Raw genomic sequence first — 72,089 nt, forward strand, 5'->3', positions numbered from 1 at the left:
CTTGAGGAGTTTATGTTTTAAACTTAGAGCTGACAACATAAGTAATTGCAAACACAGGAGTTACAATAATAGGAAAGTTGCATTTGCTATATTCTGCTTTTCTTGTTTACTCTTGTTTCTGTCTTAGAGACCGGTTTGTAATTACTTAATTGACATGAACGGAAAGTTGCTCTGTGGTGAAGCAGTCACATAGAGTAAGTATGTGGAAATGAGAGGTTATAATAAAGAAAGAGATAGGGAGAAACACAGGACAAGAGGAAGGTAAATAGTATAAAATACCTGTGTAGGTACACAAACAGTCAACACGAACAAGCTAAAAAGGAAGGAGAAAAAAAAACAGATAAAGAAACACAGAAGACCTGCTACAGAACATCCATAAAACTAGATAAACAATGCCAAACCATCTGTTACACATTCAAGAAGAAATGCTGAAAATTTCAATAGAATATATATCCTGAGGACTTTGGGTCAATCTCCTCAAGAAGGGGATAGAATAATCTAGAGTGGTTTATCAGCAACCCAATCCAGTTACTCTTGCTGTAGAGGAAACTTCAGCTTGCTGGGTTCCTGGCTTGTAGATTTTGGGTGGTTCTGTGATCACACAGGGAGGAGCTGTCTCAGGTAAGGGTCTCCAAACTTTTTTTTGATTGTACACCCCTATCAATAATAAAAGTTTTGAGCACACACTGTCAATATATTATGTATGTATTTATTTATAAAGCACATATATTTACTACTGTGATATTTTATATGTCCTTTATAAAACATACAAATCTCCTGGAAATGAAAAAAAAATAAATAATGAGGTAAAGATGAAATGTTTAAAGTTTTTTTCAAATTAGTTATACTAAAATCATTTTCTTCCCTATCTCTAATGGACTGTGCACCTCTGGGGTGCAGGCACCCCAGTTTGAAGACTGCAGCTGTGGGGTACCCTTAACAAGATGAAATTATATGGCAGCAATATACATTTCTGGGCTGAGATTTCAATAGTTCTCTGGTCAAACAGATGTTTTCTCTTCTGGAAGTAGTCTTCTATCTTAACATTAGGAAAGAGAAAGACAGTATCAGAGAGAAATTGATCCACAAGATGAGAAATGTTAACTGAGTCCATTTCTTGTAAAAACTTCCTCATGGAATTAAATGTGTAGCGGTGTGCTTTAAGAATGTTATCTTGATTTGAGTGGTATGTTCTGTAACCCCCGTTATTGTTAAACTGATGGTTTGTCCATAAATTGTACCTCCCTGGAACTGTCCCTCAAGTCCTACCCTGCCCCTTTTTCCAGATTGTTCCCTGCCAGTCGTTCCTGAGACCCAGCCCCTGCCTAAACCCTGCCTGGGCATTCCCCTGTTCCTCCATGCCCCATTAGTCCAGTGACCTTTCCTCCTCCCCCTGTTTTCCCTATTAATTCGGAAACCATGTCAGTTTGAGTTGTTCTCCTCCCATCCCTCTCTCGGATTGGTTGTGCCCAAGTTTCCACCCCCTGATCCTCCCCTCTATATAACCGATGTTCACTGGTTCAGATTGCCCCTCCTGCCTTGTCCCTTCAAGTGAGTGAGCCTTGGATGAAATAATCCAGAGAGCCTCCCTCTCGTTCTTGCCCCCAGCCTGCACCGTGACCCAGAGGATCACCACAGCTCATCCTCCTTCCCTGTTTCCATTGTCTGCTTGGAAGTTGTGGCTCCCCTGATACCAGTGCTAGGGGGAAGAGCAGCCAGTGGACCATGGTGTGGTGTCAAAATGTGTCTACAACAACAAGTGAGGGTCTTGAAGTAAAAAGGCATTCAAAATTAGTGAGTAAAATGGGAGAAGCTTTTTATGTTAAGTCCAGGTTTGAAATGAAGATTGACACAACTACAGATGGCTAGATTCCTAATATGAACTATCTTTTCTTGGTAATTAATGACTCTGCTGTAGCGTTCTGTGATTTATGGTCAAGATGAATCTACCTACTGTGGAAATATTTGTATATATTCTGTAATATAAATTTCTTAATCAGAAAGATGCAATAAACTTACCTAGTTCAGAGACATACCTAGTTCTTTATCTGAGCATAACCAGTCTATGATAATAGGGAAAATTTTTTGTATAAACACTTATGTGTCCTAGCTATATGCTGAGAAAGTTTATTTTTAAGCAGTCTAGCCACAAATATGAAAAAAATGTAATGAGAAAGATATTAAAATGGCAGAAAATACCTTTAAAGCCTGACCATATACATTATCTTCCAAATGAAATCTGTTAAATATTGTCTGTGTGAACAGAATCAAAGATGTTAGTTAGTAAATGTTACCATTGTCAACTAAAACTTTAAATCAGATGCACAATTTCCTTTGTTTAGATTAAAAAATTAGTTTGGATTCTATATATAGTTCAGCATGTTGTGTAGCCTTTTACACAGCAAGTTGAACTTTTTTTTTATGTGAAGTATATCCTGGGTGACCTTCTTTTCCTGTAAGAAGAAAATAAAAGGGAAACAAAACTCACTGTGCCATTTCAAAAAATGCCATTTCAAAAGTTGATCTGCTAGTATGTGTCCATGTGGATTAAAATGCACCAGAAATCAAATTTAAATTATATTTAGGTTATTTTGAAAGGACAAATTATTTGTGTCAAACTTGTAGTTTAAAACATAAAATTACTATGTAACAATGAATAGCTTGGAAACAGTTATGCTGGACAAACTAAAAACTTCACTAATAGTGAAGACTATGATTCAAGATTATGAAACAGCATCTTCTTGAATTCAGTCACTGTCATGGGAATAATATCTGGAATTTAATAGCTGGATGGCAAAAAACAAAACAACAACAAAATGAACAGCAACAACAACAACAAAAAAAAACCCAAATGGCAAAAAAACCCACACAGGAGTAAAATATAGTCCATTACAATAATATCCAGATACAATATCCTACAGATTTCAATAAACACAAGATCAATCCCCAATACTTTTCTAGTACAGTTCTTATATGTATATTTATATTTACGTACTAGTTTTAAACATATATAACTTATACTAGTTCGCAGCCATATAATCTGGAATAGATGTGGGTTTGCTGCTTTGTCTGCATTTTCTCTAACCAATCTTATTTGACACTAGAAATAAATATCTAATTGTCATTTTTATTACATTCTAAAAATCTGGCATTGCAGGACTATTTTAATAGGTGTGTGTATATTGATACATCCTTTGGAGTTGCTTTAAAAAGTGTTTTAAAAAAGGAAAACATCAATATTTTATCTCATCTTATTTAGGAGTGATATTTTATATTGCTGTAACTTCCTGTTAACAGATTTTGCAAATTAGTCCATTGTACTACAGGATATGAATGTTTCCTGCTTTCCTCTTTCATTAATGATGGATAATTACTGCAGGAAAAATCACACAATAATCATGCTAATCAGCACAATGGATTTTCATACAGTAGACTACAAGATTTGCTAACCTTTGTGATGTTTGCATGTAACAAAAATTCCTATGCCTCTCAAGGATGAAAAACAATAATCTCTGTCCCACAAGTATTTTTTTTTGGTTCTTACAAGAACAGTAGAGCAGCAGTACTGTTAATATTATAATTGAGAGTTAATAATAATAATATATAACAGTTATAACAGTTAATATAATTATTAAGGTTGAAAAAACCTTCATGCTCATCGAGTACAACCTTTGGCCAATTACCACCATACAAACTAAACCATAGCATTAAGTGCCAGATCCAGTCATTTCTTAAAGACCTTCAGGCACAGTGACTCCAACACCTCCCGGAGCAGCTCATTCCAATGCTTGACAACTCTTTCAGTGAAGAAATTCTTCCTGACGTCCACGCTGAACCTCTCCTGGTGTGAGTTGAAGCCTTGTCCTCTTGTCCTATTGCTAGTTGCCAGAGAAAGGAGACCAATCCCTACCTGGCTACAGCCTCCTTTCAGGCAGCTGTAGAGAGCAATAGGATCCCCTCTGAGCCTCCTTTTGTCCAGGCTAAACCACCCCAGCTCTCTCAGCTGCTCTTCATACACTCACACTCAAGGTCCTTCACCAGCTTCATTGCCCTTTTCTGGACATGCTCTATATGACCCAAGGCTGAATTTCTTATTTAAGATTCTTGATGAACTCTTGTTTTCCTATGACTTTTCTTTTTAATTCTAAGAAGATTTTCTTGTAATTCCTAAAGTATCTCAATGATGGACAGGAAAACAGGTTAATCAAAACAAATCTTGAGGAAAAAGAAGAGTCACAGGAGTAGAGGAAGAGGGCAAGTAGCTATAGACAAATGGGATCTCTTTGTGGAACAAGATTAGTGAAAAGCTTGTTCCAGATCTCTGGCACTGAAGCCAGCTGGCAGAACACAGTCTATAGTTATTTATTACATAGTAATAATAAACTCTTTTACCATTCAAAACAAACTGCATGAAATTACCTGTGAGGAATGGATTCTGGTCTATATAAATTCATGATTCCAGTTTAAATACTGTTTGAGACTGTATTTTGACTTGGGCCAAACTCACCCTAAGGGCCATACTAGAAATTTTAAAATATATAAACAGTTTCACAGCTGATTAAACTTCCATGCCCAAACGTCTTGCCTGGCAATATTGAATTATTTATGAAAGGCGAAACCTGTGTGTTTCTAAGGGTGTCTGAAATTCTGCAGGCCTGTCTTAGACTAGAATTAAATAATCCTTTCAAGATGTCAGTTGCTATTCTAAAAAGCTTTTAATCTTGAAGGGACAGTCTCAAATTACAGGAAGATATTTCTTTATCTTAGGAAAAGCTTTGCTCTCTCTATGAGAAGTCAATTGTGCCTATTAAAGATATGACAAAATAGAACTGAGCCTTAAGGAGAAAATAATTGCTCATTATAATACACAGAATGGCATGGGAGAAAATTGATTAGCCATTGAAACATGGATACATCCATTCTCATCAGGATCTTCAGAGATATCACAGAGTTTTTGTTTCAGTGGCACTGAAGGAGGTTGGATCACTGAAGGATCCATCCTTGTTGAAGAGTCAGGCCGAGTCATGCCAGTTTTTCTCCTCCAAAGGAAATTATTGTCCATACTAGTCATCCTGATTGCTTAGGTAAGCCAGTCTTCTCCGTTTGTTCTTCTCCTGCAGAAGATAAGAATTTAGATCCTAATTTCTGCTGAACACAAATGTTCCCAACTCAGCATTAATGAAATATTTAAGAAACACAATGCAATCAAGACACATTCATTCTTCTAAAATAGTCAATGAGGTTTTCCAATTGATGAGCTTAGTGGAAACTTCCTGACTAATTAGGTCATATAGATTGAAAACTGAAACTTTACTTTTGTCTTCAGTCTGCAGCTCATTCAAAAATTACATCTTATAAATGAAATTATATTATTTAACTATTTTCAGGAATTTTTTAATGCTATGAAAGCTTCTTTTCCTCTGGTTTGGTTTTTCTGTTTGGTTGGTTTTGGTTTTTTTGGTTTTGGTTTTGTTTTGTTTTGGGGTTTGGGGGTTTTTTTGTTTTGTTTTTCTAACAGCCAGTTGGAATTCAAGATTGCCAAGACACCAGAGATGATAATGATGTTTCTTTACAATACAACACTGCTAACTTTATTACCTAGTAGATGGTATAAGAAGAAGAGAAAAATCTTCTCCTGGTTTCTTAGGAAATTTAGCAAATTTGGTGTTCACAGATACATGTACCTGGGTGGACCTAATGTTGCTCCTTGCAAGATCAAACCTTTATCAAGCCTGTTCTTGAAGTCAATGAATCTTGAAATCAGTATATGGGTATTCCAAGGTGAATCCCCTTAAATGGTTAGTACATAATATTGTGCTTTAAATGTAAATTTGTAAATGTAAAATTGTAAATAACATTGTACTAAAATTACATTTCAGTGGCTTGCTTACTGATTACGGTTCATCAAATTCTAATACATTTAAAGTGATCTAAGAATAATAAATCAGTGGAAGGCTTTTAGCATATTCTACTTTTGTTAAGGAATATCAGTAGGCAGGAAAATAATATAGAACATTTTGAATCAGTAACTCTCATTATCCACTGCCAGTTTCTAGTCCCTCTATGACTTCTTTTTTTTTTCTCTTAGAAGGATCTTAATTGATAGAAGTTTAACCACCCTCAATATTAAAAACCCCTCTCTGTTGATGTAAATGTAAATATATTCTTTGAGCACTAATAGCTATCAATTTTTGCAGTCAATTTATTCAGTGTCATGCATCTCATAACCAGTCTAACCTTTTTGGACTGGGATCTTGAAGCACTTGCAACTGACTGCAAGAGAACTGCGGGTGGTGTTGTGCTTTCATGTGCACTGACACTGCATTTAGGATCTTGTAAATTGTGTTAAGGTTAGGCTCTAGCCTAAGAACGGGATAACAAAAGAGAGGATGAGAAACCACATGACAGACATGACAAATGACATCACAGTAGGGCCATTTAGTTTCTGGTCCTACCCAAGGTGACCTAGCCAGGTTCTTCTCTTTGAATGGCCATTGCTGAGTGGTGGCCTCGAGAAAGCAGTATAATGACCTACTAAAGAGCCAATAAATGATGAAGGATCCTAAGTTGCCAAAAATTTATCAATTTCTGGTCTTTTTGTGCCAGATAACTTAGGTAAAAGTAGCAGAATGGGAGAATCTGCCCCTGTAAGAGACTCTAGATTCAGCCCTTTGACCACATCTGTCAGAATTATGTTCTACTTATATTTTTGCATTATTTTACTGTCATCTTCAAACAGCCTGTTACTTGAAAAAGTCTTTTCACTGCTAAAATGCAGGATGTATCATGCTTTTCATAAACTCATGTTGTAGCAGCAATTATAGCTGAAGAGATAACACCTAAGGTGTTTGACCTTATCTACACTTATTTTATTGACTAATGCATTAATACTTCATGATGATCCTACTTAGCAATTACATAAGGAAGATTATACCTAACACTTCAATTCTGTAGCCCATTTGTAAAGTACTATTTTAGCATATTTGTCATGCGATAGAAAAGTTCATCTGTTGAGTCTTGCCTCAGAGTCTTTTTGCAATAACTTCCTGTAAGAGCCCTGTAATTCATACTGTATGGAGATATGTTTTCTGTGTTAAAGGAAATAATAAAAAGTTTGTAATTACATTTTGACTTACAGGTCAAATATAACTATAATCTTTGGAAAATTATAGTTTTCTCTTTTATATTTACCGGCTTTTATATTTACAGGCAGTATATCTGTATCTGAAAGCTATTTACCTACTTTCTAGTACACGCTATCACTATTTTATGAGGTCTGTGTACCACAAAATACCAAATCCTTTGGCTCTGATCCTGAAAAAGACTTACATGCAACAAGAAAACAATATTAAGCCCTTGAGGACTGCATCCATGCCTTCTACAAGCTTGATCTACAAGCTTGATCTACAACAATAATAAAATCAAATCAGAAATCTTGAGTATTTAGACAAACGTTCTCGAGATCTGTCGTATGTACATCAAAGAGTTTGGCCAAAACTTGTCTTTAATTACTTTACATGAGAACTCAGCCCTGCAGCAGAGTGTATTTCTATGGTCTCAAAGCGACTCAGGCAATTATCACTTTACACAAACTGTCTGGAGTACTTTTATCTCTTCTGTGCTATTTAGTGATCTTGATATCTCTGCCTTTGTTTGCTGTTGTTTATGCAACACCAGTCTGTTTGCTCCCTTGACAGCTTTAGCATGATCTTTTTCACAGCAAAATTATAGTTTTCCCCGCCTTTCTAGCTCTTAACTTGAAACTAATTTACTTTCTTCTTCACAGAGTGTTTACAGAGCTTTCCATCACCAGGCATTAACTCAGATAGGAACACGAGCTTACTCCTGAGGAACTACCATTCTCAGGATATGGATACCTTCTTCAAAATATGCCTGTATCTGAAGGAATGTAACTGTTGCCACTGCAAAAGAAACACTTTACTTACTGAAAAATTCTCAGGGATAATTTAGCTGTTCTACATTAATTGGCCTTCAATCTCTAGAGACTAACAGTTACATGGCAAGTTCTGTGCAAAAAGACATCTAAGATAGAAAATATATAGATAGAGCTTTGGTTGCTGTGCAGACTTTGCAGTTCACCTCTTTATCAGCATTGTCTTTATACTAATAATAGTTTCTGTAATATAATTAATGGTTTATATATTTATGTAATATTTAATACCATTAACTATTGTATAGTTAATAAAAGATGAGTGCTACGTGAGCTGAATGATGTACATGTCAATTCTCAAATTCATCCAGTTAATCTTCTAAAGTAGTTGTCTTGGGTTGATGGAAGATGTATTCTATTTTCCATCTGTTGAAACTGGCTGGGGCAGTGTTTCTTTCCTCATGGCTCGGGTGGAGGGGGAGGGTGTCTTTCTGTTAATGGGCCAGCTGTTAAAACCAGGTGGGGCAGTGCTTCTTTCATGGTGCTATCTCTTCCACAACCCATCCTCCCTCCAGGGGGATATCTGCTATTAATGGGCCCCTAAGGCTCACTGAATGACTGATAAAATTAAATCATCCCACTGGGAGATGATCCACCCAGTGGGAGGGGCCAACTGTTCCTACCTGGAAGAAGCTGAGATTCAGAACAGCAGGACAGGCTGTTTTCCACAGGATTCTCAGAGGAAGACTGGATCCATCTCACCACCACAGGAGCATCTCTACTCCAACAGAACCACATCTGTTACTCCCTGAGGACTTGGACTGTTAGTAACACCCTGTCAACAGGGTGTCAGTCATATTCCTGACTCCATCAGGGTGTGGTTTTTGTTGTTTTTTGGTGGTGTTGTTGTTGTTGTACTAATGCATTTTTATTTTTAATATTCCTGGTAAAGGATTGTTATTTCTGTTCCCATATCTTTGCCTGAAAGCCCCTTAATTTCAAAATTATAGAATTTGGAGGGAGGAGGTTTACATTCTCCATTCCAAGGGAATCTCTGGCTTTCCCTGGCAGACTCTTGTCTTTCCAAACTAAGACAGTAGTGCTTAAAATTGTGTCTAGCATTCTCATTTCTTCCTTAAGGAAAAAGATAGAATGGTTGTTTTTAATAAGCAAGGTCTGCCTCTGCATATTCAAACTTGTGTTATTTTGTGTATTTTTGTATATACTCTTTTGTCCCTGGCCTAAATCTTGGCAACCACCCTTCATATGTTTGTAAGAACATGGAGTTCATAAAAAGCTTATTTCTCTCAAACTGTTTTCAGATTCAGACATGTAGATCCATACGCTATGCACTCAAGGGTCAGAGCAGCCAAAGGTAGTGCTGGCCAAAGTTCATGCAGCAGTAGAGAGCCAGGTGAGACACATACAAAACTTTCCTAAGACTGGAAACTTTTACTCCAGATCTTGGAAAGTGATAGCAACGTGTAAAAAGGAGGGATAAGGAACACTGAGGCACAGTTAGAAATGCACCAAGCAAAACCTGTTTGGCCATTGGTATCTCATATTGGTTGTGAATAACATAAAACTTTTACTGCTGTTAACAATTATGGACAATAGAAGGTTACTTTACTATTAGGCACTCTCCAGCTTTTTTCTTCAGAGAAAACAATAAAAGGGTTGAAGGAGCTAGAGAGATTAATTTATTAGGGAATAAAAAAAAGACTTATGTATGTGCAGCTTGGCTAAATAATGATTAAGGGAGCAACATTAACACTGCAAAATGCTGCTTAGCAAACAATCCTGTAAGGGCAAATTGTGGGTCCAGATTAGTTGTGTTGCAGTTGTGTTTAGTGGACCCTGCTATGTTATCTGCAACACAAGCTTAGAGTAGGAAACAGTTCCTGGATATCTCACAGCGAGAACAAGGAGAAGGAGGACATATCCTGCAACAGACTCACACAACAAGGGGGTAACTAAACCAGCAGTAGAAGTCCAGAATTTTATTCAAGACATCTCAGTTTAGCAGTTTCACTGGCAATTTCTCTGCAAAACACACCTCTGTTTCTGATTCAATTGCCAAAACAAGATTATTATTTCAGAGATGTGGTCTGGTTCTCATTGTGTTGGGCTTAGACCCATAACATGTGTAAAGAATCCTGCAACACTCCTCAGCAAAAGGTAAAATTAGCCATCCAACTAACAAGTTACAGATACTATTAGATGAGAAACATGCTCATTATCCATGCTAATCAACTCCTGAAGTAAGTAGTAAAATACAACTAATGGAGATCCATTTATGTGTTGTTATAGGTTTTCATGGCAAAGCATTTTAGAAGTGAAAGCGTTTTTATTTGTGGGCCTACAACCCTTTGCACCTCTCTTTCTCAATGCTTACATACATGAACTTTAAGCTGGTTTGAGCACCTCACCTTCCAGTTGTTCTGATTCACATAAAATTAAGCTTGCTGTGCTCATCCCAGAATCTCCTGTTGAATCCAGTCCCATCTGCACTTCAAGCATGGCTCATTACCATGGTGAAACTTCCAACATAGCCAAAAGCTCTTTCCTTCTGGCCCTTTCACAGTCAGGAGCCGTTGTCTGCAGAAGAAAGTTTAGGTCTGGAGCACTGTCAAGATAGCCACAATGCCAACAGGACTCACTGTGCCAAAGGGGGAGCAGCCCTTGGTATCCACCGCTGTAGGCACCGTACAATGCCTTGGGTGTCCCAGAAGATCAGAACCAAAAAGGAAAGATTTGACAGTTACATATTTACCTGTGTGTTAATAGGTGACACAGGAACAAGCACATTATCTGAAACAACCCTTTCCATGCACATTCTCTTTGCCAACACAGGCAAGCTTAGAGTTTTAAGTTTTTGTCCTTGCAATTAGGCTTTATTGTTCCCAAAGATATATGTTATAACCTTTCCTAAAGAAGAGGGCTTGACTGCTGTTAATCTGAAAATAATGTTTTCATAGTGCAGAAAACTCAGAAGTAATTTCTGTTCAGAATAGAAAGAATAGTTTAATTCTCTGTTAGACAGATGTGTAGAGAGCCTTAGAGTAAACACTAGTACCATCTGGATGACATGTCACCCTTCCCAGATGGAAAATTGCTACTTAATACTGGCTATGGGAAGAGTTGTGTAAAAATGCCATAGAATTTCAGATTTTAAATGTTGGAAAATTCATTTAAACTACCAATAACTACTTCATCATTTCTTGGAGTCTGAAGGAAAAAAAACCTCTAAGAAAATCAGCAGATCTTACTGCTAAATTAAAACAGGACTCTACATTCAGAAGTTTTCAATTCATGCGGAACATTTTCTTTCTTTTAAATGCACTAAGTGTGAATACTGAAGAAAGCTCCAGCTTGTGGATTTTTTCTTCTGGCAGGTACCTTGATTACTGCCTCTCATTTTTTTCTGGGAAAAAAAAACCCAACCAACCAACCAACCAAAACAAAAAAAAAACCCCAAAAAACCACAAAAAACCAAACCAAACCAAAACAAACTAAAAAAACCCCAAACCAAACCAACCAACCAACCAACCAACCAAAAAAAAAAAAAAAAAAAAAAAAAAAAAGAAAAGGGGCAGGGGGGGAAAATGATATTGCATAAGAATGATATCTAGATAAAATCTATTATTTCCTAGAAGGTAGTGTTTTGAGATTAGTTCAGATCTAGATTTCAAACTGCTCCTAGAGAATTGTGTATGTTATTTAACAGTGGCTTTAGAGGAGAGAACACCTATATTCCTCTATCCACTCTTTTTTCTGTGTTGAATTAAACTTATTTTTAACTTATCATGGAAATAAATAGAGATCATTCAGAGGAGTTTAGAAACTGTGTTCAAAGGCCTATACAGAAAGAATAAATATTTTGCTTCTGACCATGATGTTGACACTGTCAACACCTACAGTGGATATTAAAGTATTTTCCTAGCCCTTCCCAAAACTAACACCCAGAGAGGCAGAGTTTCTAGGAACTTCAGTCCAGACATCATTCTCTGAATCCAGATTAATTTCTCTGAAATACAAGAGGACACTCTTATAGTAGCATTGAGTGAAATTAAGCTCTTGCGATGCTGTGAACGAGAGTCCTCAGGTGCTCCTTGGCTTCAAGGCACAGTGCTGTTTACAGCACCTCTCATTTCCAAGGATGGAAACACTCATTGTGTAAACATGTCGATTATGCAGTGAGGCTCCAGAGTGTGCCTAAGGACAGCAGCTCCTTCCTCCCCTCTCCCCATGTCCTGCAGTCCAGCAGAGTATGCAACTTGTTCCTGCTCCTTGCTCCCCCATCCCTCCCACACTCTGTGCTGCTCCTTCTGCCACCCTCCAAAGCTGGAATGTCTTCCTGCAAATACATCTAAGGCAGCCTGATCTATAACCCTGGCAACCCTTTTTACTTTGTCAGAACAGAAGAGCACCCCTAAATAATTCTTCCTTTACTCTCTAAAGGAAATGGTGCTGAAAAAAGCACATCTATACCTTGGAAAGTCTACCACTTGTGGAGAAGGAAATATTCACTGACATTCCAGGCCATCCAGCTGGCTGGTTTCGAGCTACTGGCAGAAATCTTTCTCTCAGTGTCTGTGCTCACCACCAAGATGACACTAACTTCTTCTGCAAGCCATGCTGAAATGCTAAAATATGTAATAATAGAAAGAGAGCTCACATTGGCTTTTCTTTTAGGAAGACATGAAGGTGTATATTAAAATCAAATGATCTAAGGAATTTTGCTGGTAAACAGTAGTTATATCATAAAAGAAAGAAATACAATCAGAATGCATCAGACAATTTAAGCGGGTCCATGCTGAATGTTGACTAGTAGGGCACAATGAATGCTAATTTTCCTTTCTAACTTCTGCTGCAGATTTGCTAAATTTAAAAGTCTCTCAACTACAATAATAACAGTTATGCAATTCCAAACTGACCCCAAGGCAAACTCAGATCCTGACTGAAAAGCTGTGTCACATTCTCTATTTTGTTTATTCTCATATAGATTCTGCAGGATAAATTTCTTTTGTTACATCTATACAGTCATGTTGCCATCAGGGAGATACCCTGATCTGTATGTGGTCAATTATTGATTTGCATGATGATTGGTGAAAGAGCTGGTAAATAATTTGCTACACTGTTTTTCCCAAGAATTACAGTATTTCAACATCCACCCATGAGTACTTCTATTGTTCATAATGATGACTGAATTACAATTTTGTCCACTGTTCCTGTAATACATATCAATCTGAATAATAAGTTACTTTTGTTAGAATTACTGCATTTAATTCACAATAGCTGAAACAACAGCTGAAGTTCTGTCTCCATTTGTTCACATTTCAGAATACCATGGAGCTGATCATGCTTGCCAAAAATGCCCTGAATTCAGTGTGGAAGTATCTGGATTGAAGGTGAATCAACCACACTAAGGCTCAAATGCATCAGTGTGTTGCAGAACTTACTCACTCCATCATGTCAGTCCTCCCAGTACAACCCATCCTTCTCCTCCTTGTCCTTTTCCTCTTTGCCACTGCTTAAAGCAGATGATCTATCTGAGTCCAGCACTGTAATATCCTTTTTCCTGCTCAAGTGGGCTTATCATAGGCTTAAAATGCTCTAAACTGCTGTGAACACAGATGTCGGCATGTTGAGTTACTGATCTGTGCTGCTTCTTGTGTGGTTAACTGGCTTAACTCCAGGGAACATAAACTCCACCTGTCCTCCAAGAGGCTTCCTGCCCTGAAGAGCAAATTCTCCTACACAGGACTTTATTTCCTGGTAGACAGACACTTGCATCTGCCAGGTGTATTTTAATTTTCTCAGCTTTACTGGACATCATGATGTAAGGCACTTAATCAACATGGCCTCAATTTTCTAGCATGTGCTTAGAACATACTCAGAATTAGGTTTGGACAGATGTTTAAGTCATACACAGAATTTTGAATCACATTACTAAAGTATTCTTGACCTTTCAGTAGATATCTTATTTTTTCCAAATGTACTATTCACCTTAGTATTTTTTTCTGCATTCCAAGATGCTTGTTCAGAGATATGATTATTTCTTGTGCAATGATTATAAGGTAATTCTTGGAACTTCAAGTAGAAGGTTAAGAAAACTCTAAAGGCTCCCCTCTGCAGTTTAAAGCCCAAAAAAAGAGGCTCAGAAACAAGAACTTTTAAAATCAGACACATGGTACCACATAGAAGAGTTTTCTTGCTGTGGAGAAGATTTAAATGCTAGGACCTTCTTTATAAATTGAAGGTGATTGCATTAAGCCAGATATAATAAACTTTCCCACTAAATGCTACGTAAACAGAAGACATTTATAAAATATCTGGTGACCCAACTTGTTCAAAATTTTCCTAAGATTTCAAACTAAAGATTTAGATATAGATATCTGTTCACAAAAGACAATACCCTTTCCTACTGTGTGAATCTATACCCTGTTTTCCTAGAAAACTGAAAAGAGAAGTCTATTTAAAAAGTATATGGCATGGGTGGGCAGATTTTGCTTGAAGAAGTTACTGAATTCTTTGGTATGGCAGTATTTATGTGATGTTTTCCACTAAATATATCCATGTATTGGTGATTCAAAGCAATCAATACTACAGCTTGGTGTCCAAGCTACTGACCTTAGAGACAGAAATCAAAAGTTTACATGCACAAAAAAGTGAATGAAAAGATTTTGTCTTTCAGGACAAGGTTTTCTGGAGACACAAATCTTTGAGGACATGGTGTTTGACTCAGCTGGCTGAACCCTCATCCATGAGCTGATGTACAGTCCTTTCCCCTCAGAGCAATTGCATCATCACTTCAGAGCACGGAAAAGGTGAAATCTGTTTCTTGAAATTGTCTCTATCTTCTGTTGTGCTTCATACAAAAGATTTTCCCAAATTATTTTGCACTTGTCATTTCCACTATGAGATGTAGCCTTGTTGCTGTACCTCTCAGATGTATAAACAGTTTTTTAGTGTCATTACAAAGCTGTAACTATCCTTTCTTCTACATGGTTTATAATTTGACTTTGAATTTAATATAAAAAAACATTAATAATTGTCTTTTAAAATGCTCTTGGCAATGAATTCTTATATTCCTGGGAGCAAGTAAGAACAGCAAGACAAGTGGAGAAATTACTGTACATGGTTTTAAATACTTCTTGTAGTTCCTGTTTTCATAAAGGAGAACGGAGAGGAAAACACTATGTGGTGTCCAGTGAGGGCAGAGAGGTGAATCAGTCTCTCAGACTTGAGGGAACAGGTTATTTTTCAAGAAAAGATGAATTTGTATCCCATGAGCCAGGTCCTGTCCTAGATTCAAATTAAACCAAAACTTCCATGTGCTATATATATATGTGTGTGTGTGTGTATATATATATATTCAAACCTTTGAATTTCACTTAATCCACATCAAAAAATCAGTTTCCCAAACTTTTTTAAAGGGTTGCAAACGTATTGGCTACCTGAATCCACTTTTGAAAACATACTAAAATACACAATCTTGTACAGGACATTTAGGACCTCTTAAATGAGGATAACACTTACTGAGCTGTCAGGGAACCTACGAAGATGACTTACTTTCTTTAGGTTGAAACTTTGAGGTTTCAATCACAAAATAAATGGAAGGTGTATATAATGTGTTTTGAAAGAACATGAGAGGCCTTAGCATCTGGTTATTTCTATTGGAGATGCTACATATGTAAACAATATATTTAAATTCCTTAAATCACATGAGGGAAATACTTGGAACTGAAACCAAACAAATCCATTCCAGGATGCCAATGCTTTTTAAATTTAGCTCATATTTCTTTTCGGTGAACATGTAATTCTAAAGATGGTTGATTGGAATGTATAAAATGTTTGAAACACTCTTTCTACTTAAAAATGCTAAATAAATACGGGGGGAGTGGGGTAGTACTATGTGATATAATTCAATAGTACTGGATTATATAATGAAGCTGTCTTGTTTCGTCCAGAAATAGGTAAAATTAAAGAATATTTGAATTTTTGATGATGTCTGATTCATTTTTCTTAAAAATATCCCAACCTAATGGAACCTGAAAGTTCAATATTTTAAAATTACATTACCTCACTTTTACATTGTGTTAAAAGAAATTTTAGAGTATACTACTCAGTAGGACAGAAGTAAGACAGAATAACTGTACAGTAAGTAAGTAGAAAATAGAATATTACCTATCACACCTACTTCTGGCACAGTAATCGCTGACCTTCTCTCTTATTATTTAGAATTTTCTTTCAGCTCTCTGAGCTGCCCATGAGTACAAGTGGAACATCTGCAGCCTCTGACGTTGTAACCATGAGGTTTTGTTGTGTACTGAAGAAATAGATGCACCTCATGCTGGTCAAACTGTGACAAGCTGAATCCCAGCAAGATTCCAGGAAGAATTTTTTCTTTGGTTTGGTTGATGGAGCATTTCAGTTTCTTGCTTTGATATTACTTTGGAAATTCTTTTCACTGGAGGAAGGAGTTATATCTGAAATAAGGACACTTTTTCACTAAACCTCTTCTGGAACATTTGAATGAATAAAATATTGAAAGGTATTTACCAGGAAAGTAATGACTTTGACTAGTCCTAAATAATTTAATTAATCAAGTTTGAATCAAAATTTTAATTGTTTACTGCTATTCAAATTAATTTAGATTTAATTTGTTTACTGCTCCTCAAATGTCATTCTAGAAAATAAGTCATGGACATCTGAGTTAATCTGCTGGAAAAGCAGGAGAATACTAGAAATAAATAAAATTTTGATTTTCTAAGAAAAAGGAACAATCAAAAAAATCTGGACCGCCAGAAACCTGTTATAGGTCACCTTACATAAAAAACCACTCTGAACTCAGAATTTGCTGGATGCCAGTTATAACACTTTCAGATACAAGTAAGGCAAGTGTTTAATCCCTGTGTTCCACTATCAGAGGATCCAGAAGGCATTTCCTTTTCTAACCAAAGGGATTTCTGGGTTTTAAGACAGATGAATGAGCAGGTTCAGAAATGTGCATAAGCCCTGATGGGAGAGGAAGGCTTTTGCAGCACTGAATTTTATCCTTTATTATTAAATTAACATCAGTTTGGAGCTTAAAAAGAACAGGCCAGTTGCCAGAAAAAATAAATAATGTGCATGTTAATGTTACTACCTGACCTGGAAAATATTTCCATGTTCTGCAGTGGTCTGTCATTTTTAATTTGAAGTCATAAGGAAATACAATTAGGCTGGGTTTCTCATTAATAATAGAACATTTGAAATGAGTAAAAATTAGGCCACCTTCAGGTTGCTGTAATACAGCATGCTTAATTTGAAAATTTAGTTATTTCTCTTCACAGAAAGGTAGAGACAGAAAGAGACCCAAGAGTGAGGTAAGGCTTTCATTTGAGTTAAACTGATTCCAATAGTTCAGGAAATGGTTGGCCTCTAAGAAAGCACCATTTATATTAATGCTTTAAAACTAAACTTATATAATACATTTTGCACTTCTGTATCACCTTCATCCCACCTTTATCACCAACATCCAGAACCATCAATGAAAGTAGCATTGGAGTGGAGACTCACAGCTGTAACTGATGGACTAATGTTCCCTAAAGAAGTGTCATGGAAAGGAAGGGAAGCACAAACTGGGGAAGACAAAAGGCAGTTAAGAGGAAGTGATTTCCTCAATGGTTTACAGCTCCATTTCACATGAATAGCCCATCCTGGTCTAATTTCTACACTGGACTTGTTCTTTCTCACTGGACTTCTGCTGGTAAAAAAGATCAATGTGCAAAATTTCCCTGCAAAGCAGAAAATTTTCCCAAAGTGTTCTGCAAGAGTGGAGTCACTGCTACTGCCAAAAAATGGTGCAGTGAGTTTTTATCAGACTCTCTGTGCATGGTCAATGCTATTCAATAATGAATTAAACTGGAGAATCTGATGAACAAAAATTACTGCAGTACATGAAATTCTGTAACAGTATGAATTCAGGGCAGAAACTAATAGTCACCTGCAGCTTTGAAAGTCTGAATACCAAGTTGTGTAGTTGACATGCTGCTGTTTCTTGAGAGGCATAATTGGATGTCTGCAATTACCTATGGAAATTATACAGAGTAATTGTTGCATATTTAGTTCTTCTCTTGCAAATGAACTGTTCCCTATTCTGCTTATTACCTCCAAATATTGAAAAACAGCTTTTGCTGTTATATATTTTTTCTGTCAGTCTCACCATTCAATATTGATGGACATAAGGAAATTATGACGTCTCCCAAAACTTGCATTTTTTGTCTAATATTTTTACTTTCTACTGTTGCACTCCTGTCCTCTCTGAAACACATTATTTCCTGATATTCTCCATCCATAACAATGTAGGATGCTTGATAGAAATAGAGCCTTTTATGTGAGATTAGGTTTTTATGTTTAACAATTATTAACAACAATTTTATGTTTTAACAGCGACTGTCATGCACATATATTGGTTTTGATTATGTAACAAAGACAAACTTCACATCTGTCACCTATAACAGGAAAGTATTTTCCTTCTCATCTGAAACAAAATTGAAAAAAAAAACCAAGTTGGATTTCAACCTCCTTACTTAACCATATTAATGGAAGACCAGATCTAAAGGAAAAATGCAGAGATAATTGTGATATAATACGTTTGAGTTTGGATTGAAGCCTAAAATTCCTTCCCTCACTGCTGTAATTTAACCATTAGTCTGGATCCAATCTGCTCTTTAACTTATCTAAAAGGGTAATGTTTAAGAGAAAGTTTTGTAAAGTTCTACCAAAACTTTACTGTTATTAACTTATGAAGACAATGGGGATAACTTTTTAAGTGTTCACAAGTAACTTCATTTCCTATGGAAAAGGGGCTCGTGTGTATATACTCATGAAGCCTCTTACCAGTTTTTAGAGCCTCTGTCCCACTGTAATCATAATAAATGGAAGAGTGCAAGACTGTTTCTATGAATCATAAAAACATAATCTTGCATAACGCAAAAAAACTGTGTTAGGAAGAGGTTATGGTGTGCAATCTTTACATTTCATAGAGAGAATCTGACCCAGGAACTCACACTCAATATACAAATCAATAGGAAAGTGAGCTTGGTTGCTTCTGCTCCTCACAGCATCATATCTATGGTACTTCACTGTGCAGTAATCCTTTTGAGAGAGACAACTTTGATTTTTGTGTTCATTAGCAATGATGGCATTCATTGCAGTCAAGGAGCCCAATAAACCACATTACAGCCTTTCCTTTCTTGACAAAACGCTGAGAGCTCATACAAAGCATCTTCCACCCTGATTAAAGTTACAGTATTTTTTCCCCATTCTTCTCTCATTCTCAAAATTCCAATTTCTCCAAACAAGACAAATTAAGAAAGGAAAAATAAATAAGAGACCACTATATGTGATGAAATAAAACCTAGGAAAAGACATTGAACAAAAGACAGGACTGATAGTTTTGATCTACAAGGGAAAAGCAGTTGAAACTGTGTGATTCATAAAACACACAAATGACCAGCCTTTTTGACTACATAATCTCTTTCCATAATTTTATGAAAAGATAGGATTATTTTACCTGTAGGCTTCCCAGTATTTTCTAGATATTACATAAATCTTTCACTTTTTAATGTGGCTTCTCTCTCTCTCCACCAACAGGCTAGGAACCTAATTCAAATGCTTTATAAACATTTTCCATTACTGTTTTGTAGATAAGGGCCTAAACCTATCATGTAGCCCAAATAGCTTCACATCTCTCCCTCATCCTATAACCAGCAGCTGCTATTGATGTTATCACACCAGACTTTCACAAGAGAACAAAAACAGTCTAAGGATTAGAGTGTGCAATTTTCAAGATCTGATTATGATTCTCTGCAGTGCCACAAATACATTATGTGACACTAAGGCCATACTTACAGCAGGATTGAGGTTCAAAATGTAAGATTTAATAACATTTAGAGGCTTGATCTTTCATTAGAGCAATCTGCATGACCCAATAGTTCTGTTCGCTCCGGAGAATTTCTCACAATGTTGAAAATGTTGCATCAGGAAATTTTGCATAGAAATAGAAACTCCGTGAACAAAAACTTTTTTGAAGATAAATAAAAGTTCAAAAACTCTATTCTCAGAAGTCCTGAGAAGTTTACATTTTTAAATCACTGTCCTCATAAGTGGAGCTCTTTTAAAGAAGACTTTATAGTATCTGACATTTTGACATTTATATAACAATAGATGTTCTGATCACTAAACAAACATCTTTATTCTTTTTTCAGGCAGATACACCTCCAGTGTCGTACAATTTTCCAATAAAGATTTCCAATGTGAGCATTGTAATTTTACTATTTATCTTAAACTAGTCATGCATTTGGATAATATTTTGTGTAGCTGGCCAATGATTACACATCAGATGTGAGAAACAAAGAAACTAGAAACCACACCAGATACAGTCAATAGCAACAACTGACAAACAAACAAACAAACTAACTAACTAACTAAACAAACAAACAAACAAACAAACAAACAAATGCAACAAACTAATTAAGTAAATTCTGCCACAGAATTCCAAGTGAATTATGCAGTCCTTTTACATACTGTTGCTTGTGTTTCCTTTGAAAATTTATTTCTCTGGTGGAGGAATTTTCCTTTTCTCAGGGAAAATTTAAAATGGATTTAAGTCATAGTTCAGATGCAGATCTAGCAGAATTTTAAATTCATTAATAAATGGCCAAAAATTTCAGACTGACTTCAATGTTAAAAAATGAACTTTTGGTGAATTTCAGGCATATATGACTGTAGTCTCAATATTTCAAAGTTCCTCACACTTCTTCCTTCTCATGGAGGGTCTATATCAAGTAAACTGAAATATTCAAATTGCTCACAAGATACAGAGGTTGATGTATGCAAACCCACTCCCATCTTAAATAAATGACTTGCAAATCAGAGCTAAATTGGACAGCAGTAAGGTGGCCTTTCATTTGCTTCCAACCACAGAGTATACGGAAAAATCAATGTAGCATATTGTAGTCTACATCAGGTTTAGGAGCTGTGGAAGAAAAGATCCTTTGGAGAATATCTTCCATGGGAAATGGATACCTATAATTTTCTTGTTCATCTTACCCGGATATTCTCCAAGCTTTGTTAAAGGCGGGGGGGTGGGGGGGGAGCGGGACGGGCGGGGATTTAGAAAAAAAAGAGGGAAAAGAAAACTTTAGCAGCTTCGAAAGAATGCTACTTATACTGAGCAAATACTCTTCCAGCTGTATGGTCTGGAGAGTGCATAAGTACTAGTATTAGGAAGAAAACATCTAAAGTAATTATTACTCTTGCCTAGACACTGGAGCTTCAGACAGGAGAACAATTGTATCTTTAAGGTTGGTATTTATATTTTTAAATGCTAAATCTAGGTAATTTTTGGACTGTACTATAACATAATGTAAAACAAAGCTCTTCCAAATAAACAATTCTATTATAAATAACATGATTTATAACTTTTTCTATCAACATTTGTTTTTATGTTCTGGAGTATTTTCTTAAACAAAAATAAATTTATTTATTGCTCCCCTAGAACACTTTGTTTAGGTACTTGTTCTTTAACACAGGTTCTTGGACATTTTATAAGGGGAAAAATGTTTGTCCAAATCTACAATGAAAACATTTAAGGGTCCTGTACTATAGTAACACTATATGTCAGTATATTGCTCTGATCTTGCTGCTGTGGGAAGAGTTACAGAGATTTAATTGAAAGACCTTGTCCTGCAATTTCTAATGATGGCAAATCAGATTTTTTTAAAAATTAAATATTTATTAAAACAAATGAGCAGACAAAATATAACAGATAAAAGATCTTAATCAAAATAACCACATAGTATGAAACTAAAAGAACTACTAGTAGAATATATATTCCATATAGACAAAAGTATATTAGGATAAAGTATTAATTAAATACTCCGAGATATAAGAATGAAGCAACGACATTCACTGAATTTTCTTGCAATTTACATCAATGTAAGAAGATAAACAAAACCAAGTCTGGAGTTTTTTTGTCTTTAGACCTTTGCAGTGTGGAGTTTGAATCTTCAATCTTCTTTTATTTTCTAACTTCATTTTCTAACTTGAAAATTTGATATGAGAACAAAGTCAAAAGATGTCTAGTTTTTACCTGTCAAGTGCCACATGCTGACTCTTTCTTGGCACAGGAATGGCCACTGATATGTAGAGGGAATTACCCCATATTCAAAGAATAGACCTGTTTTACAGTGTACAAATTGTCTCTTAGGAAAAACGTACTTATCCACTGCATAACTAGATGGAGTGTCTTGCATATACCTTGTTTGCTGAGGTCTTCACAATACTTTTGAAAGTATGTCTAGAAACAATGTTCTGTTCTATATTCTCTTTGTTAATGTAATAGTTATTGAAAAAGACTGTTTCTAAATCATAACTTGTGACCTGAATGCTATAGAATATATGGCCAGAACTCTTCACTGCATTCTGACGTTCCTTCTGCTGTGGCAGTACATAGCACTGCTTTCACCCACATGACATTTAATACACTTGCTTGTGTGTTAATCCTGCCCACTCCAGGATCCTGCACAGGGATTTTAATCCCTTTAGATGTCTGCAATAATTTATTATATTATATCACAATATGCTTGAAAAACAGAGATTTTAATCAAGTGATCTTATTATATATACATATATATATATATATATATATATATATAAAGAACTACACTCATTTTTAAGTATTAATCCAGTTAAGCTAAAGCTTTCTTTTGTCTCTTGATCATAATGTTTAGGAAAAAAAATTATGCGGTACTTCATAAGCCCTACATGTCCAGTCAGGCTTGTGTATTCAAGCATAAATCAAATATGAATAATAAAGGCTCTGGCTCCAGGCTGCACAGGTTGAGACTGAGAAGAACTTTCCATGAATGCATGGGCTTTATGTAATTGAAACTTTTAACTAGTTCTCTGTCAGTTGCTGGATCATTCATCTCATGCAGAGTCAGCAGATCCAGAAGAAATACTTTTGCTCAGTACCTAACAGATGGTGCCATTCAAGGCTGACTCAGCACTGGGGCTACAGATATTTCAAAAGAGATTGAAAGATTTTGTTAGCTTTTACTTTCTTAGCTCACAACATATTTTGACAAAATATGGGGGAAAATTACGTCTGTTTCCCGAACTGGACAGAAGATTGTGGATAATACATCCTTGAAAGAGATTCATTTCTCTCCTTGCAATGATTGCCATTCCCTTTCTCACACCGTGTTTGAATCATTGCCCAACAACAATCTACAAATAAAAATGAAGATTTCTTGTGCAAGAGCCAATTATTTATATCTAGCACACAATCAGTTGTGACAGTTATTCATGAAAACCATGTATAGCAGAGCTACAGAAATGGATTGACACCTTATCTCTGCACCCATGAAAGAAATAGCCTCCACCTAAGAGAACCTCAGTCAATAAAGAACAGACAAAAGAATGGAAATTAAAGAAGGGTTACCATCCAAAATATCACGAGAAGCCTCGTATTTCACTGGACATCATCTGAAATTCCAGTCACGCCCTCTCCTCTGCAGCTGACATACTTGCAGACAAGCCAAATTACCACTTTGTCATTCTCTAATCTGTGTGTTTTTAGAGAGAAGATTCTGTGGATTTAAGATTGTGTCTCACGGTGGATTGGAAATTTACTCTATGCCAGAGATTTTTAAATGTTTTTCTAGCAAAAAATAATATTAATGAATGGTAAATTGATGACTGACAGATATTCCTTAAATTATCTTCTATTTTTTTAATTTTAACACATGGCTTCATAAAGCACAAGATATACATTAATTATAGAGCTGGCTCACAATCAAGACTATTTTTCTTCATTCCTACTTTTGCAGTTTGGAACGTGTCTCATAGAAATCCCATGGCACAGATTTCTTCTGCACTTGCAAACTCCTTCACTTGCAGGGAGATAATACAAGCATGACATTCTGTCACATTAACACACTGGTTAAGTTTTCATTTTATTAGAATGGAACACAAACACTCTGGCCTCAGGGACAATGTTAGGAAAGTCACTGATGAACTTTTTCCTCTGTTATCCCTTGCCTGTTCTTGTTTATCTCCTCTCTTTTGCACATAATTTTTGGGTTACCTCATCCCAGTTTCTTGTATCACATTCATATGCCATAACAAACACCTTGTTCAAACCCCTATTCTCCTAATGTCCCTATCAAAAAGACATTGATTCAATGACAAATCTTAAATAACTGAAAAAAGAAGAAAAGAATATATTATATTTCCAGCTCTAAGAAAAACCTTACAATGTAGGAGTGTTGCCATGAATTTTCCTGGTTTGCTAAGCGTTCATATTAAAGGAGAAACGTGCAGTTTCTCACGCTGGTGAATTGTAAACACAGGACCATGTTTTGTAAATATTGGCAATGTTATGAATACTTTCTCCAAGACAAGGGGAGGTTGAATGACAGCCTCCTGGACCAATGTGACAGGAGAGGTGGCGATACCCTTCTCCAATCCATGGTCACCTTGCCACAGATATATAATGGAAAAATAAACTAAGGGCAGGGTCTTCTGCCCTGCTGCTCTGTTGCACCCAGATCTGTGTCCCCAGTCTGTGTTCCTGGTTGGGCCTCCACGGTGATAACTGGCGCCTATACGTGGTCAAGTTGCAAGCTAGTGAGGAAAGAAAAAAAAAAAAAAAAAAAAAAAAAAAAAAAAAAAAAAAAAAAATCTGCCTTCTACAGCTGCAAAAAGAAGAAACCCACGATGTTCTCAGAGGAACGATTGATGATGGAACTGCTCCACTCCCTTTTGTTGTCCTGTGACGCTGACTTGACCAGGAAACACGTGAGAGAACTGTTTAGCTGGGGAAAGAAACTTGGAATTTTTTATAGTGCTGAAAAAGCACTCTCAATCGACCCATGGAAAACCCTGGGGGAAAAACTTTTTTTATCCGTTCTGAACGGAAATATGAGAGCTAGCGCTCTCCTAGGGATCTGGGGAACAGTCTTCCCACTTCTAAAAGAGGCTGGGGAGGACTTTGAAGTTGATTCTGGGCTTTCGACAGGAAGCAGGACTGGCTCCCCTGTGAGCTCCGTCGCTTCTGACGAGGATTGCTCTGATGCAGGGTTAGAGCCGATGCAGGAGACCCCCACCCCCATGTCGGGGGTTGGGCGAGCCCAGCGGGGTTTTTGGAAGGACTGGAAAGCTTTTTTCGGTCCGCTCCCCGCGCGGTTGGCCGGGCGGGGAGCTGGGGTGCCGAGGGGGCGGAGCGCTCGGCATCGGGTCCCACGCCGAGCGCGGGGGATCGCCCGCGCCGCCCCGGGCCGCCGTGCCGCGGCGACCCCCCCGCTGCCCGCCACCGCTGCGGGGTCCGCCCTGCAGCTGCCGCGCGGAGCCGCGCCGCCTCGGGCCCCCTGCGGGGAGCCGGGGGGGCCGCCGTGCGCGCCGCCCCCGGCGCTGCCGGCGCCGCCCCCTGCCGCCGCCTCCCCGGCCCGCCCCGCCCCGCCGCGACCTGCTCCGCGCAGGATTCGGCAGGCGAGAGCGGCGGGGAAGGCCCCTCCTTGCCCCGTCCCCCCGCCGCGCCAAATGCTGTGCGCGGGGTCGCCGCCGCCGGCGGTCTGTGCGGTGCCCGCAGCGGAGCCGCCGCCGCCGCCCGCCGCGCCGCGCCCCGCCCCACGCGTCCGGTGCCGGACCGGCGCCGCGGGGGGAGGGCTGGGCGCAACGCTGCCCGCTGCTGCGGGGCCACCCGCGATGGACAGCCCGCCCGCGCCGCCGCGCGGCACCGCCGCATGCCCCCTCCGTTCAGAGGGGACGGGGCCGAGCGCTGGAGCCGCAGAGCTGCTGCCGGCTCTGGCCCCGGCCACCGACCCATCGGCTGATGGGGCGGGAGCTGAAAGCTGTGGCCGATCGGCCACGCCTCCCTGCCCAGCGCGACAATCGCCCCCCCGCTCAGAGAGGAGTCTGAGCGAGTCACTGTCCCCCGCCCACCCCCCCTACGGGGCCGGGTCGGCTGTGGGAGATGATAACGGGGCAAAAGCGTTGTCTGATGTGCACGCTTTTCCTGTCATGAAATCGGATGAGGTTTTTAGTCTTGTATCCCAGCCAAACCAGGCTGCTGAGATAACGGAGCTGCTGCCTGAAGATGCAGCTTTGCCCGAGCCAGTTCAGGGACCTGTGGTTTTGGGTCCACAGCATCATAGCCATGATGACCCATCATGGGCAGTCCCGCTTCCCTTATCAAGGGACGTGGCAGAAGATAATATAAGCTTCACTGAGGCAATTCAATGGATCAGTGCAGAATTTGAGAATCTGATCTTTCCTTATGTAATAAGAGGTCTTGCAACAATGATGCTTGAACCTCAACAGGTTTTTACCTTTGAAAGAAATTGGAAATTCCTAGCTGGACAAATGGCTGTCAAAAATAGCCACCTGCCTCGAGATGATCGCTTGTTTGGGGTCGGAGTTGACCTACTTATGGGGAGGAGTCAATATGCTTGCCCTGATGTGCAAGCTGGCCTTTCTTTCATTGTTTTAGATTCGTGCAGATACATAGGGATATCTGCATTGATAAAAACCAAGTTATCCTTCTCCCCAAAGGAAGACTTCTTAGACATAGCACAGAAGCCAGAGGAAGCTTTTAATGAATTTATATCGCGTCTGATGCATTTTTTAAAGACGAGAGTCGAGGATATAACTTTGACAATGATAATTTTGGAGCAATTAGCAAGAAGCCATGCTAATTCTGCTTGCCAGAGGCTCCTGGAAACCATTCCGGAGACTTCTACTGTCCTGGAGATGGTCCAGACCTGTGCAGTTCTAAACACCTGTGATTCTATGGTGATGACCCCAATGGCTGCTTCACAGCCGGCTGAACAGAGGCAGAATGCTGGACATGAGACACAGGCAGATATTCAGCCTAGTGGAGAACAGGAAAAGGAGGCACAGAAAGTGACTCCCTTGTTTTTCTGCGCACAAGGTGTGGGTCCAGACCATACTGCAGAAACATGCGAGGCAGTGGGTCATGCTGAGCCCACGCCAAGCCCGAAAACTCGGAGGCGAAGAAAAAGACGAAGACGTCAGGGGGACGAAACAGTTTCCCAAGCTCTAGAACAAGAGCAAAATTCTCTGGCTGGTGTACAGCCATCATCTCAAGTGTAGGAAGTGTTGATGTTGCCACATAGCTATGGTCAGTTTTCCTTGGACCTTGCAGTGGGTTTCTACGTCCACATCCTATGTTGCATGCATTCTTTGAGAGAAAGTCAATTGCTCAATTTGTGTTTTCTAAGTTCTCTATCCTCAGGTTCTGGGATCTTTGCCATGGAGGTGGCCGCTGAAAGTCTGCTGAGCTGCCTCAGGTGCATTGGACTGATCCTGTTTGATCCTGAAACCCTGTGCCACCCTAGTGCCACCCATCACAGAAGCCTTTTCGAGATCTGATTAACATGGACATGGACTGGCATCCTCTCTTTTCCTATATGGCCTCCATAGAGACTTTGGATCCTGTGGAGCTGCTGGACAAGGACAGACTGAAGCAGTGTGATGCTGAGAGCCAGCGGACTGTTAATCATGGACTTAGAGGAATTGTTTGCTATGGCTCAGTTTTATGTATGGTAGCCATTGTGACCTCTGTGGGGAAAGGGCACGTTGTTTGGGGGTTGTGCTTTTGGGACAGAACTTTTGGGGTTCAGAATTTTCAACTGAGTGGTAAAATTTTTCTTGGAATGCTCCTGCCTTTTGCACCGTATATTCCCTTGTATCTTATAAAAATTTAAAAATATGAGGGTGTTGGTTGAATTATGTTAGACTATGCTCGAGATATTTTGAGCAGGTTATTGCAAGGGGTTCAGGGTGAAACCCTGGGTAGCAAAGGCAGAATCAGACCAACATGTAGCCCTCACACAGTCACCTAAATGAAGGTCGGTGAACTTTATACAGGTTTTTTTTTCTTTCTTTTTTCCTGTCATAGAATTGTTCATTTTTCTTTTTTTGTTTTCTTTTTAATATACTTAAAAGGGTGAGATGTTGCCATGAATTTTCCTGGTTTGCTAAGCGTTCATATTAAAGGAGAAACGTGCAGTTTCTCACGCTGGTGAATTGTAAACACAGGACCATGTTTTGTAAATATTGGCAATGTTATGAATACTTTCTCCAAGACAAGGGGAGGTTGAATGACAGCCTCCTGGACCAATGTGACAGGAGAGGTGGCGATACCCTTCTCCAATCCATGGTCACCTTGCCACAGATATATAATGGAAAAATAAACTAAGGGCAGGGTCTTCTGCCCTGCTGCTCTGTTGCACCCAGATCTGTGTCCCCAGTCTGTGTTCCTGGTTGGGCCTCCACGGTGATATAGGAGAAAATCACATCAAAAGCATATGACAGAGAGAGAAGAGTCCCTTATAAAAGGAAATCTGCCATCACATGGCTAAGACTGACTCAAACAAGGGTCAATACCATTCTAACTGCTAGCTATAGCTGCACCTAGCTACTCATGTTACTTCATGAGTCTCCATCTACCCTATAAAAATTTTAATTTTTCATGAATGATGTCAAATGAGGAAGATAATGTTAGAATTTCCTATGTTTGCTATCAGATAAAATGACTTAACATTCATAGCTGTAAAGTTATGCAGTTATTTCTCAAGTCCTTCCTATACAAAACAATAACCTTTTACCCAAAGGAATATTTTTGTTTAGGTTCCAGTTCCTTGGCCAACTTGCAATCTGTAAGATTTCAGAAAATGCCCATTCCCAGTAAATTAATATAGTGTAGAATAAATGTCAATTATGTAAACTTAAACACTTCCTAAAAGCAAGTTGAGTTGATCACTGCTAGAGAGGGGATTACTTATTTATCTCTTTTTCTGCTGTTGTAAAACTTCAAAGGTATAAAATGCAATTCAAATCTCAGCATGTAGCTATCTCTTCATTAGAACTGAGAGTGAAAAGCTCAGTGATGACAAATTCATTTGATACCTCCTTTAAATGGATTCCTAGAAAGGACCCAGGACGAAAGTCAAAATGGAATTTTAGTTTTCAATAGTCATCTTTTAAAGACTCCCTAATTACAAAAAAATGATTTTAAATCTTCCTGGTTCCACACAGGAAGGGGTTAATTTTTGCAGTGGCTCCTTTTCCAAAAGGAGCGTGGCTGGGACCTGGTGGTAATTCTGCATCCCCTCACGTCCTGCAGAGTGGGGCGGGGGAGGAAGAGATTCCTTCTGGCAGGTAGGGTGGAGCAATCAGCAGGCCTAAGGTCCTGTACTGCATGGTGGGCAACCACTGTGAATCCTTTGCCTTTCTTCTACGCTTTCTTATTAATATTATTGCTGTTACTGTTCATTTTCTTGTCTCTATCTTAGCTGTTTCCAGTAAATTTTTCTTATCTCAACCCCTGATCTTTATCTTCTGTGCCTCCAGTTCTCCTCTCCAGCCTGCTGCAAGGGGAAGGGGAGGGGGATAGGAAAGTGAGTAAGTAAACTCTGTGGTTTGGAGTCTTTCAGGGGGAACACTAAACTGAGGACTACCATTCCTAAACCATGACAAGTGGAAAGCGCTTTGATTTTCAAAAGAGGCTAGGGAGCCAGACATATTTGGGGGAAAATATGAACATATTTACAATTTTGAAGCTTGGTTGTTCTATACCTTATGATGCTAGAAGAAAAAAGAGTGATATTAGGTTCCAAGGAAAAAATCATACATAAACAACTAGTCATTTCTAAATACCTTGGCCTGATAATTTAAAATCATAGTCTGATCAGTAGGCTTGGCCTTCTTTATCTCTTCTTTTGCTGTTTCATACAGGTGCTTATCTCACACTGCAGCAAACACATTGTGCTTTTAGTAGATGAATAAATGAGAAAAATTACATCAATATAAAAGACAAAGTTGGTGGAGATTGGCTTAGATGAGGATTCAGAGGGCAAACATCCAAGAACAGCAAAGGGGTACAATCCTAATTGTGTGATCAGATGCTATGGAAGAACTGACCTAATGTTTCCTTGTTGCCAAGGCAGAGAAGCTGTCACCACTCCCATTCCTGCTCTCTCTTTTGTGATTTTGGTTACGTGTTCTTGATCTGGTCTTCACCTGACAATATAATAAGCCAGAGCATTTGAGTCAGCTGTCATAAGATTATTTGGTTTAGTTTTGGTTTTTCTGAGTGCATTGATCCAGGCAGGTCAGATAGTGTCTGAATGCAGCCCAAAGAAAAGATGTACATCACTCAGCTGGAAGGGGGGCTGTGGGAATACTGATGGAAGGAGGGATGGCTGGATGGGAGGGAAGGGAGTGGGAGAGACTCTTTAGATATCAGTGAGGCTGTAGGAAGGCACAACAATGTGGTGACACAATAGCCATCCTTCTACACAAAAACTAAGTAAATGAAATGCTGGCATCTCAACTTTGTATTTAGTCTGCTACACTACTTGAAAACAGATGTTGAATAAGTATGTATACAGCAGCCTATAGAGGCTTCTAAAAAATGAAGAGAAGACTGAACAAGATAAAATAACCATATATCAAAAGTGTTAAGGGAAAGGATTCTTGTGGTTATAATATCTTTGTTAAATTTCCAAAATAAATATTTGTCTAAAAAGAAGAAAAAGAAATTTACAGAAAATGTCAAAAGTTTTTCTTCAGATTTACAGTGGGGCCTGAGACAAAGCCTTTAGGGCCTGATTCTTGAGTGAACTTATCAACAATATGTAAAAGCATATAAAATAAATGAAATAAATTAAAATAAATAAAAAGTAAATGCAATCTACATTTCACAGAATGGATCAATCAAGAAAAACCTACTCTTTATCAATTTTCTCTACATATTTGTTACGTTCTCCAGCAGGGACTGATCATGGATTTTGCCTAATGTGACCTAGTATTACCTTTTGTACGAAGATGTATATGTTGAACCATCTTCCAGCAGATGTACTATACTTCTGATTTATATGAGAAACACTAAATTAGGCTGGACCAGGTATCAAGGCTTGAAGAGCTTTTCAGAGTTTACTCGGAATCTCATTACTCAGTAACTTTCTACTGAAAACTGTTTAAGATATCCCTCCATCTTCTTATCTTTACAGATTGACAATTAACAGTAAAACAAAGGCCTCTGCAAAATTAAGGTTATATCTAGATATTTAAGTTTAGGAATCAAGCATGTTCTCTTAGGAAAAACGTGAAAATGGCTTAGAAGGTTTGCTTTGGTTTGGTTTTCTGTGGTTTTTTGTTTTGGCTTTTTGGATTTGGTGTTTTCTTCATAGTTTCTGACAGTTTTTTGACTAAGACAACAGATTGGAACTTATAATAATTTCGATTCTTAATTAAATCACTATTCTGTTATATCTGTTTTCCTGCCTTCCCACAACCTGGCAATGTTTATACTAATGATACAACTGGGCTATAGCTGCTACACTTGCCTTCTCTGCCCTTGGTATTGCTGGCAAAACAGTTCTTCTAGTTTTGCAAAATTCCCTTGCAATCTCCTGTTTTTTAAAAATTCAGTGCATCAGTAGGTCAGATTCAGCCAGTTCCTCTGGGACGTTTTGGTTCATATTATTCAGACAATCATATCTATAGTATAAGATTTTATAGGATATCTATAGTAGAAGATTTTTTCCTGCTCCCTGGCAATTGTAGTAGCCTAAAAAAGCATTTCATTTTCCTAATCTGATACACATATAACATTCTGGGTTTTCCTAATTAGAGAACATTCACATTTCTTGAACATTAATTCCTTTTTTTTCACTGTTGATGTCCTACCATCTGTGGCTGGTTGTGAGCCTTTATCATCAAGAGAATTTTTTTGTCCCCTAGTATTCTTTATTGCCTTTACTCTATAGTTCTGTGCTTTTCCCTAAGTGCACATATGTACTATGTTCAAAGGTATACACTATTTACAAGAGCACCTGCAGAAGTTATCCGACACCGAACCATCAAGCTCATAGTTTGTGAATATTGTTATTACAGTAACTGTTAAGAAAGGTATTGCTTTCACACTGTAGGTTCATATTTTTTAGCTTTACTTGTCGTACCTAGAGAGGTTTCATAAACTACCAGAATCATCTAGAAATATTTTATATTCAATCCTTAGTTGGAATACGAGCACCAGAATGTATGTCTGAAAGTGTCTTGTCAATAACACTAGAAAGATCTCTTCACAACTGTTTAACTGGCTTTGAATTCAGAACCTAATTGCAAGTTCAGACCTCATTTCCAAATAATCTTTTCTGAACATAAATAGTTAAAATAGTTTAATTTCAGAGATATGAAGCTTATTTGTTACTATTGTGTTTAAGTTTGTTCACTTATATGCAAAGGTTGTTAATCAACATTTCAAATCTTAAGTAAAATGGGAAGGGATCTAACCACAGAATGCAGATCATCTTTGCTCCCATAAATCAATTTCTTACTTTTCTGCTTGAGACTGACTCTGTCTTATTATCTTCTGTCACCACTCAAATACTATTGAGTTTTAAATGGCACAACTCCAAGATTTGAGCACTCCTCACTTAATTCCTCACAGGACAGCCTTCTCGTCATTATAATTCTAAAGAGATCATTAAAGACCTACAACAAATGGGAAGGGAACCCACTTGGTTTCAGGGCTAAGTGAAGACCATTACAACTGAGGGATGGGAGCTGAGGGGTTTGACTGGGCAGTGTACTCCTGGGTCTGAGCAGGGGAAAGCCAGTGACTGGTAACAGGGCAAGGGGCTGAACAAGGGCCAGCAGGTAACTGTGCATCCCATCAGGGTGACAAGGTGAGCTGGTTTGAAAGCAAAACCAGTGAGAGACTCCAAGTCAGAAATACAATTTAATAGGAGACAAAATAAAATAAAATAAAATAAAATAAAATAAAATAAAATAAAATAAAATAAAATAAAATAAAATAAAATAAAATAAAATAAAATAAAATAAAATAAAAGCAATAGCACAAAAGACCACTGACAGAGTCAGAATACAGCCTGACACCCTGTTAGATAGGGTGGTGGTAGCAGTCCAGATGAAGCAGTCTTGTTGAAGCAGTGATCCTGTAGAAAGGTCTGGTAGCTCTTGTCCTCTGGGAATCCAGTGGGTAAGGCCTCCTGTGCTGTCCCAAATCCCAGATTATATCCAGGTGGGAATGCTTGGCTCCTCCCCCTGGTTGGAGCATCTCACAATGGAATGATACCATTCTGTGAGTCCTGCAGTGGGTCCTTGATTGCCCATTAAACAGAGACAGCTCCAGAGGGAGTTACCTGTGAGTCATGGGTGCGGCCTTGATGGCCCATTAACAGAAGATAGTCCAGAGAGAGGGGCAAGGGAAACACTGCCCCACCTGGTTCCAACAGCTCCTGAAGATGGTGATAGAATACATACTTTGGGCACATCTCACATTGTAACCTGGGACTAAACAGGGCTAAAGGCAGGGCTGAGGACAAGGTACAAAATACAGGAGGGGTTTTTCCAGGGGATGTTTCTGATGTCCATCTCGGGGGCAGGGCTGCAGATAAATAATCCTGCAGGCTCAACTCAGACAGATATTGAGGACAATGGCCTTAGATTCCTGGGGCTGAGGGTTTGGGTGGGGGTTCCAGAGGAGGCTGGTCAAGATTGCTGGGGGGTATCAGTGCTAAAAAAGGAGAAGAGGAAAAATTTGTACACAGGTGTACTACAGGGAACTTTTTACAGATGATGATGTTGATGAAAACAGTAACAAATGGCCAATGTAAAAAGTTATTTTTGATATAGTCATCAATCTTGTTGGAAGGAGCTGAAGCTTTCTACTGAAACGTGATGTTTCCTGTCCACTGACCCTAGCAAAAATTGTAAGCACCTTTCAGCACTATGATGTATGAAAAAAATGATGACAATTCTTGGGATTTGTATAAAACTCATGGTTGCAGTAGGTAAAAATACAGATCTATTTAGGAGCCTATTTTCTTTGTCTGGTCTTTCCTGAAAGGAAAGAACTGATATCTAACATCTCAGCTGCCTCCAAAAGACTAATTCTAATTATTCAGTTGTTTGATTTAATTTACATATGAAAACAGACATTTCTATTACCTGCTATTTTACAACTGTCTCTTTCATTATTTCAGTCTGAAATAATCAAATTATGCCAGCACTATTCATGCATTGCCAGACCATGTTTCTCCCAAAATTGCTTGTTTCAGTCCACAGTTGATAAGGAGGTTCAAAGTCACCACTGAATTTCCTCCCATCATCAGAACACATATTTACCTATCAAAGCTTTCCCTGCTAACACTGTGGTGTTAGCAGGGGAATTCAGATTTAGAACACAGATTCTAAATGGGTTGTGGACTTTACACATTTAAACCAAAAGACTAATGAATCTCCTGCCCCCCAAACTGTTATTACTTTGCAGCCTTAGGACAAGGAGGGAGAATATGCAGTCTGTCGCTCAGACACATCTGCAGGGGGAACCCTGCATTATCTTGTGAGCCCAGCAAGGTCTGGGAACTGGAACTGTGGGAAATGGTAGGGGATTGATGGGAAGATCACGTGGAAGAGGAGGCTGATAGGCATTACTGTTTGTGTGTGTGTCATTTTGCATAACCTTTTAAAATTTTGCAAATTTTGGAATGTAAGTGATAGTTTACATTATAACTATATTTTAAAATTGAAATAAGATTTATGTAAATGGGAAATTTTCACAAAGAGTTTTTTCTTAATTTAGAACCTAGATCCTGAAAAATTACTTATTTCTGTATTATTGTCATTTGCCAAAAGTCTTGTAGGCCTTATAACGTTTTATCTTTTCAGTTAGATATTTTTGTCAAAGATATAAAACTTCTCAAATGGCTACCTCCACTTTATTATTTGACAGTCAGACCTACAATACCACTATTTTAAGTGAGTACAGATCATATAGGTTCTTTAATATTTTTTTAAATAAATGCAGCAGGTGTTAACAAGAGAGATTTCCAGAGAGAACTCTAATATGGCTCCAAGCAAGCTAGAATCTAGGGTTTCTGGTAAGGTCTGTCTTCCAGTTTAATATCCTGGATATACAATATAATCAGATCACTGGCAAGATTAACATGGGAAAAGATAAATTTCTCAATTCAACTGTCACAGAGTGTGATTGTGTTCCATATAACACTTACTAAGTTCAGGATAGCTGAGAAAACCAATGTTTGTATTTCAACTGTATGAGAAAGTTGGTTTTGGACATGGTAGGTAAGTGCATGATATCCCTCATTTTTAAACTAGATTAAGCACCAAGCAAGACAGCATTTACTGTCTGAGTGAAATCGCAAGTTCTAGAAAACTTTTGAAGCATTTTGGCTTCAGTATGTTCAGGGGCCTTGGCATATATAAAGATATGCAACATAAATTTGATTTATATGGGCTTTTTGGTAAGTAATCCCAAACTTTTTAAAAAAAGCTTGTAGCCTTCTCCACAAATACATTTGTATTCCTTAAAGGAAAAGTCTCCTGAGAATCTTATCCCTTTCTTTCTATGGACATGCAGAAGGAACAGTTTTTTTGTGAAAACTGATTGTTTTCAGAGTATAAATATTAGAGCCTGGAAAAAGCAGTAGGATTTTGCCACATGAATTTATGAGATAATTCAAAGTCACAAACTTATAGTATAGCTTTTGTTGCTTCAATAAAATGTAAATCAGTTCTAAATAAATAAATATAACAGGCTGCTATATGAAAAATGCCTATAGTTAATTTATAACTTTTATTTGTCCTGATTTTTAAATTTTTTTTTATCACTTTGTTGTGTTTGTTTTAGATTTCCTCTGTTGGGTGCTTTTTTTTTTTTTTTTTTAATTCCTTTGGGGCTCAGTGTTTTTGTGTGCCTGAGAGAATATTTCTTGACTTCAGATGCATAAGTAGTTGTATATGGATATACATGTGTTGGTATCAAGAAAACTGCACCCTTGTCCCTGCCATTTAAGTTGAAAAAGCCAAACGGGGTATTTCATTTAAAGATGTAGAAGCATGTAGGCAACAATATGTTTTCTTAATTTCTTAATTTTTTGCTATTTTTGTTGTTGAATTTCTTCAGAAGATTTAATAAAAGGACATTATTTTTACAAAATATTAATTCATCAATGTAGACCTGCATGAAAATTAACAATCAGAGATAAGTTAACCACAGGATATGGTTAAAATTTATCTCTCAGCCACAAATAATCATACCTCTGATCTTTCTAATATCTTTATCTCACTATTTCTTCAGAAATGAAAAAATACCTTAGTAAGTTCAGAATAACCAAAACAAAGAACATTTATTTTCCATTTGTTTCATCTTTGCAAAGTCCCTAGCCCTTTAAAAGAAATCTCATGAAATCCCAAAGGAAATAATTTTTTTAAAAAAATCTTTCTTTTAAGGCCATCTGTTATATTTTCTTTCCTATTCAAGTCCTGATACTGGGCCATATTTAACTTAACACTGCTTGAAGTTCCTTTTAAAATTTCTTTTCAAAGTTTGACTCATGACTGTAAAATAACTATATTTTGCAACTGTGTTCTGATTAGATGTATCCTGCCACACTTAACAATAGTTTTGGATGGAAGAGGAATAGAATTTTCTTTAATTGAATGCTGAGGATTATAAGGAATGGAATAGAAACTCTGCAGGCTGGTTTATGATGGTTTTATTCATTTTGAACACTGCTTGACTTTAATAGTAATAACTGAAGCACAGGGCTGGAATGTAATGGGACTCCTCATGTGCTGGAAAAGGGCCAGAAGAGAAAGGATTTGGTAGAATATAACTCCAAGGTACTGTCCATAGTGTCTTTACAGCTGCTCATTTCAAACAAAATGTTTGGTTCATACATTTCCACCCAAGTCTGTTGTGAACATTACTTATATTTCTGTCTAGCAACTAGAAAGTCTGCCTGTGGTGAAATTGAGAAACATATTTAAGAAAGGTAGTTTTTTTGCAGACATGAGAATATTAAAACCTTGGCAAAGTAAATGCTCAACTGAAATATCCTTGTTACCTTTTCTTTCAAATCAGGCATTCAAATGATGTCTTCTATCCCAATTCAAATTGATCATAGATAATGTAAAGGCTAAAAGTGAATCACTTTAATGTCTAGATATCCTAAAAATAAACATACAACTGTTCCATGTCCATGTACACTTTTTAAGCATGCAAAGCCTTTTTTATTTTTATCAAGGACAATTTTACATTTCTTTCATCTGTCAAAGAATATCTATATTCAACATGCCATGTAGTGATTATTTTTCAGTCTGTATCCCAGTTAAGACACTAACATACGGGTAAGTAGCTCCTTGAAATGCCTAGAAATACTTACATTAAATAATTAGATTAAACTTGTTGTCGCTGAATTAATTAAAATTTAAAAGGGCAAACTGAAATATAGACTGCAATATTAGTAAGATAGTGAAAAAAATTGGCCACAGTGTGATGGCAGCATTAAGTACTCCTTTTTTTTTAAAATGCTTTTTAACCATTAGTGGAATACATTAAAAAGAGGGAAAGATTTATGCATTTAAATGATTTAGAGGAAGATAAAACTGTTGCTCTCATTTCCCTGTCTCCAGGTAACATTAAAGTATTTGGACCGGCCAACAGTACAAAATATAGGGATCAAAGCTGGAGAGAGTCAAATAGAAACAAGATATAATGAGTATACACTTATGTAAGTTCTAAAATAAAGAGAATACACTTAAAAATAGTATTTTATAGGAGACACAATAGAGAATAAGCCAAAACATTACTAGCACAAAGTATGTATCTCATCGAAAAGCAAAATATAGGGGCATGCCAAGATGACAAAAAAGACATTTTACTTTCAGCAGAGGAGCCAAAAGTTGAAGTAAATTTCACAAGACCTTAAGGTGACTATGAAAATACTTCATAAACACCTTAAATGGAATATATAAACCACAGATCAGAAGGGCTATCCAAAAACGCCCCCTCATCCCACTTCCAACTTGCTTAAAAGCTCTAGCTGCTTATGTTTCCTAGCAAAAATTATTTTAAAAGCCTACAGCTGTATTTCTGTACTGTATTTTCTGTACACACCCAGGATTGGCACCCCGTCTCTGTCTTCCACCTGTGGTTGCTTGTGTTACAGAAGCTTGGCAGTTCTGTGCCTCCCTTCACTAAGCACCCTCCTGAGGCTCTGTACCAAACCTTATGCTGCGTCCACCTCAAAGCAGAGAGGTCTTGTAAGACCAGCCCAATTCAGTGGGTGCTGACCTAGAAAATGGAAAACTTTTTCCTGCTGTAAGAAAGAAGAAAGTGCTTTGAATAATAACCTTTACAGTCAAGGAGAATACCTGTAAGCACCAGGCTGAGAGCTTTTTGAAGTGCTGAAAAATAAGTGTCATCCTTTCCTGCTTCTGAAGGAGAGAGACCTGTGCACCCTGTAGGGTGCAGAATGCTTGAAGAGAAACTGGTGAATGAAGTTTCTCTCCTTAGTTAATGATAAGCCTAAAGCTTGCATCGTCTGTCTTGGATATTGAAGTCTCAAAGCCCTTGCAATCCCCAACAGCAGCTCACTGGAGTTCAAACTTTGACTAAGCCTTTAGGTCCCTAAAGTCAATGGCAGACTTATTGTTTAACCTTTTGTATTAACCTAATTTTAAATACATAACCAGATTCAAAAATGCTTTTTCTGGAGAAATAGGTACTAATCTCTATTTATAGCTCTCCTGCACTCCAGGTTTAGGCTTACAACCTTTGAAATTCTTAAGACATGAAACTTTTAGACTTACTGAGGTCTACAGTCAATATGAAAGGGATGATATTGACATAAAGGCAGTCCCCATGACTACCCAGGAAGTGGAAGACCTAGTGCTAAGAACCATATGCCTTACATAAGTACCTTGCAGCAGATTTGAATTTACGTTTTCGTAGTCCAGGAAATTATATGTGCCACCAGCAAACAAAGATGATGTTCTGTTGAGATGGAAATTCAAGAGTCTATTGGGGACAGAAAAGCATGGAAAAGTGAATTGGAAAGGAAGAAAACCATTTCTTTGTCTCCTATATGTGTTATGCTGAAGCTTCACTTGACTGGTGTTCAATCTCAGTAACTCCCACGTTCCTGCTGCATCGGGCTTCATTTACAGGACTGAAGCAATTTCCCATTTCCTTATTTCACTTGGTTCCAAAGTTATGTTACCAAGTTAGGTTAAGACTACTGAGAAGTAGAAGGGCATGTCAAGTTTTCAACTAGGAGTCACTAGATTTTGGTCCTACCTGCCTTAACCGTCTGTCGGTAGCTGCCTGATGTTCCTACTTAAATACGATCTGAAGAGCAGGACTGGAGGGCTTTCACCACTTAATCAAATGTCGTGACACCTAACGTACACAGACAAGTTCAGACAGACCTAGTATTGTTCTGCTCAGACTCTGAGCTGGTCAGAACTAGAAGCTGCTTAGCCATGCTGGTCTGGTGCTGTGCCAAAGCTAACAAGCTGTGAGCTTACCAGGTCAGGCATAGTGCCACAGAAAATCCTCTGTGTAGCCTATGGGTCAGAATAGCTTCTTGTAGCCAACCTCAGAGCTGACACAGAGAAACTCAAGTCTGCTTCTTCGTGTGTGTGGAGATAGGTTCAGGCAGAGAGCTCCTTGCTGAGCCCTTCCTTTTTTGTCTGAACACAAGAATTTTTCTGCTACAGGGCAGGCAGTGGCCCAACTCCAAAGCAGAGATGGTGGATGTTTCTTTCCAAGATACTACAGGGGCAAGTTACAGTGCAATATCCTTTAATTACCAGGGGCCCTTCCCTCAGGGGTGTGTCCCAATGATGCCTCTTGTGTAGGGGAGAAATATGTTTAGTCAGGAGTCACAGCTGCCTGTGTCAGCCTTTTAAAGCCATTTATGAAAACGTGTATTGTAGAGTTATATCACATCTTTGGGTTTGAATATATTACATTCTTCTTCTGGATTTTGACTTCATGGTGCTTTTTCAAAACAATTTATAAACTAATCTAAACCACTTCTTATTTAGACTGGTGCTCCATGCTTCTCATTTTGTTCTTTCTGCATTGACAACTGAAGTGAGACAGCTGATGCAGCGTAAACAGCAGATGGGTTTTTACAAAAGTAATTTTGCATGATGATAGCACCCTGAAATGGTTTCCCAATTTCATCTATGCTCCAGAGTCAGGGAAGACCAGAAAAGAAAGATTAGGTGACTGTATTCTGGGGGCAAGGTTGTATCACAACCACACCTTAGGTTGGTCTTAAGAATTTGGGAACACTGTAAATGTTATGCTTCCGTATGAAATTCTAGACACCTAAATTTAATGGCTAAATTATGAAATCAGTTTCTTCAGACTAAGATATAAACAACACAGAAAAACAGACTCTTTCACATTGTTATCCAGAACAGCACGCTTGGAATCATCTTTTGGCAAACACCAACTCTTCATGAGGTCTAGGAAATTAGGACTCCTGATGTAACTACATAGGTGAAGAGTCTAAAATTGAAGGCAGTGAGCATTTGAATGGGCACACTAAACAACAACTATCAGTGATTAAAAGTGGGTTATACATAAGACCTCTTCCATGCAAAAGACATGAATGACAGATGGCTAAAAAGGAAGAGGCCTACTGTTGTTCCAATAAACCAGAATTCCCATGCTGTACATTCATCTTTCTTAATTTCTTCCAAAATCATTGGGTGCAATTTAGAAAAAAAATCTGAAAAGAAAATTCTCCCCCTGGTGAGAAGGAAATCTGAATAGTGAGTCATGTTACTGAGCATACCTATCAACCAGTTAAATTATGTGATAATGACTATGCAGTCACTGAAAAGCATTTATGCACCTGCATTTTGAATTTGACACTGATGGGCAAAGCAAAGGGGAATATGTCTGTATGTATGAGATTGCTTTATGGCCAATCTTCACTATTTTCTTGATTGACTGATTGGATGACTCACTACTGAGATTTGCCTCTTACCACTAAAAAGATTCCCTGCCATAAGACTGTCAGTGGGAAGGAGATTATTTTTTAGCAAAAGCAGTCATTTGCAGCAATCAGGAAAAGAAAAGCAGCCATAGTAAACACAGACAGGAGATATGACCTTAAATATCCTGTTAATACTCACAATGTCCTGAAACAGAATATCTGCAGCATGATGGAGTGGGCAGATCCAGGTTTTCCAGATTTTCAATGGCAGCTGAGATACCTCTCTGTCTTTATTTTATGTGATTTTTTTTGTTCATCCCAGGTTTAGCTGGAAAAATAAATGCTGCTCACAAAAGCCTCTCCATGGGCAAATAATTGAAAATAGATTATCTAGCCACAAATAAAACGTTTTACTAGAGCCTTTCTTTAATATGAGAAGTTTGCATAACCCTGTAACCACTATGACTGCTATGGTTACCTCTGTGGAACAGTAAATACAAGGCAGGGACTTGTCTCTGACTCAGAACAGTTCATGTCCCCAGAATTAAACTCTGCAACTGCCCAAACCAGAAAGGCTTTTTTCAAATGGCCTGTTAGGAGTGGGTTGTAGCCCTTACTAAGCTCCAAACTACATGGATACTGCCTGTGCAAGCACTCACTCACATGACTCAAAACTATGCCAGGGACTATCCTAACAGTCTAAAAGTTGCATGTCAAAGCATTACCTCTTTTTTACAATCAGAGTAGCCACAGCCTGTAAAATAAGGAATATGCTTGAGAGAACAAGTTAAAATATGCCCTAACTGACATAATATAATATTCACATATTCCATCTTTTTGGCTGTAGTTCAGTTTTTATTTTATGTTTAGGTGAGGGAGGAAATCTGCTGGCAAACAGAAGTGGGGCAGACTCATGTGCATATCTTGTAAACTATAAGAGTTAGGATTTACACTGATATATTTATCAGCTTAACTTCCATCTCACTCACTTTGAGAGTATAAGAGGATGGGGATAAATTTGCAGTTGAAAGTGGGTTCCCACCTGCATGAAATACAAGTAGAAATAATGCTTAGATTATTCAGCTTGAGAAAACTAGTCACACATAGGGGTACTGATTTCTTTCACTAGCTGTGTTGGAAATCAAGAAGGAAAATATCTTCTTTAGCTTTTGGCAGCAGGTTTCATTCTAGCAGAGGCTAGTTTTCATGTGAAGAGAACTTTTAATGTGTAAAGATCAGTAAGGATTTGAATCTATCCACCTGAAGGATAATATTGCTCTGTGAACAACTTTCATCATTTATAAGAAGTTGCTGGGATGCCACATGTGTTTGTGACTAGGGAATTTTCTAAGCAAAACTTCTGTAAATGCTTATGGAATCTCCTCTGAATTGTAGGATGCCAAACATCAATGCCAGACATCTCTCTCTTCAAAAGGAGAATGCAGATTTGCATAGCACTGAGATTCACAGACACCCAGGGCATTCTCCTTCAGTTGGTAGCAAGCAGCCTTTCTGACAGGGTGACACAAGCAAACTGCCAAACAAGACTCTTAAAACCTATATGTTTATGCTCCTGCAAGCCACACATTCTTAAAGGTTTTATGTAGCTATACAACTTGCTAGACCCTTGCTACACCAGTTTAAAAATCAGTTTAAAAATTTGCTGGTTCTTGCAGACAGCTGTTGCCTTTGCTTCTCCCCATTTTGTGCTTCCTGTTCTTATCTTTTCAACACCTTTTGTTGCTTTCAGCTCTCCTTTAATCTTCTTGGTTTAATTGCTTTAGTCTTGTTTTAATCCATTTGACAATGGATTTTTCTGTTTGCCTTGGCTTTTCTTATAGAAGTATTTTAACACATGCCTTTCCTTTCTCCTTGTTCTTTTCTTTGGTCTTCTGGTACAAAGTTTCTCTTTCTCTCCTTTTTTTTTTTTTATTTTGCCTGATCTTTTTCCCCAGATGGACTCCTAGATAAATAGATTATAAGTAAGATTCTTGTCCCATATTCATCTGCTAGTATGAGATAGTTATCTGAACTAGAAAAGGCTATCTAAGGACTTCTGAAAACTGTCACAATGGAATTAAAAGGCAGGTTTTGGTATTTTGGTGCTTTAGTTTTAACTATTTCTAGTAACAAGGTCATTAGCTCAGTTGGGTAGAGCATGGAGCTAATGATGCCAAGGGCACAGATTTGATCCCTGAAGAGGCCATTTACTTAAGATCTGGACCTGATGAGCTTTATGGGTCCCATCCATCTTAGAATGTTCTGTGGTTCTGAGTGAGTTATCACACAGGAAGGGTTGATGACATTTTGCCCTGAACTCTTCCTTTTCTTCCTGCAATGCTCATCAAAATTTCTCTAATTTTGCAAGGCTATGGCAGAATAGGACCCACAGAAAAATTTCCACAGACATGTTTGTGGAAGAATGCAAGTACGATTTTGGTATCCGATTGATTAAATTAATTAAATTATTGCATTATGATTTATTTGCACACATAAAGTTTTAAAGTCTGTATGGTGTGGATACTTAACCTGTAGTACCGAAGACAATATTTTGACAGTATTTATTTTCAGGGAACATTTAATCTATTTTAAACACTCTCACGAGAAGAAAGTTTCAAGAAATGATGACAAGATGGATACACGTGATTTGCAAAGACTTGTGGTGGAGTATCAAATTACAGAGAAGGATTAAAAAGAACCTTGCAGGAAAGGTTTAGTTCAACCAATATATTTCTTTGTGAAAATGATTCAGTACTGTTCTGCACTGTAACTTAATAATACCTTCAAGATTTGAATAGATTAAGATTCCCTTGTACAGATGGAGACTAAGCATAGAGCCTCTGGGTCTCAGAATTAGAAGATTTTGCTGCTATTGTTTCAGCAAAGTCATAGTACAGGATGTATATATCCCTGCAAATCTCACAGTCCTGCATGTAGCAAATTACAGGTAAACATAAATTTGTTACTGAAAGCCACATCCCTACAGTAAGTAGGCACCAACTATTCTTTCATCAGAGTTCATTACCTCTGCATCAGTTTTCCACTGTGACTTAAAATGTGGACAGAACGACTTTGTACCAACTCCAAGTGCAGGCGAGGAGAGCCTGTATTTCCTCTGAGTGTGTGTAGCACAGGCTTGCACCTGCCCTTAACAGACACACTGCAGACCTCTCTTCAGGGTTCAGGGTGCTAAAAGTGAATGGAGATTCCCTAAAACTATATGGGGACTGCAAAAGGAAACATCAAGGGCTGAGACACACCTGCATTACAAATGAAAGCAAAGGACACCTAGGTGAATTATTTATTTTTCAAGGAAAGTGGAGACAGATGACACCATTCACTCTTTATCATAAATCCTACTTGTATACGGAGAGAAGGTTTTGGACCATCTTTCAGGCATCTGATTTCCCACACTGAGCTGAGAAAGCTCAAAAACCCCAAAAAAGATTCTGTCCTATTAGTTTGCCATACCTATTTAAGGATGCAAAATTTGGTTCTAAAACAATAAAGTTCCACTAACATGATAGTCCCAGGATTACCTAAACAAGATTTCTTAAAACTAGGGAAAATGTGGAATATTTTGAATCAAGTGATGGCAATGGCAAGTAAACTCCTAAGTGTTCTGAGACAGGCCTGGACTGAAATATAAAAAATACTGTAGAAATTTTTATGGATAAAAACACACCAAGGGGACAATGGCAATGATAATATAATAAAAATAGCAGCAAACCTGCACTCAGAAAAAAGAAACTTCTTGAAGTTAGAAGGACTGAACTAAACAAAAGTTAAAACTATGAATTTGGAAAAAAAAAAGAGGAGTAGAATGTTTTCACTAATGGACATAGGACAAGATGCAACTTAGGAAAAAATGACCCAATTTCAGATTCAACACTGTTATTTCCAAAGTGATTTGCTCAGCTTTTACATAAAAATGTGTAGAAGTAAAGAATGAAAATCAAAACCAAATCTTGCAGCTATGCTAATTTAGGATACTTAAGAGCTATACTGCTATTGATGCAGGGAAAGTTTTTCTGGGGCTAGAGGGGCAGACAAAGAGGTGAAAAAAACCCCAAAAAGTGAGAGTTTGATCTATTCTGCTTTGGCATTTGGCAAGCTAAAGAGACAAGTCCATGCACTCAAGTCCTTCTGCTTTTTTTTTTCTACGCTCATAATTTCACCATCCTGACAAGTCCTACGTAAACAGCCTGTTTTAACCCACTTAGGGACAAAAGACTCTTTCCTGTTGTCCTAAACTCTATAATTTTCATCAGGATTTCTATGATGCATTCTACCTTGAATGTTAGAAGGACTAGGACTGACCCCTGCAGCACTTCTCATATAATATTGGGCTCAGGTAAGGCAGCAGCACTGGGAAATCTCAGAGCTCAGGTATCTTCAGATGGCCCAGGCTGTCAGTGGGTGACCATTACCAGGGTGAGTGATATCTGTCTAGAACACACCTGGCACAAGAAATGTATTATATAGGACTAATTGCCAGTTTTAAAAACAATCTTATTTTTACATTTCATCTTCATCAGGCCTGTGATTTGGGTATTGAAATTCATAGAAAAACAGCTGCTGCAATAAAATCACGTGTCGAACAGCACATACCAAACACAAATGCCTATGATGTTACACCTGTTTAACTCTCATTCCTTCCCATCTTACTTCCTCTCTTTCTTTTCTTTGGGAAAACAAGGCCTGGTTTCAATCCAGTTAATGAAATGGAAGCTTTGATGTGTTTGATGTGTCCAAGGCTTAGTTGCCATGGTAAAAGGTATCCCACTTGGTTCAGGCTTTTTATTAACCTTAGCTGGCAAAGAGTATTTCACTTAATAATCTGTTTTCTTTCTGAAGAACTAGTTCATTAAAACATGGAGAGGTTTTTATTAATAAATGGAAACACTGAATTGTGTTTGCCTGCTGATGTAAAACATTGAAGTAGGACTTCAGTTGACACAAATGAAAATCAAACTAGATTCTTCCTGTCTTAAAAGCTTTTGCAGGACTTTGCTTTTTCCTGAACCGTTTGGTATTCTTGCTGGATACAATTGTTTCCAGTGCAGGAGAATTTCAGGAGTTACTTTCTGTTGACATATATTATAAGGAGAAATTTGGAAACGGTTTTGTCTTGGACTTTTTGTAAGCCAACTAAATTTGAGGGAAGTTAATAGTAAAAGAAACCTTTTTGACATGATTATTAAAATAGCTACTTAGAAGAATTTTATTGTTGCATAATGGTCTGCATGCAAAGGGAATACCATAGTTGCTTTGCTGTATGATGCTGTAAGAGGAAATCATTGAAAGATAGTAAATAAAGAAGAGGGGTTCAGTTATGAGCACAAGATTCTTGATGTTATGTAGTTTCTAATGTGTTTTCTAAAATTGAAAATTAGTTTTCCTTTTTAAAGTTGAAAAATCGTATTATGTGCTTTTTTCAACCATATAAACATCAGCACCTATAAATTAGAAATTACTTTGTTGATAATTTTGCAAAAGTAACACTTTTAAAATTTAGAAATGTTACTTACTCCTTCAGCAGATTTTAACATTTGATGGAATCTATATCTGAAAAATAATTTTTTGACTGCTGAAATTAATGGTGAAAACCAGTACTCTAATATATGCTCTTGAGTGTGTGGGATGTTAACATCTTCTCTCAGCCATCTTTCAGGTATTAGGGCAACTGGTAAAACTCGTGTAATCAAATTAGCCATGCTAACAAAATTAGTAAGTGATGGACAAGCCTGTGGTGTGAAGAGCTTTTAAGATCATATGGTTGCAGGACTGAAAATTTTTGGTCCTGGTAGAAAATTTTCCAATCTCTGTGGACAGAACTTGGAGGCCTTCATGCACAGTTACTCCCATTTCCAGATCTGTTGTTATTTTTTTCAAAATGCTGGGGCATTTTTTCCTAAGGAAGCTCTTTCTTTTCAGAGCTATTTCTTTGGGAAGACTTCTGAGATACCACTTTTGCTACAGAAAACTCAGCAGTGTCCAGATTGACATGAAAATTGGGCTATTAAAGACCATTTATCTAAGTCAATGGCATGTGGACAATGCCTTTTTCTCAAGAAACATCTACAGCTGTGGAAGAATATGACTGCTGATTTTGTAAAAAGAAAGTATTGACAAATTTATCAGGAAAATCTGCTTGTGAGAAGATCCATGCCTGATCAGTTCTGCTTCACTGCTTTAGCAGTTATTGAGCTTCTGCTAAATGCTGTGTGAGTCTAGAAATGAATCCTGGCAACTTGGCTGGTACTGCTTGTAAAAAGGATTGCAATCAAACTCTGAATTTTGCATAAAAAACAAATCATCACACTGCTTGAAGCTTGGAGCTTTCTTTACTGCCCTGTTGAATAATTTATTATAAATCCTGAAAGGGCAAGTTTGACTCAACAAAGTATATTATCCGAAGTACATTTGGAAAAGGTTTCTTTTACTTTTATCCCAAAAAAGCAAATGCATTTTTGTTGTTCTGATGTTTTTGTTTCCTTTGCCCTTTTTAGCCATTCTTAGATCATAAGTGCATAGCATTTTGCTTTGGTTAAGGAGGTTGCTAATAAAAATATTGATATTTTGTTGAAGTGTATTGAATTTGCTCCTGAGGCAAACAAGGTTGTTTGATAATTAGAGCTGTAGGGTTTAAAGGTACAGTTGGCTTCCCAGGGTTTTGGAATTTGTTTTGGTTTGTTTTCTACTTATAGAACATTATACTGCAGCCTGGAAAAGAAAATAATGTTACAAACTCCTTTCAAAGTAATACAAGTGTATTAAACAGATAAATGTATTATCCTTTATTTATGGAATAATTATATTATTCCACAATGATAGGATATTTTTATATCCTATATTTAGGTGACAGTGAATCTGCTTCTGCTGATTTGCCTATCTACACCACAGTGAGTCCCTGTAAAGAAGTGATCCTGATATTGGAATCTGGTCAGTCACAGGAAACCAACTTTTCTTTGAAGGGAAGTTGTGTTTTGTCTATGCCACTGGAGAATGATGGTTTAAATAAGGCTTATCATAATCACCAATTCACAACCATTCAAAACACAAGAAAGACTAAAATAAACCCTGCACACATATAGTATAAACCACAACATTCCAACACAGCATTATCATTGCAGGGGTTATAGGAGATGTGTGAGAAACTCAGGTTCATGAGGTCAGATATGAGAAAACTTTTATACTTTTATCAAGGAGTACAAATGTGAGAGGTAAGGCATAGAGTGTCTCCAGCATGTAGGAAATGGAGGATTGCTCCTTCCCAGCTGCAGGTTTATGCTGCAAGGAAGCCATGTCCACCCTTCCGCACAAGGATTTTTTTCAGTGTCTTGGAAGACAATACATTGAAATAGTAATACTGGGTAAATATTTTGATCAAGAATGTTTCAAAGAGTATTATGGTTTATTACTCTCAGCCTTGTCATATAGCTGATGTTTAGCATATTCCAAAACCAATTTCCAACAGAAGATGAGATCGGTGCCAGATAGAGCTATAGTTTTTGCCCAGTTTGTGTTGACAAGGACATACAGCAGTTCTGTTTACCTAGTGATGCTCTTTCCTGGTCTTGAAAAACATTGAGACCCAGACACAGTTAAGGGAGAAAGGGTTTTTACCTCTGTGTTTTAATAAGGACCCTTATTGGTGCACCACTTTGCCGAGGTGGGATGCGCCACAATGCGGACACGTGATTGATCACGTTTACAATTTATTCACCTTACAAATTAGCATATCCAACAAGGACGCCCCAGTAGGAGGCCTCGATGAATGGTATGATATTCTCCTATCCATGGAATTCCCCCCTGCATGGGCCAAATCTCTAGCTTACAGGATGTGTTCTAGAGAGGACCTTGGTTTCCCAGGATAGTGTAGGGTTTTCCAGCCTCCTGTTATGAGGCCTTTAGGATGTTTGGTCTCCTGGCCTAACAGAATACTAGGACTATGCTAAGTTATCAGACTTAAGGAATTACAGGTATGCATGCTAAGAGTACTGAGGATACATAAAAGTTTATATAAAAGAGATATAAAAGAAAAGGCAAAAAATCATCCTGGCGTCACTAGAACAATCAGGAAAACAACAAATTTATCTTAAAATATCCTTATGTACTTTCCCAGTCGGACTAGATTTACAAGACCTTTTTCTGAGGTACAGTTATTTTTTCCAGTTGTGTCAGCTTTCATGTTTTGTTTTGGCAAGTCAGTATTTTGTTTCTGACAAATTCTCATCCTACACCAGTCAGAGCAGTGATATACTGGGCACGCAGGATACACAGCTGCTGACTGTCTTTAGATGCAGCATAGGCTGCAATTTTAATGTCTTGAAACCCAGTCTAATTGCTGGTTTCTCTAGTGCCATTCCATCTTGCTGCCCCTGCCTGTGCATTCCAGTCTCTCCCCTGCCTGCCAGACCCTGTGTTCAGCACAGTAAGTCAGCACAAAACAGACCCAACAGTAAAGGCAAGGCTTTTCTGATGATTCAGCACTCTGTGTCAGCTCAGCTGGAGCTGGCCCAAGGCCTGATGGAAGGAGAGTGAAACTCTGGCAGGCAGCACAGAGATCAGTTTAGGCTGCCACAGGGCAAACCCTTTTGTGTCTCTCTCAGCTATTTCTCCACAGTATCTGTACCTATCTCCCAAAATATTCCTTTCCATTTAACACCCATTTAACACTGACAGTTGGCTAGTGTGTCATTCAGCTTTTGCAGCACCTGCCTCACTCACACACTGAAGGCACACCTGAAGGTTATTACTAATACTAGCACTGTAACACTTTTTTTGCTGTCTAATGGTGTTGTTAACAGCTCGAGTTATAATGCATTACTTTTGCCATAAGGTGTTTTTATCTGCTTAAAACTGTACAAGGCTCTCAGGATAACAGACCCTCAATCATAGTGTAATAGGAGAACCTGTATAATGACCTAAACCAACAGGAATGACTACAATGAAAACAAGACCACCTAGTTGGTAGTGTTACAAGTTTCATAAAAATAATATGGGCTGTATTACATGGCTAATAAAGCCTTTAATGCTTCACTTAGCCACTTCTGAAGAAGGATGTCTCTGTCAGGTGAACTGCATTTGCCACCTACAGGAAAAGGGTGATGACCCCCTAGTGAAAAACATCACGGAAAGACCTGGGATATCTTGGGATGTTGTGGTCTCAGATAAAAAGCACTTGATCATTTAAGGATGGATGAGAAGCAGCACAGGAAATGGATGATTTAGTACATCTCCCATTTGTTGTGTTTGCATGATTCTGTTATCCACCCTTTCCCTTTGCTGGGGATAAATAGGCTGAACTCACATAAAGGGACCTGTTCTGCTACTGCTACCAGCCTCTTGCAAGAGTAGTAGGAGAATCCCTCAAAGAAACAATTAGAATGTTAGTAATTTTGTAATTTTCCTGCTTCTCTTTTTTAACTCTCTAACAAACAGAAATTTGTATTTGCTCATCATAGATTTCTTTCATTTAAAGCAAAGGACACAAAGAGAAAAAAAAGTATTTTGCCCTTGCAAAGTTGTTTTTTGCTGTTGCATAGAAAACACAAGAGCTGGAATATCTAATTAGTCACCTTTAAATCTGCTGTGAAAGTGAATTAAATTAAGCTTTTTTGCTATGCCTTCTTCAATCCATCCAGATGCCAAGCACTTCATCCATTGATGTTTTTAATGGATAGCTCAAACTAATATGATCACAGTGGAGTTTTAAGCAACTCAGGTTTTGTAAGAATCAACAACTTTAAATGCTTGGTCCAGCCATCATGAGCTTCTCTGAATTGTATTTAATTGCATTAAGTTTCTCCCAGAAATTGCAGTATTCTTTCATTCTTTCCTGAAATTTGTAATTATGGTTGCAGTGATGGTATTTTAAGATGCACAACAATAACCAGGTTGAAAGTATTTGATGAGTCAAATACTTCTCTGAGCTTATTCTCCACCATTGGTTTGAAAATAGCATTTTGCTTTAGATATAAAATTGTAAGGATTCATTTCTCTGTGTGTTGACCAGTAATTAGGAATTTGAGCATTTTCTGTCTGCTCTGTTCTGGAAGAGTTCTCTGGGTTCCTGGTTTTAGTTTCTTTTCTAATGTCTTTGTTTTAATGGGGTTTTTCTTTCCTCCTGTGATTTGAATACAATATTACGTAGCTTTTCAGTATGATTTTCATAGCTTCTCACAACGAGAGAGACATTTCCTCCACTGTGTTTGCTTCCTAATACATTTGAGTTGTTTCTTTTGTATTATGTTCTTGCAGAAGCAGGTTATTAAACCTTAATTGAGAGGAATACAGAAGATAGTTTCTAGCTGTTCTTTTATGGATTTAGATATATGATCTTTCAGGAAACTATTGACTTCAGTAATATGTTCTATTTAATATGTATTTGTGGGCAAATACAGTCACTTTTTCCTTTCTTAGGAATTTTATATTAAAATAAAAATCTGGTTAGTTTTCTTCTTGCTCCTGCTTTTTTCCCTTGTATATACTCCCAATTTACATTAAAGTATGTTTCAAATAAATAATCGTTGTCAATTAATTCCAGGCTACATTTTAGTTGGTAATTAGATCAACTACATAATGTGTTGAATTTATCAGAAAATAGAGTGGCTGGAGAATTCCTTCACTCTCTCATAGGTGAGTTATAATATGAGGAAGTGGTACTCTATGCTCAACATGCTAGAAATTATTTTAGAGATATATTACACAAATTCAATGAGAATTGGATGTAAACCTGCACCAAGTTTGGCCTAAGGGGCTCACATTTAGCAGGCCAATGAGCTGGAAAAGACAAGCCAAAAAGAAATGAGAATGAATAAATTTTCTTTTTCTTCTACCAGGAATTCAGATTCCAAATTAGAAGGTTTTATCAGTGGACATGCCTTTGTTATTTTTATGCATTTGTTTTATATGGAATAGAACAGTTTCTTCTGTACTTATTGAAAGGAGTGCATTTCTTTGTCTATTCCAAAGAAAAAAATACAGAGAAAATCCATTGCTTTCTTTCACTGTGGCACCTCCTCATTGTGTATTTAAAGATATACAGCAGAATGGCATTTCGATAGCCTTGCTGTGCAGAGCTGTTAATGATATACAGACAATGAAGAAGACCTTTCTCTGTATGGAACAGAAATAGTAGATTTGAGAGAGAAACAGATGGAAGAGTAAAATAATACTTGGATGGCTGTCAGCACAATTGTTGTAGTTGGCTCCTTTCCTGTCCCCGAGGAAGTCCTAGTGCTGGGACAGGCTCCTGCTGCCCAGCAGATGACATCAGTGTGGGATATGTTCCTGTGATGAGCTGTGGCTCTGACTGTGACGCTGTGCCTCTCACGGGACAGCAGTACTTTACACAGGCACTGACGAACTTTGGACCTGAAAAACAGCTTCAGACACTGTTCTAACTTTCAAGCACAATGATAATTCTTAACTGAAAACAATAGTGATAACTGCCCTAACAATTGCCTCAACAATACCATGCAGGAGTCATTGCTCTTACTGTCCTTCATGTGAACAGTAACCTGCTTTCTGCACTTTTCACTGATCCTAAGCTGGAGGTCATCTTTTCTCAGAATCTCTCTCCTTCACTCATTCTCTCTCTTGGACAACTGTGACAAATTACAGTCAAATCCTTTCTAAACTCCTGTTAGGCTGACAGTTAAGGGAAAAGAATAAGCTATGTTTTCTTTCAAAAAGTTTCAGATAATATATATATATATATCATAACCTAATCCACTGAATCTCAGCATTAAGAATGAATAGCATATAGCAAATAAAATTACCAATCTATAAAGATAACCTAAATATGTTCATTTATGTGAATGTGTCAGGGAAGTGAAACACCCTACACATGTTTTAAATTAGTCATTGTGCCTGAGAACAAATGAAACAGTTTTGTGCCTAAAGAGTATGTTTCTGTGACACAAATTGATCACTATATTTTAAAAATTGCAATTATAAAATGATGTAAGAATATAGTCTGAAGATACAAGAGAAGATACAAGTCTGAAACTTGTGTATCTTACATAATGAAAAAATCGAAGGCAAATAAAATCCATTTCTGCTTATATTTTAATTTATATGACTTTCAAGTCATTGACGCAATTTAGATTTACATATTTCTAAAATTCACAGTTAATTATATCATAAGTCATGCATTTCAGGAGCATTAAAAAATTGAGTCATTTGTACTTGTCTGGGTTTTTTTTCCCCTAGTCCATTCAACATTGCAGTTGGCAAAACAAATTAAAAAGTCTCTTTTGCTGTGCAAAACCTGCAAATTTTAGAAAATGCCTTGTATTACAAACTGTGTGTTTTACATGCCATAGTAATGCCAAAGATCCAGAATTCCTCTAAAAACTATTCATGCAAAAAAAGGACACACTTCCTGGGTGAACCTCCAGTGAACGTGATCAATGTCTAGGTTTTTTCTCCCCATAAAAGAAATCAGTTTTATAAAATAAAGATAAAAAGATGAATAGGAAGAGGAGAAAAAAGTGAAAGCAAGAAGATAAATAAGGGGAAAATGCATTAAACAGGAAGAAAAACAAACAAAACCTTTCCTCTTCCAAATTCTATCAGGAATAACACTTTATTTGGTTGGTGTTCTTTGTTATTGCTCAAAAGCTGAGGAGATGAAATTTTAAAAAATATAATAAAAGTCTTGAAGAGGGAGGAATCCTGGAAAGACTTCCAGGCACACATACACACCCTTCCCACAACCCCAAATAAAACTGTTTGTTTAGCATTATTTAACTACACCATTAACACTTGCAATTTCCCTAAGCAGCCTCGTCCCTTCCTGACATCTGGTACCTGTCAGAGAAGGATATTTAATTGATTTCAAACAATTTGTCACTGACAAATTCATCTAGTTTGATTCCTTGGGTGCATGTGGGTAGCTCCTGTTAATCTAGTAAGCCTTAATTTTTGCCCTGAGTACAAGATGTTAATAAAATATTCATCCATGCTGGAAACAAAGTTCATCAAGACTAAGGCTTCACTATTAATATTTCAAATTACTTTTTTTTTTTCTAAATGTCCCATCGAACCTTTACATCTATCTCAAGTAGTGCAATTAGAATCAATTTCCATGGAAATTGAATTAATTCAAACACATCACATCCTTCTTGTCCTAGTATTTTTGGAAAGCACAAAACTTTTTTCTTAGTAAATTGACAAAACAAAGAAATGCAAAAAATAACTGTCCTGTGATGAATGAGGAACTTTGGAGTCATGTAATCTACTTACATTAACACAGGCCAAATGGAAAGGTAATATACAGGATATATACAGCATTTTCACACAGCATTAATATTGCAGGTGTCAGTCCAGATGAGCTGATTTTGTAGCTCTTGTTCACAGTTACTGTGATGACACTGTGTATTTTCACCTTAGTCCATTCCACATATTTCTACTGTGTTTATTATTGTACACATAATTTAACAAGAAAAACAAACCTGAGATTTTTTAGCTGAGATCACTGCTATTGCAAGTCCTCATAGCTATGTGAAAAATAATGAAGAATTTGGAACTTCTGATGTTAATTCAAATGAGGTTATGCTTTGCTTCTTCTTTTCACTTCAGAAACAAGAGCCAAGTAAAACAGATTATACATTCTGAACGAAGAGGATATGATCTGACACAGATGAGATGTACATAGTGTTTGCACTCTATAAGGATAAATAAGAAACTAAAAAAACTTTATCTCAAATACTTCAGTAAGAATGAGCATCAATTCCTAAGCACACTAGAGGCTTTTGTTTTGGAATCCTTGAAGACTCAAGAGCCCATTTTTTTTCAATAGATCACTGCAAAATATGCATTTTTTAAGAAAGCCAGAAATCATAAAATCAAGTAAGAGTGTTATCATAAGCACACTAAATCATCAAGCCGTGTTCAGGTGACATTATCTACAGTTTGACAGTCAACTTGTGAAAATCAATGACTACTTAAAAATACAACATGCAAGCTAGCAAAAGTTTATTTCAATTTACCATAACAGAATGTCTCTATAGCATGAGATTGACAAATTAAAATATTCCTACTTTCTTAGATTAAGGAGTTTATTTTTTGGGGGGGGGGGTTTAAAAATAAAATGGCACTAACTTTATGATAACAGTGTCATCTCCATATATTTCAAAGTTAAACAGCAGTACCTCTTCATTATCTGGTGGGAAAAAAGGGAAATAGTAAAGAGAATCAGAATATACAAGGATGGTGCAAGATTAAAGCTGGTTGACTTGGGTTTAAAATTATTTTGTATAGACAAAAAATTATCTTCTTTCAATATAATGTCTATTTTTCAATGTTTCCCTTTGCTTGCCAGTTGATTATTTATTTAAAAGGCACTATGAAAAAAAGATCTGTTGTGTGATTCTAGTGCCCTGTATACTACATTTATCTGAGGATTTTGGATATCCATCAAAGCTATCACCAAGAATTTATGTCAGTTAAATTATATCTTCAGAGCCACATAGAAAAATCATATTTTAATAAAGAAAAAAACCCAAACCCAAATACTTCTACTAAAATAAATATGACTGAGTCCTCATTTTGAAATTACTTCTTCAGTTGCACAGTCTTCCTTGTAATATTGACCTTAGCATCACTTAAGAAGACAGATACTCCATGGAAATTTTCCACTAATAGTTAAATAACCCTCAGTAAGCAAATAGCTACATAAAGCAAGGCAGCAAAAAGGAAGAAGAAAACTGGAAGAAACAGAAAGAAGGAAACTGGAAGAAACAGAAAAGGGAAAATGTGATAGCTGAACTAAAGGCGTAAGATTTGTGACAATGTTGACTTAACAAAATATTAGCTCTAAAAGTAGGACCTTCAATAAAGGGAAAAATCCATGGAATAATCACTGAGAGGTTAGGGATAGGAAAAGAGAAAGCATATTACAGTAGCAATCGAATAATCTGTCTGATAATGGTATAGAGAGTAGCTGTATGTCTATCAGGGAAAAGTCTTGTTTCTCTATGCAAATGAGAAAAGTCAGAGCTGAGTATGTAGGAAAAACTGAACGGGCATGGGTCACTGACTGCACTTTTTTCTGTCCCCTTAATCTGTGCAAATATTCCTGTGCATCACTAGTGCCTCAGGGGCAAGTTACTCTCTGCCACCCTGGAGGTGTCTCTGTTGCTCAAACCTGCTAGCTGTAACCAGAGACCTGCCCTGCTGCCATCCCCCAACTTACGATTACTGATAAATATCATATCTAGCAATGACATACCTCTAGCAGAAAAGGTATAAAGTAGATCTGGGGCATTATACAAAAACTCTGAGAAGGCAAAAGCAGATAATTTTAGAAAAAAAATCATGTTGATTCTTTCAGCATTAAAAAATGACTTTTTGACAAAGATTTTCTTAGATTATTTAGAGGGCTGATCAAGCAAATCCCAAGTAAACATTCTAGAAGGTATATTCAGAACAGAATTATGTTATATTTAGATGGAACTTTAGGTATGTAGCTTAGCCACTAATGAAACAATGAAAAAGAGGAGTAAAAACCGTAAGTAATTTCAGGTAGAATGTATTTAAACTGATCAAATTCAGCTCTTTTAAAAGACTTATTTCAAAGTTAGAAATTACATCAGAAGCACTTTAATAAGATGGAGAGATATTTTAATTCTGTACTTGGGGTACAGAAGAGAGACTGAATCCTTCTCCAACTTTTTGCAGGAAGTCTGTCACACACCAAAGGACAGTGACTCAGCACACTCATCTCCATCTGCATGAGAAACTCTCCACCTCCAGGCATTCTCCCACTTTACAGATTGGAAAAAAAAAAAAAAAAGCCACACTTAGAAAGTAGATTTTTATCTAGAAAACAAGAAAGGTACAGCACTTCGGAAATAGATCATTATTTGCAACTTATATCCACCAGCCAAATACGTTATTAATTCAAAACCTGGACATCTAAACAGGCAGCTTAGGCTTCCACTGCTTCTCTCTTGGGCAAGAGATCTGAGCTAACTGGAGATTGTGGGGTTTATAACTCACTATAGAAATTATTGTGATTATCATTCAAGTAGTCCAGGCATTTTCAGATTTTATAGTTTCCCTTTTCTCAGTTTTTAATTCCTTTCTCATTTTACTGTTTTCTTGCTTTCTGTGTTGGTCTTGTACCTCTTTGCTTTACCTTCCACACTTACCAAAGAAATGAATGCTGTAGAAGAAAAGTTAAATTAATTCTTTGAACTAGTATCCACTGTGGAGGAGCTGAAAGAGTGCCTTTTTTTAATGTTTAGGACAATAAGGGATCTGTGTCAAAACCAAATGAAAGATAAATTCACTGTTTATAAATGTAAATGACCCATATGTGAAAGTGGAAAAATAACCTCCACACAGTGACAAAATGATGGCTTTTCAGATGAACTCTTGTCACTTAAGCTATCTTGGATTTTTTTTGCAGGTAAATATACCTGCAGACTTGAAAAACATGAGCTGAATGGTCACAGCCATCAGAGACCCAAAATTAATATTAGGAAGCACACAAAGAATTAAATAGGAAACATCCCTCTAAGGACTATTTAAACCCAAGCTGTCCTTGTGCCTTCAATTGTATGTGCAGCTACCAATTTAATCTGAAAAAGAATTGCATGCAATGGAGGTGTCCAGAGGTATGGAATAACTTTCTTTCAAGAAAAAGTAGGTGGGTTTACAGCCTGGAAAAAAACCCAAAACAGTAACTGAGGGGAGTTATAGTGCATGTGTATAAACTGTGAATTACATAGAAAAGGTCATAAGTGAAAGTTCTGTTCAGTGCTTCTTGCAATATGGAATGAAGAAACATAAATGAAGGGATCAAGCTCTGGAAGAAGTACTGTGACAAGAAATATCCTGTACTGGTAATTGCACAATACCAAACCAGTTTACTGTGACATTTAATGCTGAAGAATACTGTTAAATGAATAAAATTAATGTCTGTTAATCTCTGATATGGAAACTCACTGAACCATAAATTGCTTCAAGCATGAAACCAGAGCAGGAGAAGGTAGTGGAAAGGGGATATATTTGGTAACTCTTATTGAACTTTTTCTTCTTTTTGACTACTGTCAGAGATAAGTAATAGTATAGCTACTCTTTTACCATAGTTCAAAACGCTTCTTACTCACTGGCATGTTTCTTTTTTCCTTTCTGTCTCTTATTTTTTCCCCCTTTTTTACTGTATTTTTTCCTCTGTCAATGAACCGGCCTCACTTCCTGCTGAATGTAAGCACTACTAGTTTTGTTGTGCAGCAGTTTTGCTACATTAAAAAGCATTTTACATCTATAAAGGAAGTAGATAATATTTTGCTCCTATAACTTCATTTTTTAAAAATAGAATTACAAAATCATTAGATGAAATAAGGCACTAAATGTGAAACACTTCAGTGAATCTCTTGATGAAGTGAAAAATGAAATCTTACCTGAAAAGTTAATGCAAACCCCTGTGGATACACAGAAACATTGTTATTTTGATTAAAACCTGTGTAAAAGATCATAAACAAAGTGTAAGGTTAAAGATTAAAATATCTAATTAGGAAGAAATTTCTCACCTTAGATTAGGTGTTTCTTAGTTTCTTTGTTAATGATTTGGAAAAAAAGGGAAAAAAACCCCCACTTGTTGATGAAATTCAAGCACTGGAATAAAAATCAGAAGTACAGAAAAGACAGAGGAAGGGAACAGAATAACTTCCAGAAAACAACAAGGAAATCTATTTTAGAAGCAGACAACTTGAGTGGTCAAACTTGAAACTTTGTATGTTTCATCATACAAAACAGGTTGTGAAGCACTTGAAAAGAGGTCAGTACTATTCCCCCCAAACTGTATAAAAATAGTCCATAGATTAATAGGGACACTGAATTTTGTTCAATATTCCACAATTTTGGAGAAGAAGATTGTATTTTACACTAGTCAATTGCTCCAACACTTTTAAGAGGCACTCGTGTTAATTTGAGTTACAATGAAGAGAGTGAAGAATGCCAGGTAGAGATGCAAACAGGTTCCTCTACACTTGAAATATGTGTGCTTATGAGAAATCAGGCATGCTGGTGAGAGTTTCTTGTGCACCATGGGTGAGACAGAGGTCATACTCGTCTATGCAGAGTGAGTTTTCCTTTGTTAACCTTAACTTCAAGGCAGACACAGATGTTTTGAAGCTCATGCAATACATACTCACTTTGGTATATTTCTTCAAGGAGAAACCTGACAATCAGTAACAATAATGGAATCAGAAAAAAGCAGATAGCTGTCTGATAAAGTCCCATTGAAGCAAAGGTTTCTGGCTACTCAGAGACTTGTGTCATGCATGAGATCTGATAAGACTTGCATTATTTGAGGTGAGAATGAATGGAAAAAGTGCTATTCTTCTCTACATGGATGATTATAAAAGAAACTGTATGTTATGTACTCTTAGGGATCTGCAGGCAGGGGGATGGTTAGATGAACACTGCAAAAGGACACCATCTCTTATCAGTGCAGAGCTGTAAAGTACAGACTTGACAGGTCAGTGATCCTGGATAGTGTGTACTCCAGAGACTTCAGGATACAGAACATTCTGCTGCTGCAACAAGAAAATTTTACTTCAGAGAACCATGTAGCATAGCAAACAACTAAGCTTAATTTAATAGAATAGTGGATTGCATCATCATACAGAGGGTTGCAATATCATGCCATAGTTTAGTAAACACTCATCCTCAGCTTTGTATCCTGTCTTGCCCTCCATGACCCATTTTTCATCACTGCTGGCCTTTTTCTATTTTTTTTTCTGTTCCTTTGCCTTTCCTCATTTTCTGTGTTTGGTTGTGCTGTATATATTTGTCAGTTTTCCACATTTCTTTCACATTAATCAAAGCAGGCAAGGAAAAAAAAATTAAAAGGAGGGGGAGGGAAACCCCCTGATACCTGACAACCAGTGATGTGTCCTTTCAACCTGATAAGCTTGGAAAAGCTGGACAGGAAACTACAGCATTTACCATTATTCCTAAACTTCTTGCCTTCCAGGAGATAACTTCTGTATCTCTTCTGAGAGTGCCCCACAGATGCTTTCCCTTCATGATGTCATCCTAAACCTTAAACATTTTTTCACCTCTTTGGAACAGTCTGTGTAAAATTCCTTGAGAAATCCACTGATTCAAGTGGTATAACTAAAACCAGGATTTATTAATAGATTTAATCAGATTCAAATAAGAGCAAATTTGCATAATATTGCATGTACAGTACTTAGAGAAATTTAAACCAGGAATTATCAGACATGCTGCATCATCATGTGATTTTAGATTTCTTTTCATCTCTTTGACACATTTGTCTAGTCAGTCAGTCAGACAAATAATCTTCTTGCCTTCAAATACCAGGAATACTAATTTCTCTCCTTTGACTCAAATCTTGTAAAACCTTTGGGTTAGCGAGCTCACTTTTAAACACCAACAACCTGTTCTGTTCAAACAAAGCCTAAGTATTACCCATTATGCCTCTCCTATTGCTTATAGTTACCCTGCTAGTCTGTGCTAAAAAATTAAAAAAAAAAAAACCCTGTCCATTTTCTTGTTTCACCTTCATATTTCAACATTGCAAGCAAAAATTCCTCTCTCTAATAACATTTACCCTTGGTGCTGGCCTTAATGACTATGATTTTGCATGTTAATTGTCTTGGCAGGAGGTTACCACATTTTACATGTTAATTGTCTTGGCTTTTAAGGATGCAGAGTTTATGTAATTATTATAATTTATTCTTGAATTTAATTCTTGTCTGTCACATATGACTCATGAATGGATTAACTCTTCTGTCACACTTCTTCCTTTTCTGTCAGAGAGAGACACAGAGAAGGAAAGACTTTAGGAGACATGAGCTCAGAAACAGGGACTACTTGATAAATTCTGACCTCCTGCAAGAAGGAAAGTTCCATTAAACTACTTAACTCATCAGCTCTTATCTTGCACTATTACTGAATTAGACTACCAAATTAATTTTATAATAGTAAGCAATGACAATGTTGATGACATTTTATCATGCAAGGACATTTTCCTTTAAAATTTTTAAGTTAAACAGAGAAATTTATTGGCATATAAGTGCATTTTGCATTTTATTTCCAGTACTCAAACAAATGAAAAAATGCAATACTTTTCTGTGATCCTGCTGATCAAATAAGAGCATTTATTTTCTGTATTTTTCCCAAATAATATTAATAATCTATTGCAAAAATAACATATATTAATCATTAGAAAGCTAGGTATGGAAAGGTGGAAGGTGAATGTCCACTGTTAATGAAAATCGAGGTGTACTAAGCATCTGTGATTGTTGTGATGTGAACAGTGTAGAAGATTAGAATACAATTATTACTTCTTCAGTCAGTAACTCTCCATCGTATAAAAACGTAGATGCATGGAGTCACTGCAGCAGCCGTGTCAGAGACCTCCAGCCAGACACACCTTCTGATGGCAGATGTAGCTCCTCAGATCTCAGGCTGACAGGAGTCCCTGATGCCTCCCCATGAGACCAGGGCTGACAATCATTCCTTTTGCAGAAGATATATTGTTGTCAATGGGCTGTGTCTGCTGGTGAAGAAACCATGGGAGGAGGTGGACAATCTGCACAATATTCTTGAGAATGAGTGAGAGATTGATGCATTGTTCTCATTAAAGGATACAGTCTCAGGAGTCTCAAACTTCCATCGCAGTGGAGATGCCGTCATTGGTCACAGTCACCATGGTTTTATGAGTGGAATGGCCTGCTTTTCAAGACTGGTTTCCTTTCAGGACAGGGTAACCCACCCAGCTGATCAAGGGAAGTCAGTTGATACAATCTTCTTGATTTTCAGCAAAGTTTTTTTACTGACAAAATTCTTCTGGACCAAATTTCTAGCGCACAGCTGGATAAACACATCATGGACTGGGTGCATGATGGCTCACTGGCTGGCAACTGGCTCATGGGTCAGGCACAGAGGGTTACAGGGGATGGGGTGATATCAGACTGGGGGCTTGTCACTAATGGGGTTCTGCAGGGCTCCATCTTAGGCCCTGTGCTCTTTGACATCTTTATTGTCGCGGTGTGTGACTCTCTCCAGTCCCAGGGCACACAGCGGCCAGGGGTGCGACACCTTCCCCCTGGGGAGCTCTCACCTCCCCACCCAGGGACTCCGATGCTCTCAGCAGTGTCTATTTCGGAAGCAGAGATGGAGTGGAGGTGAGACGGGTCTTGGGGTGAACTGAAGAGGTTTATTAAGGAGATGAGCAACTAAAAGACAACACCCCAAGAAGCCCCGAGCAGGGCTCGGGCAGTGGGTTTTATACAACAAGCTTAGGGGAGGGGTAAAGGGAGCGGTAAATTTAAAGCAACCAATTAGGGTCTGTATCTAGGGTGTTGCATCCGCGGGTAAAGCTAACAGAAACCAATCCAGGATGTGTGGGATGGGTTTACATAAGGCGGGAAAGATAATAGACAGATAACTGAAAGTCACATAACATAACAGGTGCACGCATAACTTAAAGCAACTGAAGGAGACAAAGGAATACTAATGAGGGGGGTAGGGGGACATAGAACTGAATTGGGGGCACATAAAGAAGGAAAAATGGGGTACGCAAAACGGAGTTATTACAACAAATATGAAATCATAATAAACTAAAAGTAATGCACCGCTACACTCTATGAATGACTTGGATGAAGGACTTGAAGGGATAATACATAAGTCTGCTGATGATACTAAATTGGGAGGAGCTGTTGATTCCTCAGGGGCAGGGGGGCCCTGCAGAGAGACCTGGACAAACCAGAGGGCTGCAATCACCAACTATGTGAGACTGCACAAGGGAAAGTGCTGGGTTCTGTACCTGGGATGGGGTAACCCTGGATGGACAGACAGACTGGGGAATGAGATGCTGGAAAGCAGTGCAGGGGAAAGGGACCTGGGGGTCTTGGTCACTGGAAAGTTAAATGATGCAAGGGGCTGGGGGGCTCTGGCTAGTTTTCATCCCAGCCATGCTGGTCAGGAGGGGCCATTCCCAGACTGTAAATAGTCCAAGTGATGTGGAGAGCAGAGCTGTTCTCTGCCCTCTTGGTCCTGGATATCCTCAATGTCTATGTTCAAAGCAAGGGTTTGAGAAGTCTCCCTCAGAGGTGTTTATTCTTCCAGATGGTACAGGAGAGAGAGCTTGGAGGCCCCACGCACTTAATATTTTAAGTGGGGGGCAGAGAGGTGGGGCAGGAAGGTGATTGGCCCCAGGTTAACACAGGGCAGGGTCAGGAAAGTGGGACAAAGGGACAGGGGAGGGGAAGACCTGGGGCAAACCAGATAGTGGGCACTGGGGGGGTAACAGAAGCAAACCAAAACTTATCAAAAACCCACCACCACAGCTGAACATGAGCCAGCAGTGCCCCGGCAGCCAGGAGGGCCAACCATGTCCTGGGGGCATCAGGCACAGCATTGCCAGCCAGGCAAGGGAGGGGATTGTCCCGCTCTGCTCTGCACTGGGGCAGCCTCATCTTGACTTCTGAGTGCAGATTTGAGTGCCACAATATAAGAAATGTAAAGCTATTAATGGGCACCACAGGAGGACAACAAAGATGATGAAGGGTCTTGAGGGGAGGCTGAATGAGGAGAGGCTGAGGTCACTTGGTCTGGGCAGCCTGGAGGAGAGGAGACTGAGAGGAGACCTCATTGAAATATTCAACTTCCGCATGAGAGGAAGAGGAGGGGCAGGCTCTTCTCAGGGGTGTCAAGTGACAGGACCCAAGGGAATGGCATGAAGCTGTGTCAGGGGAGGTTTAGGCTGGATATTAGGAAAAGGTTTTAAACCCAGAACATGGCTGAGCCCTGGAACAGGCTCCCCAGGGAAATGGTCATAACACCAAGCCTGACAGAATTCAAGAAGTGTTTGGACAACACTGTGAAGCACATGGTGTGACTCTTGGTTCTGTTCTGTGCAGGGCCATGATTTGGACTTGGATGATGTTTGTGGGTCCTTTCTAGCTCAGGATATTCTATCATTCTGTGATTCTATGAATTTAATACAAATATATAAGGACAGATAGTGGAAAGAAAAATGAATATAGATCATTCATCTTGATTGTTGCTAACTGAGGAGAAATACATATTCAGACAACATTTTCCTCTTTGTCTCGTCACCTGGAAGAAGAGACACCCAAGATTCAATGACCAGTGTCTTTTCCAATACTTGCATGCTTCGATTTTCACCAAATCATCAAGAATTTCTGCATTTTTGTTGGAAAAGGAAACAATCAGGCTTATATGTTAAAACATTCAAGACTATATTTTAGAGAGTTTATTTAAAGAGCTTTTTAGCCAGAATGTTAAGAAAATATATTATTTACTTTTAAAAATCAATAGCTTCAAATGAATGCATACTGCAAATTGTGAAGTCCACATATTGGACTGGAGCATAATTATTACCTTGTTGGAATATTTCTTTTTGAGGAGGCTATTTATCACAGATCTAGCTACTACAAGTGAAAAAAAAAAAAAAAAAAAAAAAAAAAAAAAAAAAAAAAAAAAAAAGTGACAAATGCATGCGAGAAATATGGATTGATTTATGTGCATACATGTGGCAAAATGTAACTTTTATCAAACTTCACAGCTAGCATTTGCATTTATTCTTCTTAATTTCATGTACATGGCATTCATTTTATAATGCACATTCTGAATTTACTAACCCAGAAGTCAAATGAGACATGTTTTTCTATGTTTTAGATGCCTTTGTAAAACAACCAAAATGAAAAGACTACACAGGTAGTAGCAGACACTGTCAAGGTTTGATACAGATCAAGAAAGGCAGTTTTAGCAATACATAAATAGCTAAAAGTTGTAAATAAAAAAACTTTAAAAAAATTAAAAAATAAATGAAATTTATACTCACTGGCATAAAATACACAGATCTAATAAATATGTCATGGTGGTATTTCAAAAGACAGAGAGGGAAAGCAGGTTAACCTGTTTTCCTGAGCATGGCATATGTTACAAATTCTGATAGGTAGTGCATGTTCCTCTACTGAATTCACAGTGCTCTTATGTGTTTGAGATTTTAAATTTACGTAATAGAGATCCCACAGGAAATTTCATTTCCAGTTTGTTCCTCACAGATGATTGCAGCTACACAGTCAAACCCCTACGTTCACACATAGAAACAGAATGGACTCATTACAAACCTGGGAAAAAAAGCCCACCACAGATAGTCTCTGGTCTGATTCCACTGCCACTGACATTGCAAACAAAACTATAATTGTTAGTAAGAAAAGTAGGACTTAGTTCTCAGTGTTGTTCTCTTGCAAATGGGTTTTCACTAAAATTCCTCAAGAGAAATGTTTCTTGGCTGAAATTCACCAGCATGAACTGGTTTTGTAAAAGGTATAGGTATTATTTAAACCAAGCTTTCAAAGTTTATTTAGTTTTGCTTTGTATTGAAACACAATTCATTCTTTCTGCTTATTAAAAAGCAAGTTTTGATTTATTTATTTCAGTCTAGATGCAGATTTATTTATGTACACGACAACTGCACTTCTCTTAATTTCTCCAGATTTTAATCTGTGAGAATATGATCACAGAGTAGACCTGGATACACTCACCAAATCATCTGTGGCAGGACAGAGACTCTGAGATGAATTTTTTCTACCACATTCATGAAGGTTTAGATAACTAAGTTTTAATAATTTGAACCTAGGTTAAAAAATAACAAGCACAGTAAGATCTGACTAGAAATTACTGAACATGAAGTTTGAAGAGAATGCCATAGGTTCTAACACAAATAGGAATGTTATCTAGCCAGGAGATTTAACTATTGCTGCTTGATGTACCTGGTGCAACACACCATACTGAATTAGACTGATGACAAAAAAAATCCTAAGTTTTTTATTTAAAATGGAATAGTCCTATAAATGCATTGCTCAATACTGTGCTGCATATTCAATAAAAAGATCAAATATTTATTCAGAATCTCACAACCGCCTTCACTTACAGAGGGATTTCATCCTGTGTTCTAATATTCCAAAGAAATTACTAAATTTGTCAATGTTTCTATTTTTCTTCTTATGATTAAAGATAGAAATATCTTTCTCTCACCTTCTATTTAATAATGATACAAATCTTTCTACTCTGTTTATCTACTTTTTTCCTTCTATTTTCTTGTGGTTTTATTCTACGTCTATTCTTTCCCCTCTACCTCATTCTCTCTACTGTATATTTTCTGGTATATCTTTAGTTTTGAAAATGGCCATTAATTAATATTAACAAGTACAGCAGAGCAGAACAGCCTCGTCAATTATTAATTTCTTGATGATGCCCTCAGTTCTGCAAAAATTTTGTAGCATAGGTAATTAAGAGCCTATAACCACTAGAAATTTTCTTCCATTTTATTGACTGTTGCCTAAAAAGAATGAAAAATTCTCAGACATTAACAGTACCTACAGGAGCAATAAAGACAGTAGGATTTTAGAAGGTGATTTCACTGTTTTTGCTTGTTGAGTTTAGTCAGAGGTTTGTTTGTTTATTTGCTCCTCTCCTTTTATTTTTTCACAGTGGCTGATATTTTTCTTTGTGTTCCTAAATAAGTAGTTAAAACTAGATCTTGTACCTCAAAACAGAGACAAGTTCAAAAGTAGCTAGGAGGGACAGTTACTAATATTTATGAAATGAGAGAAAGGAGCTGAAGGCATAAGATTGGAATGGACAACAACATAATTTTAAGCTGAAGATAGATAGCCATAAAACACAAATTAAAAGAGCTAGATGGAGAGAAATGAGAAAGACAAAAATCTCCCTGTAGCACTGGCATGTCTATTCGTGTAATGAATTACATTTGCCAAATGGCTTGGCCTGGGATTTTCTTCTTCAGTTTTAAACACTATCTCATTAGTCGGTCTTTTAATATCAATCTAAACTTCAGATGGGCTTTTACATTTCATAGCACATTTCTTATTTTTTGAGAGGACTGTACCTCAAGTTTTCTAATAGTGGTTAATTTATACCTAAAATTATAGAAAAGAAAGCTCAAGAAGGAGGCATTGTAGTAAGAGCTTTTAGAGGAGGCATTGTAGTAAGAGCTTTTAGAGTGACACTAGCTTCCATCTTTCAGACTGCAGCCTCAGGTTCTGGTTCTATTTCTGGGAAGAAGCAAAGCACCCTTTCTGTAGATGCCTTTTATGGCCATAGCCAACACAAAGCTCAATGACAATGAAAATAAGCCTACTATGCAAGAGCCAGGGGTAACACTTCTCAAGTTAGAACAAGTGAACAGGCCTGTTCACATAACAGATGGGAAGCAGGATAGCTGTCCTTACTTGCTTGCATCATTTTCAATTCAATGCATCTGACTTTTCTGTTACAGGAGGACATTCCAGGACTGGCAGATCTGGCAGATTTTATCAGCCTTAGGCTTGCTACTAAGAAAGTAAAGGATTTTTTCAGTACTGGGAAATTTTCAAGTTTCTTTTCATGTTTTGGCTTTGTTTCAACACTGATAAGTAGCTACCTTTTAAATCAAGTACCTTGTAAATTTTGTTTCTGAATATATCGCCTAGTGAGAAAACTAAAAAAACAAACAAAAGAAACTCCAAGTTTCTCTAGATACCTTCTCTATATGATCTCTATATGATATGTTATCTGAACTGCAGTTTTAGAAAGTCTATATACTTCTTGGTCCACAGTACTGTACAAAGTTTAAAGCATTTACCAGTACACAATAAAGAGGGAAAATAACTCAGAATCAAAGAGCATAGAGGAAATTAAAAAAAAAACCCACCCAAAACCAAACAAACAATCAAAAAACCCCAAATAAACAAAACCCACCACCAATTTACTCATAGACTATGAGGTATTGTTACAGTAAACTGCAGCAAGAATCATAAACCATTTGAGTGCATTTTAATAGATCTTAACTACAGACAAAATACTAGTTTTCAGGTTCTCATCTTTGAATGAATTAGTCCACTTGCTGTGTTTAAAAATATTTTTGAAAAAAGAGACCACACTAGAACTAATGCCAGTGTCATGGATGCTGCTATTTAAGGTTCAGCTTCATTTACCTGATTGATATTTCCACTGTGATATCTAACAAAAAAGAAAATTAATTAAGTCAGAAAAGCTCAATCTTTTGAAAGTGGAGTGATGGAAGTAAGTGAAAGTATACCTTGACCATACATGGGTCTTCAGCAATAACTGAGTTGAGTTCCCAGGAAGTACTTTCAAATTTCTCAAGAGGTTTTAACCTATATCTACCTACTCAAACATCTTTAATAACCTGTTAATTACTGTTTTATCCTGAACTGAATGATTGTGTGACTAAGAAAATAAGAGCACATGTAAAAGAGATTCTGATTCTGTTAAGATTCTTTATGTGAAATTAAACTTTTTTGCAAGATTTTTCAAGATAAGCTTTTTTTTGCCAACATCTATACACCTGTTCATTTCTCCACTGTGACATGGTGTCATTGGCAATGGGGTACACAAGTGAATACTTTTAGAGATAAAAAGTTATTAAACCATTATTTATCTGGTTTTATTATTTACTGTGATATGATATTTATACTAATATTGAAGAGACTGTGAGAACAGGAAGTGTAGGATCCCTAGAATATAAAAATAACATTTTAAAGATGATATGGAAGTGTCAGATGATCACTAATAAAGTGTGTTTTAATTGCTAGGCAGAAAGAGATATAAGAAAAGAGACATTCCAAATCTGTCATGTCTTTGAGGAGAAAACTGAAACTCCTAGCTACACAAAGACTTAAAAGATTTTAAATTCAAAGGGAAGGTCTAAATAAAATTTAAATAAGAAAATGCAAATTTTTAACATTAGCCTCATAGCAACTGAGTAAAACAGAATGGAAATACAAATTAAAAAAGGAGTTTTAATAACAACTCTTTATCTTCCTACTTAGTACTATTCTTGTTATTTGGTCCTTTCATTCTAGTCACACATCTACACTCATCAGCAGTCCTGTGAACACAGCATCCTCATCACTAAGAACAGACCCACACCCCCAGAGCATGGCTGTATTTGCTTCTGCTCTTCCTGCCCCTTTCCTTGCACTGACCTCTAATCTTTATGCCACAGTCATCTGAGCATCTCTGCTCAGTCAGCTAGGTTGTCCCCAAATTTCTCCTCCATGCACATGGATATCAGACACTATTTTTTTACAAGAAAAGGACATTATAATAAATTGCAAGCATACAGTAAAATCCTCTAAATGATCAGATGTTACCATCATAACCTCAAAACCACAGTGAACTTGGCTTAAAGAGCCTGTATCTATACAGGAATACCTACTAAGGCTGTCCCCCATGTCTTGTTAGGCTGGATGTTGTCTGCTGCATCTTTTTTTTCTTTCAAATTGTAGTTTGCTTTCCTTTTCATAAGCAGGAGATAGGAATTTTTTATACTCTCTGTTTAAAAGTCACTTTAAGTTACTTTACTTTCTTTGTTTTCTCTTTTCAGTATTCTAAATGCTGAGTGATGGGGTCTTTAGATTCTGTACCTGGAGGCTTGCCCTTCCTACAGTAGTTACTCATGAAATGCCAGCAATGATCAGACATGGATGAAGAGGGTCAATATTAGGTTTTGAACCATCTTCATTTTATAAGGTGCTTGTCATACAGGAATATTTTAGTCTTTTCCAAGTACTCATATTATGAAATCCACCTGCCCATGAAAATTTTTACTGGCATTTTTTTCCTATTTCAGTATTAAATTTGCTTGATTTGCCAGATGCACTTTTTTAATAAGTCCAAATTCTAGCTCCAGGCCTTCAAATTTACCCCAAATTTTTTTGTTAGAGTAAAGAGGATCTATTTTCTCAGAACATTTTTACATTGAAAAGTCCACCTAACAAATCTACCTTTGTCCTTTACTCCTTTGGTTATTTTATAAAACACAGCAATATGTCTAGTATTTCTCATGGCTTTCATACAGTAATGAACTGAAATTTGGAAGAGGTAGTGTGCTGTAAGTTATCCATGTGAAATGAATTTGATTTTGCCTTAGATCTGAAATCTACTTTTGGTGATATATGAAGATTTCTTCTTTACGGCAACTTATGTAGTGAAAATTCACAGAACCCCTGTGCCTGTAGGTTTTGCAGACCTGTTTCATACCTGCTTTTGGTTGATATCTGCTGTAAATCAAGAAACTGATAGAGCATAATATTGAGAAAAAAAATCTGATAAAATGAATTAATTAGATTAAGAAAGCTTTGTGGTGTCTTTATTACACTGTCCTGCTTGTAATCACCAGCTGTTCAATGGTGGGACTGACTGCAGTGAGTAGATGATAGCAACACAGCTGGGTTGTTGGCTGGGTAAGACTGAGTAGCTCACCTCACCTGAGCTTTGAAGCAGTTTTCCCTCTCCTATCTGAGAATAAAAGCCATCTTTGTTTCCTAGCCTGTTCCATTTCTTTTAGTTGTACAGTGTGCGCAAGAGGCCCCACACACCACTTAAATTCTGGTTGAACTCTGGGGCAAGTGGCATGTTGACCACCAAAGGACCCTTAACCAATGATGAATTTTTTTCATCATCTGATATGACATATATCTTTGTCACAGCTCATTGGAGAGTGAACTTCCAGTAACACTGATACCACTGAGAGAACAAGCAATATTATCTGCAGAGACTACATGTTTTATTGTACCAGAAGTTCTTTATTTTCAATCAGTAGTATTTCCAATGACATTTAAGCAATGCATTATACATTCATAGATGTGCAAATAAACCATGCAAAGCATATTAAACAGGCTTTCCAAGGAAGACAAAGGAATTTAGATGCTAAACTCCCAAAACTTACTGAATTAAGGAACTCAATTAATTTACATTTTTTAAGAATTTCAGATCAAATAAAGCATTTCATAAATAAAGGTTAACTCGAATTGGTCTGCTTTATATTGATTTCTTAGACAAATGTTTTGAAATAATTGTGATAAATTGAGAATATAATTATGCATATGAACAAAAATTATTTAGAACAAGGTTATAGATAGATTCTGCTGTATTTAGGTTTTCTTTTAAATTATTAGTTTTCATTAAAAATTAAATGTATGGTGTTGATCTACAAGAAATTTTGGTTTGTATTTACTTCTAAGTCATATGTATCTTATTCACAGAATATTCTGGCTTGGAAGGGATCTGCAAGGGTCATTAAGTCTGACTCTGGATAGTCCACATGTGGATTGAGCCCACAACCCTGGCATTATTAGTACCATGCCCTAACCAACTGAGCTGAGCTGAAAGAATTCACAATCATTTAAAATTAAAGTAATGCAGCAACTTCTGTGCCTGTTGTGACTTTTAATACACATCCCTTACATATCAAACTCTTCAGAAAAAAGAAATCTGGCAAAAGATTTAATTTATCATCATCCTAATCCCTCTGCTTTACCATTTACTTGAAGTCTATGCAGTGTATTTTAAAAAACTCGAGTTACTATTCAGCATTCCCAAAGTACAATGCTTCAGAATCTCTTCTGCCTGTGATTTGGCTGATCTTCCCAATCCCTATATTCTTTCTTAGCTCCTTCCTCCCAGCCTTTGCCAATAGTAGGCTGAGTGGGCTTCATTTTTGCATTGACTGCATTATTAGGGAAAATAGTAATTGCTACAAAAATGTCCCTTTAGTTATAAAAAGGCTCAATTTTGTATATTTTTAGGGACTTTGAGTACTGCAAATAACATAGAAATTTTCTTTAGCACATATGTAAATGTTTAAAACAAAATATTACCAGACCAAGTTATAAGGTAAAATGTTAATTTGGGATCCAGTAAAGGCAAAATAAAAACAAACCAAATACTACAGTTGAAATTAAAGAAATACATCTCAACAAAAATCAGATACTTCTTGAAGTCTCTCCCTCTTTTCTGCCATCATGATTTGTGTTAATGAGAGCTGTCACTCTGAATATGGACTTATCAGGGCTCAGTTACTGGACAGTAGTAAGTGATAATAGCAGTAAGCTGACTGCTGTTACCCATCTGTCTGGAACTCCTGCCTTTCCATTCTCCAAGATATTTTGATTTTATGGGTTTGATCCATCATTTTCATCATTAACTACTAGAAAAAATAGAACTAGAGACAGTGTTATAGAGAAGGAGTATTTCAGTGTTGAAGTTTCCTCCATTTGGCCGACTTAAGCTAGGGTTTAGATTTAGAACCTAAACTGTGGGGTTATTTTCTTCATGATCCAACATCCTGTTGGCAATTCTATAACAGCTGCAGTTCTCATCCTCAAGCAGTGAAAGTAAAAAGCAAAGAAAAAATGTTGGTATGAGTTTGCACTTATCTCATTGGAAAGAGGAATCACTTTAGTCTTTTCTTCGCCTCCAAAGCTCTTAAGAATACA

General features: G+C 37.4%; 2 long non-coding RNA genes across 2 annotated transcripts; one reads left to right on the top strand and one right to left on the bottom strand.

Moving 5' to 3' along the window:
• Positions 1–795: 795 nt before the first annotated feature.
• LOC134547528 (uncharacterized) lies at positions 796–41,598 on the bottom strand. Its single transcript, XR_010079511.1, has 3 exons — positions 40,958–41,598; positions 38,725–38,822; positions 796–5,114 (listed from the first exon to the last, which is right to left on the bottom strand). It is a non-coding gene; the product is annotated as an uncharacterized LOC134547528 (long non-coding RNA).
• On the top strand, positions 9,399–16,414 carry LOC134562045 (uncharacterized). The gene is made up of 3 exons (XR_010083055.1): positions 9,399–13,302; positions 14,589–14,721; positions 16,136–16,414. It is a non-coding gene; the product is annotated as an uncharacterized LOC134562045 (long non-coding RNA).
• Positions 41,599–72,089: the final 30,491 nt, after the last annotated feature.

The sequence above is a fragment of the Prinia subflava genome, chromosome 1, assembly GCF_021018805.1.
Source record: "Prinia subflava isolate CZ2003 ecotype Zambia chromosome 1, Cam_Psub_1.2, whole genome shotgun sequence".
Taxonomy (NCBI): domain Eukaryota; kingdom Metazoa; phylum Chordata; class Aves; order Passeriformes; family Cisticolidae; genus Prinia; species Prinia subflava.